This window comes from Ranitomeya imitator, chromosome 2 (genome assembly GCF_032444005.1).
Source record: "Ranitomeya imitator isolate aRanImi1 chromosome 2, aRanImi1.pri, whole genome shotgun sequence".
In the NCBI taxonomy this organism is placed as follows: domain Eukaryota; kingdom Metazoa; phylum Chordata; class Amphibia; order Anura; family Dendrobatidae; genus Ranitomeya; species Ranitomeya imitator.
In genome coordinates, this window is record NC_091283.1 from 366,232,959 (window position 1) to 366,305,047 (window position 72,089).

The 72,089-nt window shown below is 45.3% G+C and overlaps 1 protein-coding gene across 1 annotated transcript; it reads right to left on the reverse strand.

Annotated features, from left to right (window-relative positions):
• Positions 1-2,046: 2,046 nt before the first annotated feature.
• LOC138663875 (zinc finger protein 182-like) lies at positions 2,047-52,818 on the reverse strand. The gene is made up of 7 exons (XM_069750239.1): positions 52,783-52,818; positions 27,501-27,650; positions 27,198-27,371; positions 26,991-27,114; positions 26,810-26,907; positions 24,927-25,017; positions 2,047-4,051 (listed from the first exon to the last, which is right to left on the reverse strand). Exons 1-7 carry the CDS (start codon positions 52,807-52,809, stop codon positions 2,397-2,399), a joined length of 2,319 nt encoding a protein of 772 aa, XP_069606340.1. The 5' UTR covers positions 52,810-52,818; the 3' UTR covers positions 2,047-2,396.
• Positions 52,819-72,089: the final 19,271 nt, after the last annotated feature.

Genomic DNA, 72,089 nt, shown 5'->3' on the forward strand with positions numbered 1-72,089 from the left:
AAAATTGTGCTGATGTAAAGTAGACATGTGGGAAATGTTACTTATTAAGTATTTTGTGTGACATATCTGTGTGATTTAAGGCATGAAAATTCAAATTTGGAAAATTGCGAAATTTTCACCAAATTTCTGTTTCACAAATAATCGCAAGTCATATCAAATAAATTTTTACCACCATCGTGAAGTAAAATATGTCACGAGAAAACTGTCAGAATCACCGGGATCCATGGAAGCGTTCCAGAGTTATTACCTCATAAAGGGACAGTGGTCAGAATTATACAAATTGGCCCGGCCATTAACATGCAAACGACCCTTGGGGGTTAAGGGGTTAACCTGTAAACACAGGCGCCGGCAGATAATACTACTTTCCCATCAGACATAGCCTGATGGGAGCAATAGTCTCATTGGCCCATGTCTGCTTTTTTACAGCAGGTAACCGCTGTTGGTCAGTCAGCTGCGGGATCACGCTGGCATCTGCCAGCATAATTACACAGCGCTGTCACGACTATCGGCGGTAGGTAGCATTACCGCGGGTGACTGTCACATCTGCGGGGTCACACTGATATCTGAGAGCATGACCCCACAATGCCAGAGGTCATACCGGCAGCTCCTGTCATCGCACACACTGAACAGTGTGTGCAATGACAGGGGAAAATAAAACTTACAGTATACGCTGCGGGCTACAACAAAATGGCCACGATCCTAAGCTAGACATCATGCTGCAATACAAAGAAATTCTGGAATGAATGATAAACAAAGTAATTGAGAGCTATCTGTCTGGAAATAGTTCTAAAAGCCATTTCTAAAGCTTTGAGACTCCAGCGAACCACAGTAAAAGCCATAAACAATAAATCCCGAAAACATGGATCAGTCGTGAACCTTCCCAGTGGCTGGCTGACCAAAATTGCCCCAAAAGTGCAGCCACACAATTCAAGAGGTCACAAAAGACCCCACAACTTCCAAAGAACTACCAGGCTTCGCTTGCTTCAGTTAAGGTCAGTTTTCATGCCTCCACTACAATAAATAGACTGGGCAAAAATGGCCTGCATTGCAGAGTTCCAAGACAGTGCAAAGTGGAGATCTGGTTTGGCTGATTGAGAGGCGTCTGACCGGGATCCAAGAAGTATCATTTCTCCTTGCAGAGAGTGACATGATAAGCATGTCGAGGTGAGGAGACTTAAAGCCTCAATGCAAACACAGTGTCTGCAAATTGAGATTCTGGTTTGGCTATTATCCTAAGTCACGTGACAAGGCTCGTTAAAGAGTCGACATTGACTGTTAGGATTGCTACTTCCAATAGGTAGCACTTGAGTTGTAGTCCTCTTCCTCTCTGAAAAGACAATTTGCTGTCTAACAAAAAATTCTGAAGGACAATATACGGCCATCTGTTTGTTACCTCAAGCTGAAGCGCACTTGGGTGATTCAGCAGGTCAATGGTCAATACATATCAAGTCCACTACTGAATGGCTTAAGAAAAACAAAATTAAGACTTTGGAGTGGCCTAGTCAAAGTCCTGACCTTAATCCAATTTAGATGCTGTGGAATCACCTAAAAAAAGCGGTTCATGCTCGGAAACCCTCCAATGTAGCCGAATTACTACAATTCTTCAATGATGAATGGGCCAAAATTCCTCCACAGAGTTGTAAAAGACTCATTGCAAGTTATCGCAAATGCTTGATTGCAGTTATTGCTACTAAGGGTGGTCAAACCAGTTATTAGGTTTAGGGGGCATATGTTTTTCATACAGGGCCTTGTAGGTTTGGAAATCTTTTTCCCTTTATGATAAAGACCTTCATTTTAAAACATTTTGTGTTTACTTGTGTTATCTTAGTCTAATATTTAAATTTGCTTGGTGACATGAAACATGTAAATGTGATAAATATGCAAAAGAATAGGAAGGGGGCAAACACTGTCGCACAACTGTATAAGAATTGAGGTATAGAAAAGGGAATCCGTTCCTAATGATAGTGGTGAAAACCTACTATACTTCAAAAAATGGATCCCATCAGCTGTTTTTACAAACAAGAAATGGATCATATATGTAAATAATTACTTGCAACATGAACATGTTTATTACTGCGATATGCACAAACTAAAGACATTTGTTACATGGAGATTGTGGATTTAAAGAAACCGTAATGAATGGCAGATCACAGATTGGCAGATAGGGTGTTGGGAAAAAAAAAAAAAAAAAAAAGAGGAAGAGATGTTGTGTATTTTTTTTCTTTGGGAGTCGGTGTTTGCAATACTTTTGTCCATATAGTGAATATATAAATATATAACAATATGAAATATTTATGCTAATGTTGTATTGCTTTTTAGATAAGAAATGTCTATTAGGAACTGCATACACTTTAATCATAATGTAAGTACTAAGTTTCTTTTCCTTTGTCATTCACTTATTTGTCGTTACTGATTGTCTCTGTTATGTGTTGTCTACCAATGTTTGTATAAATATATAGTTTCTCCCCTGTGTGAGTTCTCTGGTGTTTAACAAGATATGATTTCTCTGCAAAACATTTCCCACAATCTAAACAGGAATATGGCCTTTTTCCTATGTGAGTTATCTGGTGTTTAACAAGATTTGATTTATCTGCAAAACATTTCCCACATTCTAAACATGAATATGGCTTCTTCCCTGTGTGAAGTGTCCGGTGTCTAAGAAGACTTGGTTTATCTGCAAAACATTTCCCACATTCTGAGCATAAAAAAGGTTTCTCCCCTGTGTGAGTTCTCTGATGGACAACTAAAATTGATTTCTGATTAAAGCATTTTCCACATTCTGAACATAAAAAAGGTTTCTCCCCGGTGTGAACTCTCTGGTGTGTAACAAGACGAAATTTCGTTGTAAAATATTTCCCACATTCTACACATGAAAAAGGTCTCTCCCCTGTGTGAGTTCTCTGGTGTTTTACAAAAGTTTGTCTATGTGCAAAACATTTCCCACATTCTGCACATGAAAAAGGTTTCTCCCCTGTGTGAGTTCTCTGATGGCCAACTAAATATGATTTGTGTTGAAAACATTTCCCACATTCTGCACATGAAAAAGGTTTCTCCCCTGTGTGAGTTTTCTGATGGACTACTAAACTTGATTTGTGTTGAAAACATTTCCCACATTCTGCACACGAAAAAGGTTTCTCCCCAGTGTGAGCTCTCTGGTGTGTAACAAGATGAGATTTCGCTGTAAAATATTTCCCCCCTTCTACACATGAAAAAGGTCTATCCCCTGTGTGAGTTCTCTGGTGTTTAACAAGAGTTGATCTACCTGCAAAACATTTTCCACATTCTGCACATGAATAAGGTTTCTCCCCTGTATGAGTTCTCTGATGGACAACTAAATGTGATTTACGATTAAAACATTTCCCACATTCCGCACATGAAAAAGGTCTCTCCCCTGTGTGAGTTCTCTGGTGTTTAACAACAGATGATCCCTCTGCAAAACATTTCCCACATTCTGCACATGAAAACGGTTTCTCCCCTGTGTGAGTTCTCTGGTGTTTAACAAGATATGATTTCTGTGCAAAACATTTACAACATTCTGAACATGAATATGGCTTCTCCCCTGTGTGAATTCTTTGGTGAATAGCAAGAGATGATTTAAGTAGAAAACAATTCCCACATTCTGGACATGAATAAGGTTTCTCCCCTGTGTGAACTCTCTCATGTCTAACAAACTTTGATTTGTGGTTAAAATATTTCCCACACTCAGCACAAGAATATCTTCTCTCCTTTATATGATTTTCTTTAGAAGTAAAAATAATCTTTTTGAGGGAAAAATATTTTCTATTTTCTGCAGTTGATAATGGATTCTTTGGTGTAAAAGCAGTCTGATCTTTAATGTCTCTTTTATGACTTTTGTTTTTCTTAATAGTTTGTGATGAATCAGAAGGTAGGAACAGTTGAAAAGGATCAAATGATAGATCTTTGCTGTGAATGGATGATGGAATATCTGGAGTAATGGAATTCACTTCAGTTATATCTTGTGTGATCGCAAGGTCATCCGATTCAGAAACTGCAGATGTCACTTGTCCGTGTGATCTCCTGGTACAGTCATCTGCCAAGAATAAATAATATTTTAAAATAAAATCTCTACAAAAAAAAGGGGATTAGACCTACCGGTAATATTGTTTCCAAGAGTCCATCCTGACAGCACCATGTAGTTTGTCCTTCCTTATAGGGACAGGAAACACAAGAGAGGTTAAAAGACCCCTCCCACCCACACTCTCCAGTCATTTTCCAAGTACCACACCAGAATGGTTGCAATTCTTATTTATTGAAATTCTGTACAAGTTAATCATCACCAAACAGATTAGTATCCTGTCTCCACTCACGAGTAGCTTCCAGACAGTGAATGACTGCTTGCCTACATCCAAAGAGTGGAAGAATTTCTCCTTAAGGTTTTTTGAGGCCTGGCAGAAGGAGGGAAGTATTATCTCTTGATTTTAGTTTCGGGAAGAAACCACTTTTGGCAGAAAAATGGGGTTAAGTCTTAGAATGATATGGTCATCAAAAATCTGACTATAAGAGTTCTGGATTGAAAGAGCCTGAATTTCTCCAAGTCTTCTAGCTGAGGTGATGGCCACTAAAAATACTGTCTTGAGCGTGAGTTTTGTAACGTTAATATATTTTACCAACTCATAAGGGGACCTACACAGGGCGTTGAGGACTAGATTTAAATCCCGTGGAGGGACCAATTTCCTTTTTGTGGGCCTTAATCTCTGAATGGCTCTAGAGAAACGTGCTACCCATGGTTGAGATGCCAGGGGGAAATCGAAGAAAATACTCAGGGCTGCTGTCTGCACCTTCAGCTTGATTGGCTTTAACCCTTTATTAAATCCTGCCTGGAAAAAATCCAGGAGCATTGGGATGTCAGGCTGGGAAGAGTCTAGGAAAGAGCTACCACATTCCAGACCAAACCTCTTCCAGATCTTACTGTAAATTGTGCATGTCATGGGTTTACAGCTGGTCTGGATCGTGGAGATTACCTGGTCAGAGACCTCGAGCTTTTAAGATTTTTCTTTCAGGATCCACACTGATAACTGAAGACTCTTCGGATCCGGATGAAAAACTGGTCCCTGAGAAAGCAAGTCTTCTCTCTCTGGAAGCAGGAGCGGATCTCCCCGGGGCATCTTCCTCAGCAAAAGATACAGCTTCATCTTGGCCAAAACGGAACAACCAGCATCACCAAAGCTCCTTCTTCCTGGATCTTCCTGAGGACTCTTGGGATCATTGCAATGGGGGGAGGGAGGGGGGGAGGCGTACAGGAGCGCTCTTTTTCATACCTGGTTTAAGGCATTGACCCCTTATGTGTTGTCTGCTGGATTGAGGGAGTAGAGCCTTCGGACTTTGGCATTTCTTCTGGTTACGAAGAGGTCCATATGGGGGGGGGGGTCACCAATGATGACACATAACTGAATATCTCTCCACTTAGTTTCCATAGTATCTTCCATCTGCTCAGGTAATCGGCAACTGTGTTCCTGGATCCTTATAGATGTACAGCTGATATTGACCCGACTCTTTCTTCTTCCCAGGCAAGTATCTTTTCAAACATCTTGAAGAGCCTGATGTCTTTGGCCTCCTTGGTGACAAAGAAACAATACCGCTGTCATGTTATCCGACAATCTTATGCCTACCTTGCAAGCAGGTCTGATTCTGCTTCAGGGTCACCCAAACTGCTCGTAACTCTCTGAAGTTTGAAGACTGGATCCTGATGTCTGGAGACCAAAATCCCTGGAAATACTTCCCATCTAGATGGTCTCCCCATTCGTCCTTGCTTGCAACTGTGATGACTGTTACGCAAGGCGACAATATCCAAGGAACCCCCTGCGTGATGTTCCTGGAAACGGTCCACTACCTTAGTGACGAATTTAATGCCGGGGATAGATGGATCTCTTTGTCCAAAGACATCTGTCTTGTGCCCCAGGCTGAAAGGATTTTGCTCTATAATCCCCTTGTGTGGAACGGATTCCAATGAACGCACGATATGCAGGCTGTTAATGTCTCCAAGACTCTCACTGCCGTCCTTATGGAAGCCAGATTCCGAAAGAGTCGTCAGATCTTGTTCTTCACCACCTCTTGCTTTTCCTCTGGTAAAAACGAGACTTTGTCTGGAATCCAGAATAACCCCTAGAAACTTTCCTGGTTCCCAGTAGTAGGTATGATTTTTCTCAGTTTAGGATTCAACTTAAGCTTTCTAAAGTAGAGATCACTAGATTGAGTTGTTCTGCTTCCAGATATCAGTAAAAAATCGTCTAAGTACAGGACAATGACCACATCCCTCTGTCTCAGGTAGCTTTGTAATACCCAAGGAGCCGAAGCAAGACTAAAAGGAAGAGCACAAAACTGGAAGTGGTAGCACTTGTTCCTTATCTTTAGTGCGAATGGTAGGTATTACTGAGAGTGCGGGTGAATTGGAACGTGGTAGTATGTGCTTTTTAGGTTTATTGTGCACATCACTGCATTCTTGTCTATGAGGGGAATGGTGGTCTTTAGAGACTCCATTCTGAACCTCTTGAATGTTATTCACTGATTCAAGTGCTTCAGGTTTATGATGGTACAAACATATAAACAAAAAACGTATGTTAAACAAGTTAGAAAATTTTATTAACAACAAAGCAACATGTACTTATGCAAATATTAAAAAGTAGCCAGTGGTTATTGAAAGATAAAGATAGAGTCAAACAGGTATGGGTGGCACCACACTGGGAAGGCAAGCCTAAAGTAACTCCTATATGGCATTAAATTGTAAAGATCAGCACTAAATCAAATGTCTAGAGCAAATCCAAACTATATAACCTGGGACACTGATAATACTTCACATTAAGTCAAAATAATAGAATCATGTGGCGTGCCCGTGATCATATACAGGTGATGTTGGAGTGATGCACTGACACTGCCAGAAAGGGTAACAAGACCCCAAAAATACATGAAAAAACAACTTACCAATGCCCAGGTAATGGTGTCACATCCCCTACACGCGATTCGGCAGCGTGCCCTTGTCGGGGGAGTGGCATCACAAGCTAGACATGCCCCTTTTAAACCCAGGAGGGACCAATCATGGCACAGCAAGCCCCATGTCATGTGACCACAGAAGACAGGAAGTCAGTGCAGGGGTCGCCGGTATTTGTAGCTAAATTACAAAGCATTACCCAGATAAAATGTTCGGTCATATGACCCTGGTGGACAAGAAGTCAGGAAAGAGGATGCCGGTATTTATAGTTACATTTTAATTATAAAGTATTATGGATGAAGATGGCTAAATAACTGGTCAAATGGCCAATTTTCGGCGCATGCAGGTACCGACAGGACCGCATCAAATGAGGCGGACGAGGGCATCGTGGCATGCGGTGAGGCACCCAAGACGGTCTGCAACCCACGTGATCATGTGGGCAGAGAATCGACCCAGCGCCCCGCCCACCGCCGCGGATTGACACCATCGTCGGTAGCATGTCCAGGGCATCGGCACGCATGCGCTCCGGCCACAAGGTCGAACATAACTGTTATGTCCCACCTATTGTCCATCAGACCTGCCACATGAAATATCCAAGGTTGTACCAAACAATGAAAAGGTCAGCAGTCACTGGGACATATAAAAGGACCCCCTAGACATGAATCCACATTTAATACATATGTAAACCAGAACACATGAGCTGCGCGCACAGTGAACAAGCCCATAGAGACATGTTCACACCACCAAGAGACTTGAAAACACAAAAATGCACAGTAAAATCAAAAACACTCTGTTGCAAAAAAATCACAGTGGACAGCAAGTGCTGGTAAAAAGATGGAAAAAACAGGGTATTTGGTTGATACGTTTTTTGCAAAAAAAGTATATTAAGCAGCTCTACCAAACGTCAAGGTGTACCCATATCAGAGCAGTCCTAGCTAATGTATGTAATCCCTATCTGATGTATTTAAAACCTGGTCATATGTGCAATACCTGTATGAGCAGGTAAATCAAAAAGATAAATATCAGACAAAGTAAAAGATAAAAATAAAAGGATCTAACAGAATGAGATAAACATAGACGACCAAAGATAAATGTGTGCAAAAAAGTATTACGGTAAAAATAACCTTAAGTGAAAAAAGGGGGGGGGGGGAGGGGGTTGTTTTGAAGTGCAAACTACCTAATAAGGGTTCATATAAATATAAATGGTGAAGATGACCAGTGGCTAAAAACAATATGTGTCACCAAATAAGACAGCAACAGAGCGGTGATAAAGTGCAGCAGTGCTATTTTAATATAAAAGAAGAGTAGACAGAAAGTCTACACATATCAATGAAAACATACAGATCATAGCTAATTACTGAAGTGCAAAAAGATGTATATGTATATATAAAGATGCGGGGATACCACATTTAGGCATTGGCCACATATACCGGATGTGGAAGCAAGCACTATATATATATATATATATATATATATATATATATATATATATATATATATATATATATATATATATATATATATATTTACATTTACCATTTCTTGTTCCAATGGTGCATGTGCTAATTATGAAGGGATCTTGTACCCAGATTTGAGAGAGAAATCATTTTCGAACTGAAGAAATAGTGCTATACTTGCCATTCTATCACATATAAGCATCATTGTAGTCAGCTCTCTACAAATCTATGCACATAGGCACTTAGCTATGCACATGGGCACTTTAGAAATTTAAAATTAAAAGCGGTTATATTCTCCTTGCAAAGATATATTCAGATCCTGCATAACATTTGTTACAAAATAATCTGACATAAAATAAGTTATGTATTGAACTGGTTGTCAGCATGTATGTCAGGATCATGTACTAAGCACATATAACTAGTTGTTATCTTGGATTGGAGGTACTTGCATATTTTTGTATTATGGATATCTTTTAAAAAAAATGAAATTTTAGTCATGGATGATAAATAAACTTTATATGTTTGAACTAAACATTCTGTGCCCTGAATAATATTCTTGGGGGGCCTTTTGTTGTATAAAATATTACCATGTATTTTAAGACATATTGTTGATCTTGTCTTGTTTTTGTTCTATTTTATGTAAACTGTTGTGAATTCTGCTCTTGGGCTCCCTCCGGTGGTTATGAGTGGTAGTGCTGCGGTAGTTGGATCGCAGCATTTATCAGGTGTATCTATTTTTTGCAATTTGGGCTGGGCTATATAGCCTTGCTTGTTCCTTTAGTCAGTGCCAGTTGTCCATTGTTTTTGGAGGATTATCATCCCTTCTGGTCTCTCCTGTTCGCTGTGCTTTTCTTCAAAGATAAGTCCTGGCTTTGTTTTTGCTGTCCACCTGCTGTGGACCTTCTAATTCTGTGCATTTTTCATGTTTTGTCTTGTCCAGCTTTGTTGTGAAGGATTTTTTGCAGCCTAGCTGTGTCTCTGGAGATGCAGATATACCCTCCATGTCTTTAGTCAGATGTGGTGTTAGTCAGCTGCATTGGACAAAAGTTGTTCCGGGCCACAAACTGCACAGATTCCGCGGAGGCATCTTCCAAGAACCCGGTGGCGAGTTTTAACAGGGGAAGACATTCTAACATGGTATTCCTAGTAGATTTCCCTCTTAACTGATCCTCCAGTTGGTCAATCCATAAGTGCATGAATCTATCCACTGACGTGGTGGCAATATTAGTTTTCATGATCACCGCTGATGCCTCCTAACCCCTCTTAATGAGTCCATCCGCTTTTCTGTCCATAGGCTCTCTGAGGCTAGACGAATCTTCAAAGGGGATTGAAGCCTTTTTTGACACTCTGGCCACCGGAACGTCAATTTTGGAATCTCATCACAGGTCTTTATACTGTCTGGGTCAAACGGTAGACGGAGAAAAAAGCAGAGATGTTTACCTTCAGAAGCCTCCAACCAAATGCACCAGCAGGGCGCAGCGGACCCGATAAATGATGGCAAACACACAGGTGCAAAAAATACCGATGAAACAACCACTTTCAATCCAGTGTTGGCTGTTTGGCATTAGTGCACAAAAAGATAAAAGATACTAGTCTGTATATGGCATTATTCACACAAGCAATGCAGAGCATCTGGTTTACAGCCTATTAGTAACGCACATACAGGCGGACTGCCCAGTGCTACAAAATGCATGCTGTGCGAACAGAGGCCAATAGTTTACAGAGCCATCTTGGTCCGACTGCGCCCTTCAAGATAAAGTGCAAAAAGAAAACCACATATCAATGTACAGGTCCTTCTCAAAAAATTAGCATATAGTGTTAAATTTCATTATTTACCATAATGTAATGATTACAATTAAACTTTCATATATTATAGATTCATTATCCACCAACTGAAATTTGTCAGGTCTTTTATTGTTTTAATACTGATGATTTTGGCATACAACTCCTGATAACCCAAAAAACCTGTCTCAATAAATTAGCATATTTCACCCATCCAATCAAATAAAAGTGTTTTTTAATAACAAACAAAAAAACCAACAAATAATAATGTTCAGTTATGCACTCAATACTTGGTCGGGAATCCTTTGGCAGAAATGACTGCTTCAATGCGGCGTGGCATGGAGGCAATCAGCCTGTGACACTGCTGAGATGTTATGGAGGCCCAGGATGCTTCAATAGCGGCCTTAAGCTCATCCAGAGTGTTGGGTCTTGCGTCTCTCAACTTTCTCTTCACAATATCCCACAGATTCTCTATGGGGTTCAGGTCAGGAGAGTTGGCAGGCCAATTGAGCACAGTAATACCATGGTCAGTAAACCATTTACCAGTGGTTTTCGCACTGTGAGCAGGTGCCAGGTCGTGCTGAAAAATGAAATCTTCATCTCCATAAAGCATTTCAGCCGATGGAAGCATGAAGTGCTCCAAAATCTCCTGATAGATAGCTGCATTGACCCTGCCCTTGATGAAACACAGTGGACCAACACCAGCAGCTGACATGGCACCCCACACCATCACTGACTGTGGGTACTTGACACTGGACTTCAGGCATTTTGGCATTTCCTTCTCCCCAGTCTTCCTCCAGACTCTGGCACCTTGATTTCCGAATGACATGCAAAATTTGCTTTCATCAGAAAAAAGTACTTGGGACCACTTAGCAACAGTCCAGTGCTGCTTCTCTGTAGCTCAAAAGTGGCTTTACCTGGGGAATGCGGCACCTGTAGCCCATTTCCTGCACACGCCTGTGCACGGTGGCTCTGGATGTTTCCACACCAGACTCAGTCCACTGCTTCCTCAGGTTCCCCAAGGTCTGGAATCGGTCCTTCTCCACAATCTTCCTCAGGGTCCGGTCTCCTCTTCTCGTTGTACAGCGTTTTCTGCCACATTGTTTTCTTCCAACAGACTTACCATTGAGGTGCCTTGATACAGCACTCTGGGAACAGCCTATTTGTTGAGAAATTTCTTTCTGGGTCTTACCCTCTTGCTTGAGGGTGTCAATGATGGCCTTCTTGACATCTGTCAGGTCGCTAGTCTTACCCATGATGGGGGTTTTGAGTAATGAACCAGGCAGGGAGTTTATAAAAGCCTCAGGTATCTTTTGCATGTGTTTAGAGTGAATTAGTTGATTCAGAAGATTAGGGTAATAGGTCGTTTAGAGAACCTTTTCTTGATATGCTAATTTATTGAGACAGGTTTTTTGGGTTATCAGGAGTTGTATGCCAAAATCATCAGTATTAAAACAATAAAAGACCTGACAAATTTCAGTTGGTGGATAATGAATCTATAATATATGAAAGTTTAATTGTAATCATTACATTATGGTAAATAATGAAATTTAACACTATATGCTAATTTTTTGAGAAGGACCTGTATGTAAGGTATTAGTTTATATTGGGGCCTCAATACGTAAGCTGGCAACCCACGTCAAGGGTCCTTACAATTTGCCAGTCCTAACGCTAAACATTGAGTAAAAGCTCACCGACACAAAAAGAGGAATTAAAAATCCTCCAAAAAATTCAAAAAAGTCACAGAGAAAAAAAAGCAGAGATGTTTACCTGCAGAAGCCTCCAACCAAATGCACCAGCAGGGCGCAGCGGACCCGATAAATGATGGCAAACACACAGGTGCAAAAAATACCGATGAAACAACCACTTTCAATCCAGTATTGGCTGTTTGGCATTAGTGCACAAAAAGATAAAAGATACTAGTCTGTATATGGCATAATTCACACAAACGGTAGACGGAGCCTGAAATCCTGAGTAGAGATGAGTGGTGTTCGAGTCGAACTGTTCGCCAATCTCAAATTCTACCTGTTTTGGGCGGTGTTCGAGTCGTTTGACGAACCCGAACAATTTGCTTAAAATTCGGCTGTTCGAGTTTCTGTTCGATAACTGTTCGTTCAGAAAAAGCCTTGCTTGATTTGCACATTAAAACTGTTTATCATTGTTAATAGACTGTTTCAGAGTATAGTGGGGGGCGGGGGATAGATCTGTGCTGAAATAACGCCGATCTCCATTTTTTTTTTCTTTCCCGCATTTACAGTGGGGCGGTGCAATCTCTCAGCCTATCAGCAGTGCGCACACACACAGCAATGTGCATGTGATGCACACAAGCAAGGGCATGTGTCATTGGCTGTGTATGTCACATGTCCTTGCCCTATAAGAACCAGCCATTTGCCCCGTCGCCACCATTTCCTCACTGCTGCAGCTTAGTGTTAGACGGCACCGCTGCTGCTGTGGGCGCTACACAGATTAATAGTGTTTTTTTGGAGTGAATTGTCAGAGAGATCGGTTTAGGGATTCGGGAGGAATCGGGACTAGTTGTAATATCAGCCCTTTTTCAGGGTAGGTTACAGCAGTTTATAGCACTGATTGCCAGGCAGGTCTGTGCCAGTGCTGTGCAAGTGTTTGTCACAGCATTTGGTGTAATCTAGCTCAGCCAATCCTTTTGGGCTAGAAGCATTGTCTGATAGTCATCTGAGTAGCCCACCTGTGAAGCTAGCTACACCGCCTGTGTATCTCAATTTTCACTGCATCTAATCCAGTTATTAGTTTTGGGCCTAGTACCACAGTTTGGGCACTCAGTTCTGCTCGGTTTTCATCCATCGGTTGTTGTGCTAACAACTACAGATACAGAGTTGCCAATTAGTTAAGCACTAAAATGAGTGGCAAAAGGCCTGCTGCTGGTGGAAAGGGGAATAGGCATGTTGGAAAGGGAAAAAAAGGTTGTGTCCGTGGGGTAGGTGATCAAGCAGCAGTAACATCTGCAGAAGAAAGACCATCTTCCAGCCAAAGTAAAATGTCTACTTCTTTTCGTGGACAATCTGATATAATCCCTTTCTTACGACCATCGCTACAAGCATCGCCAAAAATTCCAGATGAGGCACAAAAACAGCAGGTGCTTGAACGGATATCAAGTGCTCGTTCAAGTGGGCTCTCCTCCATGTCAATTTCAACATTACAACTACTCCAGTCCTCCGAGTTGTCACCCCAATCGCACTTGCTTCCTCACAGCTCCCAAGTCTCCAGCTGCCCATCTGAGCATGGGGTAACACACATGGTTGAGTCTATAGAGCTGTTTACGCATACAATAGCCTGGAAATCAGAGGTCTGCTCCAGAGCTTCGGTGAATCCAGATGAGGAAATGATCTGCACTGATGCCCAGAATCTTTGTGAGTAGGATCCAGGCCCAGATGAAGAAGGTTCTGAGCATAATGTAGACCCTCGTTCCCAAACTGTAATTCCTGTTGGTGGAGACAATGAGGAAGATGATGATGAGACTGAGATACCTGATTGGAACGAAAACCTGACTTTTCGGTCAGGGCAGGAAAAGGTTGGCTCTGAGGACGACGGGCGTGAGAACACACAGGATGATGATGACGAGTTTGTAGACCCCACTTACTGTCAACCGCCAGTCCATGAGGTTAGCAGAGGAGGTGGAGGAAGATGCTAGTGACGAGTCTGACGATGAGGTAACGGTGCGCCTTCCTGGACAGAGACGGAGTACTGGAAGCACGTCAACAACTGCATCCTCAACCGCAACTGTGCCTCAGACCAGAAGTCGTGGTGTCTCTTCAGGTCATACGGGCTCTAAGCCTTGCATAGCCTGGGCATTTTTTGACATCGCAAGGGATGACCCAACTCTTGTTGTCTGTAAGTTTTGTCAACAAAATCTCAGTAGAGGCCAAAAAAATCACTAGCTTGAGTACTTCATGCATGAACCGTCACATGGATATGAGGCATAAGTTGCAGTGGGAAGCTCACTGTGCTACAATGCGGCCTAGTAGGCCGAGTCAACCACCGTCTGCTCCATCAAGTGCATCCGCATCCTCTTCATACTCTGTGCAGACCTTCCACCTGTTTACCCGCAACAGCCAGTGTGATTGGCAGGTCGTCAGGACATTTGCTAGTTGAAACACCCGCTGGTGTTCAGCGCTCTCAGAAATCGACACCACATTTTGATCAAGGCAACATAACATCTCCGCCTGCACCTTCCTCACAGACCAGCAGTTTGCCGGGGACACCCTACTCAACTCCGTCTAAGCACGGCAGCCAGCCCTCAGTCCCTCAGATGTGGACAAGTAAAAGACCATTTCCTACTAGCCATGACAAAGCTAACGGGTTGAATTTCTGTTGGCTACAGAAATGCTGCCTTTCCGACCTGGTGGACATAGAGGATTTTCGAGATCTTATGTCCGTCGCAGTGCCCCAGTACCAGATGCCCAGCCACCACTACTTCTCAAAGAAAGCTGTGCCTGCGCTACACCAGCATGTCGCACACAACATCACCGCTTCCTTGAGTAACTCTGTGTGTGACAGGGTGCATTTCACCACAGACACTTGGATGAGTAGACATGGACAGGGGCGTTACATGTCGGTGACTGGGCACTGGGTAACTACGGCGACATCAGGAGAAGGGGCTGCTGTCCGAGTCTTGCCGCCCCCACGATTTGCTCGTCTATCCTCTGTATCTAGAAGTTCCTCCACTGCTTCTGCCTCCTCAACCTCCTCTCGGTCCTCCACCTGCACCCACAGCCTGTCTGGTAATGCCACCCACGTTGTAACTGGGCAGAAGGAATCCTGCACACCTCCTCACTATGCTGTCACCAGGGCTCAACAGCATCAGGCAGTGTTTACTTTGAAATGTCTGGGAAATGTGAGTCAGACAGCAGAGGAGTTGTGGTCAGCTCTGGAGACCGAGTTCCATCAATGCTTGTCTCCACTCAACCTGCAGCCAGGGAATGCTGTGTGCGACAATGCTGCAAACCTGGGTGCGGCCCTTCCCTGGGGCAATGTCACACATGTGCCTTGTATGGCTCACGTTTTGAACCTGGTTGTCCAGCAATTTTTATCCCACTATCCCGAACTAGATGGGCTTCTGCAGAGGGCATGGTCGCTGTGTGCTCACTTCCGCCATTCTTATCCCGCAGCTCGACGACTTGCATCTCTACACAAGTCGTTGGGCCTGCCAGTTCACCGGCTGAAATGCAATGTGCCCACACGGTGGAATTCAACTCTGCACATGTTGCAGCGACGGTGGCAGCACCGACGAGCCCTGGTGCAATACGTTATGATGTATAGCCTGGGCCAACGAGATCAAGAGGTGGGGCAAACCACGCTGCAGGTGTGGTCTCAGATCAGGGACCTATGCACCCTTCTGCACAGTTTTGAAATAGCAACGAAGATGCTTAGTGCTGACGATGACATTATCAGCATGACCATTCCGGTGATTTACATGCTGGAGCACACCTTACACAGTGCTCGGAGTCAGGTGGTGGAACAAGAGGAGGAGGAGTAGGAGGAACAGGAGGAGTCGTATGCAGAAGGGATCATATCTCCAAGGTCAAGAAGGTTGGTAGCACCAAGGCGGCTGGCATTGGAGGCTGGGGGAGAGGGATTACCGAGGGCGCATGGTAGCAGCCAAACTGTTGAGGAAGGTGCAGGAGGCGAGGAAGAAGTGGAGGACGAACTGGCACTGGGCATGGAAGACTCATCAGATGAGGGAGACCTTGATCAAATTTCTGTTGTGCGAGGTTGGGGGGAGAGGGCAGACGAAGGAAGCATGATTCTTACCTCGCCACCACCAAGACAACAAGGACTTGGTCCTCCTGGATGCGCAAGACACATGAGTGCCTTCTTGCTGCACTACCTGCAACATGACCCTCGGATTGTCAGAATCCGAAGTAATGCCGACTACTTAATTGCCACACTCTTAGATCCCCAGTACAAAAGCAAATTTGGCGAAATAATTCCTGCCATAGAAAGGGATTCACGCATGCAGGAGTATCAGGAGAGACTGTTACAAAATCTAACATCTGCTTTTCCACAAAACACCAGTGGTGCACGAAGTGAATCTCTGAGTTCTAACTTGCCAACCGTGGGACTATCGAGTCATCACTCAAACCGTAAGTTTTTTCCAATCATTTCAAGATTTTTTTTAGACCATCCGTTGCAAGGCCACAGGGAACAAAAAGTCTGACGCACAGCCAAAGCCTAGAGAGGATGGTACAAGAGTATCTCCAAGTTAACATCGATGCCATGACTGTGGAACTGGACCCTTGCTCATTTTGGGCTTCCAATCTTGAAAAATGGCCTGAGCTTGCCACGCACACCTTGGAGATCTTGTTGTGCCCCGCAGCCAGCGTTCTCTCTGAATGTGTGGTCAGCGCTGCTGGTGGTGTGCTGACAGATAAGCGCACGCGGCTGTCCAGTGACAAAGTAGACAGACTAACGTTCATCAAGATGAACAAATCCTGGATCCGCAAGGACTTTTCTACCCCTGTGTCATCTTGGGGAGACTAAAAGCTTGATGATTTTTGAAAATCACCTCACCAACTGTTTTAAAAAACTCTGGGGAAATTGATGCCACTTAAGTGGAGTCTGTGGCCGTTTTTTTGGAAAAAATGGAGACTATTTAGTCCCCTTGCTGAGTTTTACTTGACGTTGCCATCGTCAATTCCACGTGGGTGGGGTCATCTGCAGAATTGTTTACTCATACTATGGCCTGGGATTCAGAGGTCTGCTCCAAAGCTTGTGTCTGCTAGTCAGCAGAGTAGCCCAGCCACCCACCGCCTGTTTACCTAAGTACTATTTTTAACGGCATCTGGCCCAGGAAATCCTTTTGGGCCTTATGGAATTTGGTGCTACTCAGCAGCGTACCCCACCCATGAAGCAAGCTACACCGCCTGTTTACCTAATTACTATTTTGTAATGGCATCTAGAAAAGGAAATCCTTTTGGGCTTAGTAGAATTTGGTGCTACTCAGCAGCGTACACCACCCATGAAGCAAGCTACACCACCTTCTTTCTTTCTCAATCTAACCCTTCGGCTCTGGGGTGTCCACTCTCCCGCCAGCTCTCTCACCGCGTGTTTTCACACTGTGGCGAATCTTTTGGGCCCAGGCATAAGAAGTCGTCGAGGTAATGGATAATATGTGCCGCCTTACAAACGTCCATGACGACACATTCGAGGAAGCAATTAAACAACTCAAATAGTGGGCAGGATATGGAGCACCCCATGGGCAAACAGCGATCTATGTAGTATGCTCCTTCAAAGAAGCAGCCCAATAGGAGGACACTATTCGGAGGCACAGGTAGTAACCGTAACGCCCCCTCAATGTCTGTTTTGGCCATTAGGGTGCCCCTTACCAACTTCTTGACCCGCCTGATTGCCTCGTCAAAGGAGGTACAGTACATAGTACTGTACTTGGCTCCGCGTCGATGTTGTTGTCGTTTACTGACCAGTTGTGAATTCTGTTGTCGAACTCCCTCCTGTGGTCGTGAATGGTACTTCGGCGAGTTCTGTCTATGGGCTCCCTCTGGTGGCTTTGAGTGAAGCTGCTGCTTCTGAGGTTCCTTACACAGGTGACGTGGTTTATCCTTTGGTTGGCTGCTCTATTTAACTCCTCTCAGATCGTTACTCCATGCCAGCTGTCAATGTTTTTGCATTCTTTCAGTTCGCTCCTGGATCTCTCTGGTGACCTGCCTTCTCCTGCAGAAGCTAAGTTCCTTATAGTCTTATTTTGTTCTCTGTTTTCTTGTCCAGCTGGTTTTCATGATTTTGTCTTGCTAGCTGGAAGCTCTGGGATGCAGAGTGGCCCCTCCGCACCGTGAGTCGGTGCGGAGGTCTTTTTTTGCACACTCTGCGTGGTCTTTGTAGGTTTTTGTGCTGATCACAAAGTTACCTTTCCTATCCTCTGTCTATTTAGTAAGTCTGGCCTCCCTTTGCTGAAACCTGTTTCATTTTTGCGTTTGTGACTTTCATCTTACTCACAGTCAATATATGTGGGGGGCTTCCTTTACCTTTGGGGAATTTCTCTGAGGCAAGGTAGGCTTTATTTTCTATCTCTAGGGCTAGATAGTTCTTAGGCTGTGACGAGGCGCCTAGGTCTGGTCAGGAGCGCTCCACGGCTATTTCTAGTGTGTGTGTTAGGATTAGGGCTTGCGGTCAGCAGAGCTCCCACATCCCAGAGCTCGTCCTGTATGAGGTTTAATTATCAAGTCATTCTGGGTGCTCCTAACCACCAGGTCATAACACTGACCTGCCCCTTGGATATGACAAATGGTGGATTAGTCTGAATGTATTGGGATCATTTTTGGGCACAACTCCCAACAGGGGTACCACTATGTCTTCTAAGGAAAGTGTTCTGAATGGACCCGCCGCCATTCTACCTAAAGATATTTATTTTATTTTTCTTGTCAAGACATCTGGGTGTTTGGTATAGTGAGTTTAGATTTTTACTCCAGCCTTTCCTGATTTTAGAAGGGCATGACATGCCTATATCTGTGTCTCCTCCTCCTTTTACTCCTCCAACTCTTTTCTTTTCGTATGACTATATGTAGTTGTGACTTTTCCATGTGTTTGTTGTGTCTTCTGAGCAGTTTGTCAGCTTTTGGAGACCTTTTAAGGTGTTTTCTATGTGTTTGTATGTGTTTGCCTGCCATTGGTTTCAATGGGGTTCGACGGTGTTCGACGAACAGTTGGCGAACACCTCCCTGTTCGACAGACCGAACCGGAACACGAACACTAGGGAGGTAGCTCAACACTAATCCTGAGGAATGACCAAGCGCTTCTCGGCAACCTCCCACCCATAATCATTGACTGGATGTGGTCGTTTACAGGAAACACACGATGTATCTGTGACCGCTGGCCCCCAAACATCTCGTCCTGTACTGACTGTGGTTTCTGGGATTCCTCTATCTGCATTGTGTTTCTAATACCCTGCAGTAGTTCATCTGTGTCATCTGAAGAAAAGAGGTACCTCTTGCCCACCTCAGGGAGGTTTCGAGGTAATCTCCCCCTCTTTCTTGAAGTCTGAGCTTATGGACTGGTCCTCATCTTCTGAGAATTGCTCCATTTCCCATCTAGGTCTCTTGGGACAGGGACCCTGTTGGGGTGATTGCGCTGGAAAGAGACCCTAGATAGAAGCCTGGACATCCTCTCTAACCATGGTGCGCATTTCCGTCAGAAAGAAGGACTGCTCATCCTTGATGACTTTAAGGGTGCATATTTCACATAGCTGTTTAGCCCATGCCTCAGGTAACTTGTTATTGCAGATTGTGCATCTCCTGGATTTTCCAGAGGACTTGCCGGTCATTTTGGGTGCAGGTGTCATCGTGGCTGGTACTGTATTGTCCTAACGCAAATACAGAACAGCTTACTAACCCATGGTATCATCAGTTATAGCACCCCTGCCTTTAAGGCTACTCACAATCATTTGTGATTCAGAGGGAACATTTCTCACGAAGTCCTCAATGCTGATCCAGACCAAGGCAGCATGTATTTCCTACATTGTCTTCTCCCAGTGCCCCCCAGCAGGTCCTCCCGGAATCCCCCAAGGTGGCATGCCAGCTTCCCTGCGTCTGACGTCACCGAAAAGCGCCCCTCACCGCTGATGCACATAGCATTTCAGCCTGGAAAGCAACCAGAAGTTGTTCTTCTGCACCCAGAAGTGATGTATGTGGCTGCCAGCGATGGACGTCGAGAGCCCCCGCTGGGAGGGAAGCATCTCCAAGCCCTGAGCTCCTGCTCCACTGGGCGCATAGCTGAGGAACCCCCCTTCTGGGGGTGTCGGACTCGGACCTCTTGACAGGGGGAAGGAAAGGATGGACCCCCGATCCCCCTGAGCCCGCAAGGTAATCCAAGGAGAGTCAGAGCTCCATCCCCAACCTCCATGTCTCTCTTGTGTCTGTCCTTACAGGGACAGTAAACACACTGGGGAGTGTGGGTGGGAGGGGTCTTTTAAACTCATGTGTTTCCAGTCTCTATAAGGAAGGATGGACGGACAACCTCCATGGTGCTGTCAGGAGGGACATCCTGGAAAAATATATTTGTATAACATTTCTAAAATATACATAAAAATTGCAAGTTATGTAGACAAAACCAGTTGATGATCAAACATTAGACCTCTGCGCATGAAGAAGTAGAGCATGATGTTCGACTCTTTTGTACTTTGTTTTGTCTTCCGTTAAGCCAGGAAGGCTCTATTTATTTTCCCTGAACCCTGCTTTGGTCTATGCTGACTATAATACACCAGCAGGTAATTTACTACCAAAACGCTCCTATGTCTACCTTAAGAAGCAGCTGAGTGTGTCAAGCCCTCACAGTATATTATCGTGATTTTATGTGACATACCAACAGAAAGTAGCAAGTATTTCTGACATGAAAAAGGAATAAAGTTGTTTTCTAATTATTTTAAAAATATAAATCAGAAAATTGTGACGTGTATTTCTATCAAGCCCCTTGAAGTCCAATACTCCTAAAGAAAATCGAGAGTTACCAAATGCCTCCAGAAGTTACATAATTAGTAAATTAAGTCCACCTGTGTGTAATTTATTCTCAGTATAACTGCAGCTGTTCTGTGAATGCCTCAGAGGTTTGTTTAAGAAACTTAGGGATCAAACAGCATCATGAAAAACAAGGAACACAAGTCAAGGATAAAGTTGTAGAGAAGAGTTAAGCAAGGTTAAATTATAAAAAAAAAAATAGCCCAAGCTCTTAACATCTCACATGGTACTTTTCAATCCATCATCAAAAAAGGAAAGGAGTATGGCACAACTGAACATCTACCAAGATATGGCCATCCACCCAAACACACATCCCAAGCAAGGAGTGTACGAACTAGAGAAGCTGCCAAGAGACCCATGGTCACTCTGGAGGAGCTGCAGAAATCCACAGCGCAGGTGGGAGAATCGGTGCACAGGACATTTATTAGTTGAATACTCCACAAAACTGGCCTTTAGAGAAGAAAGGCAAGGAGAAAGCTATTCTTGAAAGCAAGCCATAAGTCCATTTTGCAAAAAGCTGGGTAGGGGACACAGCAAGCATTTGAAAGAAGATGATCCTGTCAAATAAGACCAAAGTAAAACTTTTTTGGTTAAACACAAAACACTATGGCAACACTGTGCATGGCAACACTGTGTGGCAAGAAACTAACACTGAACGTCACCCAGAAAACACCATCCCCACCATCACAAACAGTGGAGACAGCATCATGATGTGGGGATGCTTTTCTTTAGCCAGAATAGGACAGCTGAATGGAGGCAAATACAGAGCAATCCTGCAAGAAATCCTATTAGAGGTTGCAAAAGACTTAAAGGTAGGTTCACCATCCAGCAAGACAACATCTCTGAACATACTAGCAAAGCTAAAATGGATGGTTTAGATAAAAGCATATTCATATGTGTGAATGGCCCAGACACGGTCCAGATCTAAATGTCATTGAGAATCTGTGGCAAGACATGAAAATTGCTGTTCACAGATGCATCCACCCAATCTCACTTAGATAGAGCGAGTGTGCAAAGAAGGAGGAGAAAAAAATTACAGAATTGCAAAGCTGGTAGAGATAGACACCAAATCACTGTGGCAGTAATTGTAGACAAAGGTGGTCCTACAAAGTATACACTCAGGCGAGCTGAGTGCATTTTGAAGAATTGAAGACATGATTTCATAACAAGCCTTTGTATCCTATCTGAAATGGGATTATAACACCCCCTTCACTGTCCAGCTAGCTCAGCAGGAAGGTCAAGTCTCAATGGGATATGAGTGACAGATCTCACACCTTGAGTCAGCTCAGAGCTGAATAAAAGGCTTGCATGCAATGTAGATAACATGTGGTCTAAACTGCTTTGTTGAGTCATCTACAATTCCATAAGGCGCTATACAGATACTATATGTCCTAGCCTACATTGTGTATATTTCCATGATCCCCAGATAATGGGGGGCACCATCTGGGTCTTAACTCGTTCTGGCACCAAAGGATATGGAGTTACATAGAATGGTCAGTACAAACCAGACAGCAAAGCGGTGTTTTGTCCCAACGTCTAGCAGGGGCCTGGCTGCTTCCAATGGCGCCAAAACCACTACCCTAGGACCTTCTAGAAAAGAGTTATGATCTTTCATAGGTTTATTTGTATTTTTAAAATAGTTTGAAAACCATGTATCATTTACTTTACATTTCACAAATATTTGCTACTTTTTGGTGGTAATTGGTATATCACATAAATCCCAAGACAATACATTTATATTTGCATGTGTAACATTAAAGAAAATGTGGAAAAGTTCCTAAGTACATTTTCATGGAATTGTACATGCGGAATCAATGTTGTTTGATCCATATTAGCAAATGACGAAATACATTAGACATTCGGACAAATGGTATATTAGTGGCCACTCCAGCCTTCCTATCCTTTACTGAAATGTGAATCCAATTTACTGGGTATGTTGCACTTTAATATATCTTGTTGTACACTGCTCAAAAAATATAGGGAACACTAATATACCACATCCTAGATATCTCTGAATGAAATATTCCAGTTGCAAATTTTTATTCATTGCATAGTGGAATGTGTTCAAAACAATAGAACATAAGAATTATCAATGGAAATCAAAATGAATATCCCATTGAGGCGGCGGATGGTCTCCTGAGGGATCTCCTCCCAGACCTGGACTAAAGCATCTGCCAACTCCTGGACAGTCTGTAGTGCAACGTGACGTTGGTGGATGGAGCGAGACATGATGTCCCAGATGTGCTCAAATCGGATTCAGGTCTGGGGAATGGGCGGGCCAGTCCATAGCTTTAATGCCTTCATCTAGCAGGAAATGCTAACACACTCCAGCCACATGAGGTCTGGCATTAGGAGGTTCTGCATTAGGAGGAACCCAGGGCCAACCGCACCAGCTTATGGTCTCACAAGGGGTCTGAGGATCTCATCTCGGTACCTAATGGCTGTTAGGCTACCTCTGGTGAGCACATGGAGGGCTGTGCGGCACTCCAAAGAAATGCCACCCCACACCATTACTGACTCACTGCCAGACCGGTCATGCTGAAGGATGTTGCAGGCAGATCGCTTTCCATGGCATCTCCAGACTCTGTCACATGTTTTCAGAGTGAACCTGCTTTCATCTGTGAAGAGCACAGGGCGCCAGTGGCAAATTTGCCAATCCTGGTGTTGTGCGGCAAATGCCAAGAGTCCTACACGGTGTTGGGCAGCGAGCACAACCCCCATCTGTGGACATCGGGCACTCAGACCATCCTCATGGAGTCGGTTTCTAACCGTTTGTGCAGACACATGCACATTTGTGGCCTGCTGGAGGATATTTTGCAGGGCTCTGGCAGTGCACCTCCTGGTCCTCCTTGCACAACGGCGGAGGTAGCGGTCCTGCTGCTGGGCCCTCTCCTACGGCCCTCTCCACGTCTCCTGGTGTACTGTCCCATCTCCTGGTAGTGCCTCCAGCCTCTGGACACTACGCTGACAGACACAGTAAACCTTCTTGCCACAGCTCGCATTGATGTGCCATCCTGGAGGAGCTGCACTACCTGAGACACTTGTGTGGGTTGTAGAGTCCGTCTCATGCTACCACGAGTGTGAAAGCACAACCAAAATTCAGAAGTGACCAAAACATCAGCCAGAATGCATTGGTACGAAGACGTGGTCTGTGGTCCCCACCTGCAGAACCACTCCTTTATTGAGAGCGTATTGTCTATTCCATTTGCACAATAGCATGTGAAATTGATTGTCAATCAGTGTTGCTTCCTAAGTGGACAGTTTGATTTCACAGAAGTTTGATTTAATTGGAGTTAGATTCTGTTGTTTTAGTGTTCCCTTTATTTTTTTGAGCAGTGTATTTTGTTGAGGTGGGAGAGATCGGGAACTTGTGGGGCACTTGTGTGTATTATAATGTTTGTATTCAAAATCTTTCAATAAAAAACTTCTGATTTAAATTTAAAAAAAAAATCTAAATGTCTCAATTGTAACTCAGAGGTGGCAGATCTCATGTATTGGGACTGTCGGGTAATTAGGGAATCGTTTGTTGCGAAGAGGCTGAATATCGTTTCATCATTTCATCTTTTTTGTAAGAGTCAAGATGGATTGTTCTACTAGGGATTTAATTTCTTCACAGTTATCTGCAAGGGGAATGATTTTTAAGGACTGAACAACTTCTAAAAATATTTAGAACATTTAGAATATTTCCTACAACAGCTTGGGCCAAGTTACACATTCCAATAAATTGCTAGGGTAAGTTGAAGCAAAAAATTTTGAAATATGGGTAATTGATGGAACTGTGTTTTCTTTTCTCTCATCTGACTGGGAGTGAGTTGTCAGGGATGCGTTTAAATCGAAAAAGAAAGGTGGAAAAAAATATAATTGTATATGTGTCTGTTTATATTTGAGCATATAAATAAAAAGGTCTTGGACTAGTGTCTGGTCATAGAAGAAAGGCCCACCATATAGATTATATTTTTCTTCACGTGATTTTCATGTTGTCAGCACATTCTACGTATGCGGTCATTTGGATTTGCAGTTTAGAGATCTGAGAAGGTAAGAGTCAGCATCTTCTAATTCCAGGTACTAGTGTGCCCTCTCCAGGCCCTAAACACTGGCCAGGACAGGTCTCACTCCAACAGAAGGACTTGCAATGCCCAAAGTAATAGGGACAATTTTGGCCGGACTACACCGGATAAGATAGCCCCATTCAGTGACTGTGGAGAATCTGTGACCTCTCTACATTTAGAGGTTAGTACTCACCTGGGTAGTCATATGTAGGAATCTCCTCTTTACACCACTCATCACCCCTCACATATGTCTCTGTAGTATTAATATGGGTCAGATCTTTACCCTGAAACAAATTTTGTAAAAGTCAGACAGATGGAGAAGTCACGTACAGTGGGGCAAAAAAGTATTTAGTCAGTCAGCAATAGTGCAAGTTCCACCACTTAAAAAGATGAGAGGCGTCTGTAATTTACATCATAGGTAGACCTCAACTATGGGAGACAAACTGAGAAAAAAAAAATCCAGATAATCACATTATCTGCTTTTTTAACATTTTATTTGCATATTATGGTGGAAAATAAGTATTTGGTCAGAAACAAAATTTCATCTCAATACTTTGTAATATATCCTTTGTTGGCAATGACAGAGGTCAAAAGTCTTCACAAGGTTGCCACACACTGTTGTTGGTATGTTGGCCCATTCCTCCATGCAGATCTCCTCTAGAGCAGTGATGTTTTTGGCTTTTCGCTTGGCAACACGGACTTTCAACTCCCTCCAAAGGTTTTCTATAGGGTTGAGATCTGGAGACTGGCTAGGCCACTCCAGGACCTTGAAATGCTTCTTACGAAGCCACTCCTTCGTTGCCCTGGCGGTGTGCTTTGGATCATTGTCATGTTGAAAGACCCAGCCACGTTTCATCTTCAATGCCCTTGCTGATGGAAGGAGGTTTGCACTCAAAATCTCACGATACATGGCCCCATTCATTTTTTCATGTACCCGGATCAGTCGTCCTGGCCCCTTTGCAGAGAAACAGCCCCAAAGCATGATGTTTCCACCACCATGCTTTACAGTAGGTATGGTGTTTGATGGATGCAACTCAGTATTCTTTTTCCTCCAAACACGACAAGTTGTGTTTCTACCAAACAGTTCCAGTTTGGTTTCATCAGACCATAAGACATTCTCCCAAAACTCCTCTGGATCATCCAAATGCTCTCTAGCAAACTTCAGACGGGCCTGGACATGTACTGGCTTAAGCAGTGGGACACGTCTGGCACTGCAGGATCTGAGTCCATGGTGGCGTAGTGTGTTACTTATGGTAGGCCTTGTTACATTGGTCCCAGTTCTCTGCAGTTCATTCACTAGGTCCCCCCGCGTGGTTCTGGGATTTTTGCTCACCGTTCTTGTGTTCATTCTGACCCCATGGGGTGGGATTTTGCGTGGAGCCCCAGATCGAGGGAGATTATCAGTGGTCTTGTATGTCTTCCATTTTCTAATTATTGCTCCTACTGTTGATTTCTTCACTCCGAGCTGGTTGGCTATTGCAGATTCAGCCTTCCCAGCCTGGTGCAGGGCTACAATTTTGTTTCTGGTGTCCTTTGACAGCTCTTTGGTCTTCACCATAGTGGAGTTTGGAGTCAGACTGTTTGAGGGTGTGCACAGGTGTCTTTTTATACTGATAACAAGTTTAAACAGGTGCCATTACTACAGGTAATGAGTGGAGGAAAGAGGAGACTCTTAAAGAAGAAGTTACAGGTCTGTGAGAGCCAGAAATCTTGATTGTTTGTTTCTGACCAAATACTTATTTTCCACCATAATATGCAAATAAAATGTTAAAAAAACAGACAATGTGATTTTCTGGATTTTTTTTTCTCAGTTTGTCTCCCATAGTTGAGGTCTACCTATGATGTAAATTACAGACGCCTCTCATCTTTTTAAGTGGTGGAACTTGCACTATTGCTGACTGACTAAATACTTTTTTGCCCCACTGTATATGATCAGCTCTTATCCCGCCATCTCCACTCTTCTCATTACATAAGTACAAAACATAATACTAGTGGATAAAACAAGACGGAGTACAAGACCTTCACAGCAGTCTACACATCATAGGGGAGATCTCACAACACCTTCTTTCCATCTACCTGATGATCTTGAGGAACATCAGGATTTTCTTGCTTACAGTCCTGAGGAAGAAGAGGATGGGGACATCTCTCTGGTGTTGTGCTCTTACTGGATAGAACTGGAGGAAACACATACAGGGACTGAATTTATTCTTTACAAACAAATAATTATAGGCTGTGTGTATTCAGTCCTGTCTATTACCTGGTGATGTAAGGGGCTGGGGAACCTCCATCATGATATCCTTGTACAGATCTTTGGTTCCTTCTAAATACTCCAACTCCTCCATTGAGAAATAGACGGCGACATCCTGACTCCTTATAAGAACCTGACACATACAATGATACCATCATCACCCTGATCCCTTCATAGCATTACTATATAATGTCCCAGCATTCCCAGTGGTGTCACCTCTCCAGTTAGCAGCTCGATCATCTTGTAGGCGAGTTCAAGGATCTTCTGGTCATTGATGTTCTCATGTATCAAGGGGTGGGGCCCTGTGATTGGGCTCAGGGGTCTTCCCCATCCCTCAGACACAGGGTCCTGACAGCGCTCCATAGAGGTCTTCTTCACTACTGTGTAATCCTGGTCATGGAGAGACACATTAATAAATCTCACTACATATATTTCCAGAGTCCTCACCTCTCCAGTTCTGTCCATCTGTTACTCCCATAGATAAGAATGATGTAATGTGACATCATCAGAATCTCTCACCTCTCCAGTAAGCCGGAAGAGGATCTCTAGGGTGAGGTGTAATATCCTCTCCGCCATCTTGTCTCTGTCCCTATACATCCTTGGCGTGTCAATCAGGAAAATTCTCTTAAATAAAAGATCTACACTGGGAGGATCCGATATTGTAGGGATCTGAATGGGAAGAGGACAATGTAACATCATAAAAAATCCAGTGTAATAATACAATTACTGGAGATAATAATGGAACATATGAGGAGATATAACATGCAGATGCTGTGTTAGTTCATATACACTGGAACATTAGTTGAACTGGTGACAGTCAGCTTGTAAGCTGTCTATTTTGTTCACTACTTCAGCTGCTGACTGGCTGTACATACCTTATGTGACCTTAACTCACAGAAGCTTCTGTATTCTCTTGTTTGTGTATTATGCAGTTATGGCATCTTGCTCACACTTGCTTTATTCTATGTGGAGGTGCAGGGAAGATTTTTGTAGTTTACTACTGAAGGTTGTTATTGCCTCCATTTCAGACTGAGCACTCCTCCCATCAGTCTAAGGCTATATTTATTTAATGCTGGATGCTACTTGCCCTTCAAATTTGTAGAAAATAGCCCCAGAGGGGCATGTTGAATAAATGTTAACCCCTTAGCGACTGAAGATGCACAAAAGGCGGCCGGCTATGAGGACTTATTCCCTGTAGCCTCCCCTCGGAGAACATGATCAGGGACAGATTTTTCGGTGATCACAAAAAAAGAAACATGCGGCTGTTTCAATAATTTCTCTTTCTTCTGACATGATTTACATGTCAGAGGAAAGAGAAATGCTGCCCCCCCCCCCCCGATACCTCCGCCAACCCCCGATTCCTCCTGATCAGTGCCCCTGCCAGGTGTCACCTTCCTGGAACCAAAAATGGTGGGCACATGCACAGTAAGCCTGCCGAGATCTGCCGGCCATTACCCGGCAACAGCAGGAAATGTTTCCTATTGATTCCATTTGATCACTGTAATAGGCCCCATCAGAGCAATCAAAATCAAAAAGGGCAGGCACTCGAGCACTTGTAATAGTCAGTGCATACCTGAGCACCCAATGCAAGCTTGAGTAGAGAGCACATACACTCAAGACTGATGACGACATATTCAATATGACGACCTATTAACAAAATTTGTATCGCACCAGTGGGTTCAAAATGCTCACTATACCCCTGGACAAAATTCTTGAGGGGTGTGGTTTCTAAAACGGGATCACTTGTGAGTGGTTTCCACATCAGGGGCTCTCCAAACATGATATGGCATTGACATCCGCTAAATATTCCTGCAAATTTTATATTGAAAAAGTCAAATGGCGCCCTTTCCCTTCGAGCCCTGCTGTGCGCCCATACAGTAGATTTCCCCCACAAATAAGGTATCGGCGTATTCAGTAGAAATTGCACAATGAATTTTAGTGTCCATTTTCTCCTGTTACCCTTGTGAAAATAAAAAAAAAAAAAATTAGATCCTCTGAAACACATGAAGGGTTAATAAACTTCTAGAATGTGGTTTTGAGCACAATGACGGGTGCAGTTTTTAGAATGGTGTCACTTTTGGGTATTTTCAGTCATATAAACTCCTCACTTCAAATGTAATGTGATCCCTAAAAAAAGGGTTTTATAATTTTTTTTTTTTTTTTAAATTCGAAATTGCTGGTCAACTTTTAACCCTTATAACTAGAGTTGAGCGACTTTTACTTTTCTTGGATCGAGTCGGGTTTCCCGAAACCCGACTTTGTCAAAAGTTAGGTCGGGTGAAATCGGCCAATTATTGCGAAAAGTCAGGGGCCGACTGAAACACGAAACCCAATGCAAGTCAATGGGGAATCAAAGTCGGCAGGGAGTGGAGGACAGGAAAACACCTACAGTGCCCATTTTAATGCCAAAAACATCAATTCTTATTACTTAAGCTTGTCAATCTTAATTTACTTTATAATAATAGTTACGCATTGAAAACTGGGGGTCATTTGGCTGAAGTTGTGGGGGGGGTAGGGCTGGCTCAAGATTTTCGTGGGCCCAGGAAACGCGGAATACGTCACGGTGGTGGAGCAGGGAGAGGTATTTCAACTTTGCAAGTGCTGTGATCCTGAACAAGCAGGGGGGGCCCACTCGTTGGCACTGGCACAGGGCTCCTCATAGTACGGCGGCGTTTTTGATGGCAGGTGGCACCTCCCACTGCCAGAGACACTTTTGCGTACTATGAGGGGCCCTGTGTCAGTGACGTCGTCAACGAGTATGCCCCCCCACCTAATGAAGGAACCTGCACTTTCATCTGCACCTTCCTCTTTGCCCCCGTATAAGGTGGTATAGTATGCGGGAAGGGGAACCTGACTTTCAGCAGGGTCAGATTCTGGCTGTGTAGAGTGCAAGGGGAATGTAGTGGTCTGGGTCAATGTACCAGCAGACTCATCTAGCAGTGGCTGGGCAATGGGCAGGATGAGGAGGAAACACGGATATAGGCCCAAATAATAAAGTTGGCTAAATGCAGTTCAAAATTGGTAACAGGACTAAACGGGCGGCAATGCTTTGTTCAGTGGAGGACAACTGTAATGAGTGGCAGACACAGTTAGTAGGCCCAAATACTAAAGTAGGCTAAATGCAGTTCAAAATTGGTAACAGGACTAAACAGGTGGCATAGCTAGGTACAGGGGTGGGCTCCTCTGCTGAGTAGCAGACAGTGGTAGTAGGCGCAAAGTATTAACTGGTCTAAATGGAGGCCAGGGCCCCTGTATATTTTAAAGGGCCACTGTCACCCCCTCCAGCCGTTATAAACTAAAAGAGCCACCTTGTGCAGCAGTAATGCTGCATTCTAACAAGGTGGCTCTTTTAGTTTTTGGTGCATTTATTCCCAAAATTAAGCGTTTTATAACTTCTCCAAAATACCTGTCTTTAGAGAGGGAGGCAGGTCTTAACGCCCATGCTTGAAACGCCACACTGCTGTCACTCAAATCTTCAGGGGCGCCGGGCGCCGCCCCCTCCGATCTGTTTTCCCATGAAATACGGCGCCTGCGCTGTTTAGTAATGGCTGGTGCAGGCGCAGACTGCAAGACTGGATGTGACGTCAGACAGCCAGAGCTCACTGCGCCTGCACCAGCCAGTACTAAACAGCGCAGGCGCCGGATTTCATGGGAAAACGGCGCGGTTGGGGCGGCGCCCGGTGCCCCTGAATATTTGAGTGACGGCAGTGTGGCGTTTCAAGCAGGGGGGTTAAGTTATAAAATGCTTTATTTTGGGAATAAATGCACCAAAAACTAAAAGAGCCACCTTGTTAGAATGCAGCATTACTGCTGCACAAAGTGGCTCTTTTAGTTTATAACGGCTGTAGGGGGTGACAGTGGCCCTTTAACTATCATCTATGATTTCAACTAATTAGTATTGGCAGTGCCATTGAAGGATTTAACAGCACAGACTACAACGTGATGGAGCAGGGAGAGGTAAGTATTGCAAGTGGTAGAGCACTGTTCGAGCTGGGGGGCAACACTCTCTCGTGGGCGGCGGTACTGGCACAGGGCCCCTCATATTACGACGGTGTGTCTGACATTGGTTGTGCACCACCACCGTCAGAGACACTTCATTGTACTATGAGGGAATCTGTGCCAGTGCCGTCGCCCAAGAGTGGGCACACCCACCTGTCCAGGCAAACGGCACTCGAACGGGTGCTTGCGCCAGGTGGTGACCACGGCCCTGTGGGGGAGTCAGCCCATTTAGGGAAGTATAAAAATGGCCTTAGGTGGACATTCAGCAGCTGCAAATGGAGGAACTCGAGCAGTCAGAAAGAGGAGGCCAAAAGCAAGACATTTTTCCGGCAAGCTACGTGTCAGCAGGGGAAGGTGGGGCAAAAAAATTTGATATCCATGATTGGTTAATTTTAATGAAGGTTAGATCATCAACATTCTGGGTAGCCAGACGTGTCCTTTTTTCGGTCAGTATTGAACCAGCAGCACTGAAGACTCTTTCTGATAGCACACTAGCGGCAGGGCAAGCGAGCTCCTGTAATGCATATTCTGCCAATTCTGGCCAGGTGTCTATTTTAGATGCCCAGTAATCAAAGGGGAATGACCTGTGAGTGAGAACATCGATAAGGGACGAAAAGTAGTTCGTAACCATACTGGACAAATGCTGTCTCCTGTCACTTTGAATCGACGCAGCAGTACCTGTCGTGTCAGCTGTCATTGCGAAATCACTCCACAACCTGGTCATAAAACCCCTCTGTCCAACGCCACTTCTGATTTGTGCACCTCTAACACCTCTGCCATGTTGCCCCCTGCGGCTCGTGTGAGAACCATCACGCCGCTGTGTGCTGGGAATGCCTGAACCAAACGGTCTACAAGAGTTGCTAGTTTGGTAACCAATATTTGCTCAAGGTTCTCATGTGGCATGATATTTTGTAATTTTCCTTTATATCGTGGATCCAGGAGACAGGCCAACCAGTAATTGTCATCGGTCATCATTTTGATAATGCGGGGGTCCTATTTTAGGATATGCAAGGCATACTCAGCCATGTGGGTCAGTGATCCAGGTGTCAATTCACTGCTTGTGCTGGGTTGAGGAGCACTTTCTTGCAAATCAACATCACTTGTGTCCCACAAAAACCCTGTACCTGACCTTGCAACACCACCAGTTTGTATTGCCCCCTGAGAAGCATCCTCCTCCCATAAATATTCATCCCTATCATCCTCCTCCTCTGCCACCTCGTCCAGGAGAGTTCCCTGAGCAGACAATGGCTGACTGTCATCAAGCCTTCCCTCCTCCTCGGCTGCAGACGCCAGCTCCTTAATGTGCGTCAAACTTTGCATCAGCAGACGCATTAGTGGGATGCTCATGCTTATAATGGCGTCGTCTGCACTTACCAGCCATGTGCATTCCTCAAAACACTGAAGGACTTGACAGAGGTCTTGGAGCTTCGACCACTGCACACCAGACAACTCCATGTCTGCCATCCAAGTGCCTGCCCGTGTATCTGTATCCTCCCACAAATTAATTACAGCATGCCTCTGTCCGCACAGCCTCTGAACCATGTGCAGTGTGGAGTTCCACCTTGTTGCAACATTGATTATTAGGCGGTGCTGGGGAAGATTCAGCGATCGCTGATGGTTCAGCATACGGCTGGAGTGTACGGGCGACCGGCGGATGTGCGAGCAAAGTCTGCGCACCTTCAGGAGCAGGGCTGGTAACTCCGGATAATTTTTGAGGAAGCACTGCACCACCAGGCTCAAGGTGTGAGCCAGGCAAGGTATGTGTTTAAAGGGAAGGTGCCATAAAAAAAAAAATTTTTTCAGAAATTGTAAAAATGTAAAGAATTAATGATTACATTTTCTTAAAAAATATTATCATTTGTTTATAATTTAGTAAAATATGAAAAATAATTTGAAAAGTTTTGGAATTTCCACTTTTCAACACTAGGGGGAGCAGCTGCTGAAATTTCAGAAAAACCTAGTGTACAAATAGCTCACATTACTGCACTGCAGTAATTCTGGGCGGAGTCTGCTGACGTGTGTGATGTCTCCTCTCCTCCCCTTATGGGTGTTTGCTAAGGGATTAGAGAGGATGATATTCAGGAACCCAGTGAGCAGCCATTTTGTTGGTGACTGCAGAGTATGGCTGCCGTCACACTATCAGTATTTGGTCAGTATTTTACCTCAGTATTTGTAAGCCAAAACCAGGAGTGGAACAAATAGAGGAAAAGTATAATAGAAACATATGCACCACTTCTGCATTTATCACCCACTCCTGGATTTGGCTTACAAATACTGAGGTAAAATACTGACCAAATACTGAGCGTGGACGGCAGCCTTAGGCTACTTTCACACTAGCGATTTTGGCTGTACGGTGCAATGCGTCATTCAGGAGAAAAAACGCATCCTGCAAAGTTGTCTGCAGGATGCGTTTTTCCCCATAGACTAACATTACCGACGCATGTAACGTTTGTGCGTCGAGTCCACCATTTTCGACCGCGCATGCACGGCCGAAACTCCGCCACCTCATGCCCAGACCTTACAATGGGGCAACGGAAGCGTCGCAAGACTGCTTCCGCTGCCCACGTCGGGCATTTCTTTCACAGCATGCGTCAGTACGACGCACTGTGAAAGGCCCGTACCGACGCTAGTGTGAAAGCAGCCTTATACTGACAAGTAGACAGTCACCATGGCAGGCAGCAAGGATTCTGGGAGATATGTGGTGGAGGGAGCAGGGTGACAGCAGCACAGAGTATTTCAGGAGAGCAGTGTGCTGGTCTATAGGGGCCCCCTGTTTGGTGCGCAGCCAGGGATTATACATAGAGCGCTGTCTTATACACACGTGGATGGACCGTCTGCTCCACAGAAATCCAGGAAACATTTCTGAGGATTGATGGCCTGTTCTGATCCAGACTTTGCATGCAGACCCCATTCCCCTCCTCAGATCCTGTCCTGGCGATGTGTGAAAGCAAGGCGACAGGCACAGTCGGGGTGACGCTGGGAAGGAAATGTAGCCATATAGTAACAATAAAAATGAGACCCCTCTCTTCAGCCGCCTCACCAGCCTTCCCCTGACTACACCTAACTGGAGGTCATGCTGTCCCCTCTATTACCCCAGACCCGCGTGCAGGTGCTCAGCCAGAACCACCCTAGAATGGGTCCGCTTTCTGAATATAATACTGACGTACAGATCACACATAATACTGCCATGTAGATCACACATAAAACCACCATATAATTCTCACATAATACTGCCACATAGATAGATCACACATAATCCCACAATACAGTTCTCATATAATCCCGTCATATAGTTCTTATATTATTGCACCATACTGATCAAACATAATACAACCATACATATTACATATAATACTGTCATATAGATCACACATAATGCCATCATACAGGTCACACATAATAATTAGCGGCATCAAGTGTGGTCTATATGGCAGCATTATGTAAAAAAATATACATTATATGGTGGCATCATGTTTGATCTATATGGCAGCAGTATGCAAAAAATATATATATGGCAACATTACGTTCCGTCCATATTACAGTATTATGTAATAGATATATCTGGCAGCATTATGTATGACCTATATGGCAGTATTATGTAATAAATATATATGGCGGTATATTTATTATGTAAAGGCAGGAAAGTTGTGAGCTATGCCCTTCTGTGACCCCCACAATTTTTTTTTTTTTGGGGGGGGGGGCAATTAGACCTTATGCTATGTCGCCCTATGATTTGTATGTACGCCCCTGGTGACGATCCTCACAGCTTGTCCTGAAAGACAGCAGGCTTGGGGTGTCGGTGAGATTGAGGTGGGTTTCAGGGAGCAGGAGATGGGTGTCAGGGGGCATGGGGTGGGTCAGTGAGCTTAGGGTGGGTGTCAGGGCTCAGTCTCAGTCTTTCCTCTTCTGCTCCCTGGATCACTAGTCTCAGACCACCTGCCCTCTGCTCTGCACTGTATAGTAGGACGATCAGGCAGGAGACCTGAGGAGCTGCAGGACTACAACACTTAGGAGCTCAGTCCTGGCATGCTGGGACTTGTAGTGACACAGCAGCTAGAGCTTGCTGAGTGTCATCACCCCCTGGGTCTGCTTCCTTGTGCCAACCATAGCCCAAATGTTAGAACACTATTACTGTGCCAACCATAGCCCACCTCTTTACACTGTGCAGACCTCCCACCTGATCCATAGGTGAAGCCCCCAGGCTGCTGCCTGCCTGCACACTGATCCCCCTGCACCATGCACAGCTGCAGGCAGGGAAGGGTTAACCATTACAGGCCAGCCTGGGTGCCGCCCCTTGTAACCAGGAGGGATCCCCTGCTGCAGAGAATCATGGGGCTTCAGACTCCAGGCTGCAATCTACAGGGACAGTCACTGTGTGGGGTGATGAAGTGTTGCCACAGATCAGTGCTGCACACATAACGCTCCATGTACAGGGAGACACACTGCTGCTGCTGGGGGATTTCCTGCCCCTGGACTGAGGGAGGAAGCTTTCAGCAACACAGGGCAGGTCGGCAGTGATCGCAGCCTGTACTGTAATAAGTACAGGCTGTGATCACTGCTAATGCTGCAGATACTTACCCCAAACCCTCGCTCCCAGCAGCTTCTCCTCAACATCTTCTGTCCTCGCAGCCCACAGCAAACAAAATGGCCGCGATCTCCTCTCACAGCTCCTCTCACAGCTGTGACGTAGCAGCCCAGTGGGCGTGTCCAGGTCACAGCTGAGAGGCAGGAGGAGCAGCCTCAATGTAAGAGATGTGGTCGGGGTCCGACTGTTGGCTCCTATGTCCATGTGTGCCGTAAGTGAGGAGTGCAAGTGTCCTTCCCAGACACACACACCCCCACTAATGAAAATGGCGGCCTCCAGTGGCACACACAAATGTCAATAAATAAAAAACTATTAAAGTAGTTAATTTAATTTTGTATTAAAAATAATTGATTGTATAATCAATAATTATTAATACAAAAATTAAAATCACGGCACCTTCCCTTTAAGTTCTGAAAGGGCTATGGCAGCCATAAAATTCCTTCCATTATCACTGACTACCTTGCCTGCCTCAAGATGTACACTGCCCAGCCATGACTGCGTTTCTTGCTGCAAGTACTCGGCCAGTACCTCCGCGGTGTGTCTGTTGTCGCCCAAACACTTCATTTGTAATACAGCCTGCTGACGTTTACCACTAGCTGTTCCATAATGGGACACCTCGTGTACAACACTGGCAGCTGCGGATGGAGTGGTCGTGCGACTGCGCTCTGTGGATGAGCTTTCGCTTCTGGAGGACGAGGAGGAGGGGTGGCGAACGCCTACAGCCAACTGTTTCCTAGACCGTGGGCTAGGCAGAACTGTCCCACTATGGCTGTCCCCTGTGGACCCTGCATCCACCACATTAACCCAGTGCACCGTGATGGACATGTAACGTCCCTGGCCATGCATCTGTTGTGAGGTGCACCTTTCTACTGACTGATTGCCTCAGTGCATGGACAATGTGGTCTTTGACATGCTGGTGGAGGGCTGGGATGGCTTTTCTCGCAAAGAAGTGCCGACTGGGTAGGTCATAGCGTGGTACTGTGTAGGCCATCAGGTCTTTGAAAGCTTTGCTTTCAACCACCAACCGGTAGGGCATCATCTCTAATGAGATTAGTCTAGCAATGTGGGCGTTCAAACCCTGTGTACGCGGATGAGAGGATGAGTACTTTCTTTTCCTAACGAGAGTCTCTTGTAGGGTGAGCTGGACTGGAGAGCTGCATATGGTGGAACTAGCAGTGGTGGTGGTGGACATGGCGGATTGAGAGAGGGTTGGTGATGGTATCCTCGATGTTGGCCTACGTACAGTGTTTCCTACCAATAACCTTGTGATTCCCTGACTGCTTTGGCCTTGCGATGATACCTCCACATTTGCTGCTGGTGGTGTCCTAACCGGTGGCCTTACAGTGAGGGAAGCAATGTAGCGTTGCTGACTACCTTCATTCTGAGCAGGTGCATCAACGGTACGGGACGTTTGGTAGTTAGTCCAGGCTTGCAAGTGCATGCTGGTTAAATGTCTAAGCATGCACGTTGGATTTAAATTTTTAAGATTCTTCCCTCTGCTAAAGGTCTTTGAGCATTTCTTACAGATAACTTGACTGATCATTCGGATCTTGGTTAAAAAATTGCCACACTACACTCTTCCTACTATGGAATACCTTTTCAGGCATTGCACGCTGTGCTACTTTCACCGGATGGCCACGCTGTCCTAAAACTGTTTTTGACAAACGTTTTTGGCCTGATACGGGCCTGCCAGATGACAGCTGTTGCGATGTAGATGGCTGCTGCAGATCATCCTCCTCCGCTTCTGAGCTATCTGGGTCAACAACTGGGTCATCTATCACCTCCTCTTCAATGTCATGTGCACCTTCCTCTGTTTCACCGTGTAAGGTGCTATAGCGTTCGGGACGGGGCACCATAGTCTCAGCAGGGTCAGATTCTGGCTCAGTTCACTGCGAGGGCAATGTAGTCATCTGAGTCAATGGAACAGCATAATAATCTAGCTATGGCTGTGCATCAGTGCACTCCCTGTCCGATTCATCTTGTAATGGGCAGATAATTTCCCGTTCTAACCCAGGCACGGTATGTGTAAAGAGCTCAATGGAGTAACCTGTAGTGTCGCCTGACGCATCCTTCACTTTTCGTTTGGGTGAAGGACACAAGGAAACTTCTTGTTCCTGACTGGGAGCATCCACTGACGACTCGCTGCTTTTATATTTGGAACTTTCTGAAGAGGAGGCGAAAGAGCTAGAGGCTGAGTCAGAAAGGAAAGCCAAAACTTTTTCCTGCTGCTCCGGCTTTAAAAGCTGTTTTCCTACTCCCAGATAAGGGAGCCTTCGAGGCTTTGTGTAGCCAGACGATGACGCTGGCTCAACACCTCCAGCCTTAGGTGCTATTGTGCTTTTGCCACTACCACCAGATGCACCACCATCATCAGTAGCAGCTGGCAACAATCGCCCACGGGCTCTTCCAGCTGACTTCCTCATTTTTTGGAAAATCTAACCAAAATAACAACCGTTATATGGTACTGAAAAATAAGGTAGAAGGTGTATATAAACTTGCTGAGAATTTGAATCTCACTTTTTTGGGGGGAGACTGAACCAAAACTCAGGCCCAGTGTATATAACAACGCAATCTAAGTGGCAGAAAGTGGCTGGCTGATATACGACAAACTAACAGGACAGAAGTATATCCACTTTGTGATAATTTGAATCTCACTTTTTGGGGGGAGACTGAACTAAAACTCAGGCCCAGTGCATAAAACACAATGTAAGTGGCAGAAAGTGGCTGGAAGATATGAAAAAATGCAAGGACTGTAGTACAATTTCAATCTCTCTACAATGATCTCAGGAAAAGTATGGCAGCAATAAAAAGGACTACTGCACACAAAAGTGTGGACAAATAAACAAGATAACTGTGCAGAAAGGAGCAACAGGATTTTTGCTTTTAAAAAAGCAGTTGGTTTGCAGAGCAGCGTGCAAACAGCAATGCAGCTATCAGGGAGCCTCATAAGGCAGCCTAATAAGCTACAGAGCTGATGCACAAAAATATAGCCTCCACTGTCCCTGCAAAAAAATGGTGGTGTTGGACAGCGGAAATCGCTACAACACAAGCGGTTTGGGGGTTAATCTTCCCTTCCTAACTATATCCCTTCTTCTGATGAAGCTGCAGCAACCTCTCCCTATGCTAAGATTGGCAGAAGTAAGATGGCGGCCAGCGTGCATGCCCCTTTATAGCCCCTGTGATGCCGCAGAAAGCAAGCCAATCACTGTCATGCGCTTCTCTAAGATGGTGGGGACCGAGACCTATGTCATCACGCTGCCCACACTCTGCATCCTCCTTCATTGGCTGAAAATGGCGCTGAACGCGTCATACGAAACGCGACTTTTGCGCGCAGGTCGCCGACCTCATGGCTGATCCCACACTAGGATCGGGTCGGGTTTCATGAAACCCGACTTTGCCGAAAGTCGGCGATTTTTGAATTTGTCCGATCCGTTTCGCTCAACCCTACTTATAACTACCAAACAAACAAAAAAACGGTAATTAGACCTATCGGTAATTGTATTAAAAGGACCCTCCCCCTTCCACCCTTTAGTGATTTTCCAAAGTAACACCTCTGGATGGATGCAAAAAAGAATTTTATTTGAACATAATCATTATACAAATGTTACTTCACATAAGTATGCAGCCTAACTAAAATAGGGAGGGAACTACCAGTGCTGTCAGGATGGATTCCTGGAAATACAATTACCAGTAGGTCTAATTACCATTTTCCAGGTCACCACCTGACAGCACCATGGAGAAGTACCAAAGGAGATCTTTTGAGTCTTAGGGTGGGACTACTGCATGAAGCACCTTCCTGCCAAAAGCTAGCTGAGACGGCACTACGTCTAGTTTGTAATGCTTCAAAAAGGTACTTAGACTAGACCAGGATGCTGCCCTGCAGATCTGATCTGCCAAAGCGCCCCCTTTTTCTGCCCATGAAGCTGCTATTGCCCTGGAAGAATGAGCTTTTAGGCTGCCTGGGGGACTCTTTCCCTGTGCCTCATATGCTAGGCTAATGGTGGACCTAATCCATCTCGCAATAGTAGATTTTGAAGCTTTTTTCCCCTTATTAGGGCCTCTAAAAAGGACAAACAGATTAGTATCCCGTCTCCAGGCCCTAGTTGCCTCCAAGTAGTTAAGCACTGTCTTCCTAGTTATGATATAATTTTTCCTTCTGGTTTTTGGGAAACTGACAAAATGATGGAAGTACCACCTCCTGATTCATATTTGAATCTGAGAACACCTTAGGAAGAAAACCTGGGTCAAGCCTTAAGACTAGCCTATCATCAAATATCTTCAAATAGGGATTTTTAATGGACAGGGCCTGGAGTTCTCCCAGTCTCTTAGCCTAAGTAATGACCACTAGAAAAGCTGCCTTGAGGGAAAGATTAGCGATATCTATATTTTCAGCTAGGTCAAAAGGATCTTTGCACAATCCATAAAGGACTAGGTTAAGATCTCAACGTGGGATGGTTCTCTTGATTAAGGGTCTTAGCTCGATTCTCCAGAACAGCTCAGAGTCTATCCAGGGTTGGTAGGCTAAGGAAGTATCATAAAATACACTAAGAGCTGCCACTTGAACTCTCAGGGTATGTGCACACGTAGAATGATCCTCTGCGGATTTTTCCGCAGCGGATTTGATAAATCCGCATTGGAAAACTGCTGCGGTTTTTATACTGCGGATTTATTGCGTTTTCTTCTGCGGATTCCGCTGGGGTTTTCCATCTGCACTTTTCTATTGGTGCAGATGTAAATCTGCTGCGGATTCTGCCAAAACAATTGACATGCTGAGGAAATGAATCTGCTGCGTTTTCGCGTGGTTTTTTCCGCAGCATGGGCACAGCGTTTTCTGTTTCCCATAGGTTTACATTGTACTGTAAACACATGGGAAATGGCTGCGCATTCGCAGCAAAATCCGGAACGTGTGCACATACCCTCAGAGTACTTGGTTTAAGACCTTTCTTAAATCCCTGCTGAAAAAAAAAAAAATCAAGGATCTTGGGAATGTTAGGGTGATCAAGATCAACCATCGTGTCTCCACAAAAACTGCAGAACTTCTTCCAAATTTTTAGATAAATTGCAGAAGTTACTGGCTTCCTACTTGCTTGGAGGATGGAGATGACTTCTGATAGACTTTTTGTTTTCAGGATCTAGCGTTCAGGATCCAAGCCGCTAATTGGAGGCTATCTGGGTTTTGATGGAGAACCGGCCCCTGGAGGAGTAGATCCCTTCTTTTCGGAAGGAGAAAGGGTTCTTCTACCGCCAACTTTTTATAGTCAAGGAAACCAGCTCCCCTTGGGCCAGAACGGAACCACTAGAATGATCCGAGCTCTGTCCTCGCATATCTTCCTAAGGATTCTTGGAATTAGTGCAACAGGGGGGAAAGCATATGAGACCCCTGCTCCACGATTGGGAGAGCGCGTCCACTCCCGCCGGTCTTTCCCAAGGGTTCAGTGAATAAAAAGTTTTGACCTTCGCATTATGTCTGACGGCGAATAAGTCCACGTCTGGAGTTCCCCAGCGTTGGCAAAAACTGAAAATTTCGCTGTTTAGCTCCCACTCTGTGGCCGACAGCTTCTTTCTGCTCAGAAAATCCGCCAATTGGTTCTTCGAACCCTCTAGATGTACAGCTGAAATTGAGAGAACCGATCTCTCCGCCCAACTGAAGATTTGATCCGCTAACTGCTGTAATTTTGGATGTCTTGGACCACCCTGATGCCGAAGGAAGGCTGCCGTCGTCATGTTGTCCGAGAGAACCTTCAGGTGTTTGTTCTTCAGCAGAACTTGTGCCGAATAGAGGATCTTTCAGACTGCATGTAGTGCTCTGTGATTCGAGGAATTCTTGCTGTCCCCTGAATTCCACTGTCCTTGGTAGTATTTTCCGAGGACCAGACCGCCCCAACCCTGTTGGCTTGCGTCTGTGGTCACCGTAACTGCTGGAGACTGGATTCACGGAACGCTGACCTGGAGATTTCTGGGAACGGTCCACCAGTGTAGGGATCGTCTGACATGATGGGATAGACGGAACTCCCTGTCCAGAGAGGTCTGCCTTCTGTCCCAGGAGGCGAGAACCACGCTCTGTAACTGACGGGAATGAGATTCACTCCAGTTGACCAAAGGAATGCAGGCCGTCATCAACCTAAAGGATCTTCATTGCATCCCTGATGGAGACTCGGCTTCTTGAAAAATGGCAAATTCTTCTTATTATATCGTTCCTCTTCTCGTCCGGAAGAACAGAATGTCTGACATTTGAGTCTAGGATAACTCCTAGAAACTTTATTCTTGGTTTGGGTGTTAGGTCTGACTTTGACCAGTTCACTACCCAACCTAATTTCTGCAGAGTGGAGATCACCAACTGACAATCAATCTTGAGCTGCCCTATAGAGTCTGCCACTATTAGGAAATCGTCTAAATAGGGTACTATCGTGATGTCTCGATTTCTCAGATAAGCCACTATTTCTACGACAAGTTTTGTAAAAACTCTGGGCGCTGTTGCCAACCCCAAAAGGGAGGCAGAAAAATGATAATTACTTACGGGTAATTTGATTTTCCGGAACCATGACAGCGCCGCACGTGAGAGATGGCATCCGCCCCCAGGAACAGGAAACCTGTAGCAGAGATATAAGAATGGGGCGGCCCCTCTCTCCTCAGTTTGTTTGCAGAGTATGGAAGATGACCGCTTTGTTAGTACACAGTTATGTATCATATTTACATTTGTATAGCCATTTCGTTAGCTCTTGTGTACACACATGCTTTGCATATATACATTTATCCATATACAATAAGTTTTTTTTTTTTTTTTTTGTGAATCACACAACCATCACCAAGATAGGGCGGGAATTAATGCGGCGCTGTCATGGTTCCGGAAAATCAAATTACCCGTAAGTAATTATCATTTTTCCCTTCACCATGACAGCGCCGCACGTGAGAGGAAAAGATAGAAGATTCCTAGGGTGGGACGACAGCAGACAACACCTTTCTCCCAAAAGACAAGTCTGATTGACCTAAGTCTAACCTATAGTGTCGGAAGAAGGTAGAGGGTGATGACCATACTGCCGCTTTACAAATCTGTTCTATCGAGGCGTTAGCCCTTTCCGCCCAAGAAGTGGCTATAGCACGCGTGGAGTGAGCCGTAACACCCTGTGGGGGAACTTGACCAGAAAAAGAATACGAAAGTGAAATAGCCGTACGCAACCACCGTGCAATAGTTGCCTTTGAGGCCTTTTTTCCCCGGTTTGTCCCCTGATAGGTGACAAAAAGGGCCGATGACTGACGCCAGGAATTTGTGGCCTCTAAGTATTGAAGGAGGCAGCGTCTGACATCGAGACAATGGAAGGTCTTCTCTCCCTGGGATTTTGGCTGGGAACAAAAAGAGGGCAGAATAATTTCCTGGTCTCTATGAAATTTAGAATTGACCTTCGGAAGAAAGGCAGGGTCGGTTTTAATAACTACTTTGTCATCATGGAAAGTAGTGTAAGGAGGGTTCACCGACATAGCTTGTAACTCACAAGTACGGCGGGCAGACGTTAAGGCAACTAGGAGAACCGTTTTTAGAGTCAAGGATTTTATTGATATAGAATCCAGAGGTTCAAAGGGGGAAACGGTAAGAGCCTTTAAAACTAAATTCAAATCCCAGGGAGCTATCTTAGGTATTAATTTTGAGGGTCTGGAAGTAAAGGAGGCTCGAATGAACCTATAGATCCAAGGGTGGTCAGCAAGTTTTTGATCGAACAGTGCACCAAGGGCAGAGACCTGCACCTTTAAGGTGTTAGTAGACAGACCTTTTTCCAACCCTTTTTGGAGAAATTCAAGAATTTCTTTTACTGGGACCTGTTGACCAGAGTCAGACAACTGTCGTCCCGAAAAATCTAGGAATTTTTGCCAGATTTTTTGGTATTTGTCTGAGGTGACCTTTTTCCTGCTAGCAAGCAATGTGGTCACCAAAGGGCTTGAGAATCCTTTTGCTAACAGAAGTCCCCTTTCAAGTTCCAGGCGGTGAGATGCAATCTGTGAACTTGGGGATGTTGAACTGGCCCTTGGTATAGGAGATCCGGAGCATCCGGAAAGATCCACGGGTCCGAGATAGACATGCACCTGAGCCACGTGAACCACGCTCTCTTCGGCCAAAAGGGAGCTATTAGGATCACTCGTGCTTTGTCCTCCCGAATTTTCCTGAGGACTGCCGGGATTAATGGTATTGGGGGGAATGCGTATGCTAGATGGAAGTTCCACCGATACAGGAACGCGTCTACCCCCTCCGGGTGCTCTCTTGGGTTCAGAGAATAGAACCTCTTCACCTTCCGATTTTGTTGTGTGGCGAACAGGTCTACGTCTGGAACGCCCCAGCTGGCACATATTTTCCCAAATACTTGCTGGTTCAGGGACCACTCCCCCTGATGTAACGTGTGACGGCTTAAGTAGTCGGCTACTTGATTCTCTGATCCTTTCAAGTATGTTCCGGTTAGCGAAAGAAGGTTGTTTTCGGCCCATATAAAAAGTTCTTTGGCCTCTGCCATAAGGGATGTTGATCTTGTGCCCCCTTGGCGGTTTATATAAGCTATTGTTGTGTTGTTGTCGGATAACACTACCACATGTCTTCCCAGAATTCTTTCCCCTATATGAAGAAGTGCTAGTCTCACCGCAGACAATTCTTTTAGATTGGAGGACGCTGTTGTCATTGGGCTTCCCCATTGACCCTGTAGGACCTGATCTCCCAAATGTGCCCCCCAACCCCACGGACTCGCATCGGTAGTAATGACTACTGGATCTCGTACTGACCATGGCACTGCGTTGGTTAGATTTTCTGTTTTCAGCCACCACTCTAGTGAGTTTTGAACTTCTGGTGACAGAAGAATCTTCCGATTCAGATTGTATGGATTTTTTTCTTGTTCGGCTAGTATCTGCCATTGTAACTCCCGTGTGTGGCTTTGTGCCCATCGCGTTGCTGGAATCGTTGCCGTTAGGACCCCTAGGAGTGACATTGCGTTTCTCAGAGAGATAGTCTGTTGTAATTGGAATGACTCTACCCTCTGTTGGATAGATTGAACTTTCCTCTGTGGGAGGACACACTCCTGCTTGACTGAATCTAACACAATTCCGAGGAATTCTTGGGTTTGAGTTGGGACAAGCCTTGATTTTTTCAGGTTTATCATCCATCCTAAATTGGTCAGTACCTCCAGCACCCTTGCGGCCGCACTTTTGCAACTTTCTTTGTTTTTTGCTATTATCAAAAAATCGTCCAAATAGGGTACCAACATTATGTCTTCTTTCCTGACGAAAGATGCTACTTCGGAAATAATTTTTGTGAATATACGGGGCGCAATGGCTACCCCAAAAGGAAGACATTGATATTGTAGATGGACGGGGGGTTTTCCCAGATTTACCACCAATCTTAGGTATTGTTGGTGTTGGACGGCGATTGGCACATGGTAGTAAGCGTCTGTAAGATCGATCACCACCATGTAACAGTTTGGGTCGAGTACTTTTACTGCGGTCTTTAAAGTCTCCATCTTGAACTTGTCTATTTGAATGTAATGGTTTAGGGCTTTTAGGTTGAATATTACCCTCAGCGAGCCGTCTGGTTTTGGTGTTAGAAATAAAGTGCTGTAGAACCCTTTCCCTATCTCTTGATGGGGTACTTCTACTAACACTTCTTTTTGCATGAGGAGATAAATTTCTCTTTCTAATATGGCCTGATTTTTTCCCCCCACCTGGGTCATTTTTACACGATTTGGTGGGAGGTTGGAGAATTTGAACTTTAGACCTTCTGACAACAAATTTGTTATCCAATGAGAAGCCGGCAGTGCTGCCCAGTGATGGACAAACCGCCGGAGTCTTCCCCCCACCGGAATGCTGGCGTCACTGATTTTTGGGATCAGGCTTGGGGGGAGGTTTGTTGAAAAGGAATCCCCTTTCCTTTCGCTCTCTCCAGGGTCTGCCTCGACTAGACCTGTCATCTGATCGGCCGCGGGTCCCTCTATATCCACCACGAAAGGACGAACGAGAGGTATCCCATCGGCGCCTGGGAAAGGAAGGGGGTGGAAACCGCTTCTTTTTGTCCGACGCTTTCTCAAGGATTTCGTCTAGAGATTTGCCAAAAAGGTATTGCCCTTCACAGGGTACTCCGCAGAGTTTGACCTTTGATTGGAAGTCAGCCGTCCAATTTTTCAGCCATAATGTTCTCCTTCCTGAATTAGATAAGGCTCACACGCGTGCGGCACTTCTAACTGAATCTATCGAGGCGTCTGCTAGGAATCTTGCGGCGCCTTGCAGAGAGGGCAATGCTTCCAGAAGCCTCTCTCTTGGGCATTTGTTTTTGATTTGGTCACTTAACTCCTCTAACCACTTGACCATAGCACGTGCCGTGCAAGTGGCAGCAACCCCGGGTTTAAATGACCATGTCGCTGCTTCCCAAGCCGACTTTAGAAAAGCATCTGCTTTTTTGTCGAGGGGGTCCCTTAGGGCTCCCATGTCTTCAAATGGTAACGCAACCCCCTTAGAAGTGCTGGCGATGGCTGCATCTAACTTAGGCGCCTTATCCCACTTCTCACAGACCTCCTCATCAAAGGGGTATTTGCGTTTTAATGCCTGAGGGACAGACATCTTTTTATTAGGCTTCTTCTTCTCCTCCAAGTTGCTAAACATGGTGTCTTGGATTGTCCGTGGTTCTCTAGGGGTCTCTACTCCCATAGTCGTTCTGACAAGTTTGAGCAGCTTTCCAATGTCCTCCGACTGAAAGCATGGGCGGCCATACTCCTCATCTGAGGAGTCTAAATCTGAGGCATCAGAGGGGGTTAAGGCTCCCGGCTCATCCCCTGAATCTACATCCGACCCTTGTTCACTTGTTGGGGGAGGGGGGGGGGGTCTCCTTTGTGTGATGTCTCAACTGTTCTTTAACTGTAGATTTAACTTCCTCCCGTATGATTGTTTTAATGTTTTGTAATAGGGAAGAAGATTCCTCCGCAACTGTTCTGTCAATACAGGGCTGGCAGATCTTTTTGTTGTATAGCCTAGGGAGTTTTTCTTTACATAGTGGACAGACCCTATTCTTTTGCTTGGAGGTGGCTTTCCCTTCCTACAAAACACAGTGTACAGGTATCAGTGTGTGCGTAGCTTGCCTTACAAAGGCACTCACCCCTCCAGGACCCTGGGTACCCCTGCAGCTTGAGTGTCTTCCGACATTTTAGGCGCAGGCATCAGCAGCTCCGGATCTACCGCTGGTTCGGTCATCTCCGTCTGAAGAGCAGGACCAGCGACTCCTCTTTGCTGCCGTATTTTATAGAGGAGCGGTGTGCGCGCCACTGGATCAGCTTCCGCCCGGAAGTGTCCAGCACACCGGCTCCCTCGGCGTGTGACGTCACTTCCTGCGACCGGAAGTCGTCATCCCTCACTTCGGCGCCAGCGTCAGTGAGGGACACGCCCCCGCAACCCCGGACCGGCCTCTTGCACAGAGCGGTCGCCGGGGAGTCCAGCGAGGAAAGGGATGGCGCGGACCCAGCAGCCCGACACCGGACAGCACCGCACGCGATGCCGCCGACTACGGCTGGCTTCCCCGCGGACCTCGGCCTCCGGACCGGACTCATCAGAGTGGGTATCCCTCCGGAGGTAGGAGCTCTGCGACAGGCGTCCACCTGCAGGAACAGGAAACCAAACTGAGGAGAGAGGGGCCGCCCCATTCTTATATCTCTGCTACAGGTTTCCTGTTCCTGGGGGCGGATGCCATCTCTCACGTGCGGCGCTGTCATGGTGAAGGGAAAAAATGGTAATGGTAGACTCTTCCTTCCTTTTCTACCGCAAATCTGAGGTATTTCTGGTGATCTGTACAGATTGGTACGTGATTATATGCACTCTTTAGATCCAGAGTGCACATTACCACGTCCTTTCCTAAGAGGGGAATTGTGGAGCGAATGGATTCCATTTTGAACCTCTTGTATTCTAGCCATCTGTTTAGGGGCTTGAGGTTTATTATAGTTCTGGATTCTCCAGAGGGCTTTTTTTATAGAGAAGAGGCCTGAGTAATGACCCCTTCCTATCTCCTGATGAGGAACTGGGGATATTGCTGCCATTTGCAGAAGATCCTGGGTGTCCAACCACATAGGGGAGACTGAAGAGAGATGGACGTTGGACCCAAAAAATCTTTCTGGGGAAGGGAGTTGAATTCTATCTTGTACCCCCGAGAAATAACCTGGAGAACCCAAGGACTTCTGGTAATTTTCCCCCACTCTATCCGAAAGTTTAACAACCGCCCCCCAATTCTGTGGGCGTCATTTCTTTCGAAACTCAGATCTGGAAGTCGAGGGACCTGAATCCCTAATTTTGTTTCTATTTTCTCCCCCTTTTTGATAGCTCCATCTCCCTTGTTTTCGCTTACCCCTATAGTCTGACCTCTGACCATAATATTGCCTGCAAAAGGGCTAGTACTTCCTACGTTTTTCCTCTTTTCATCTGAAGCTTTTTCCACGATATAATCAAGGATGGGTCCAAAGACCCTACCTCCTAAGAAAGGGATGGAGCACAGCTTGTTTTTAGAATGGACATCGCCTGATCAGTATTTCAGCCATATGGCTCTCCTGGCTGCATTTGATAAAGACTGACCCCTAGCTGTAAATCTAACCGACTCTGCAGTAGCATCTGCTAGAAACACGGTTGCTAATTTTAGTAGAGGGACTGCTTTAATAATGGTCTCTCTAGGGGTTCTGGCTGACAACTGATCTTTTAAGTCATCAACCCACAAATGCATAGCCCACGCCACGGATGTTGCCGCTATATTTGTGCGGATTACCACCGCTGAGCTTTCCCAGGCTCTCTTTAAGAGTCCATCCGCCTTGCGATCCATCGGCTCCTTTAAGTTAGAGGAGTCCTCAAATGGAATGGCGGTTCTCTTAGAAACTTTCGAAAGAGGAATGTCAATTTTTGGGATATCCTCCCAGTCCTTGACTTCTTCATGATTGAAATGGAGGCGGAGTCTAAAGTCTTTAGGAATTGATAACCTCCTTTCCGCTTCTTCCCATTCTTCTAAAATCATAGAACAAATATGGGCATTAACAGGAAAGACTTGAGGTCTGAGAACGCAACCCCCCAAACATTCCATCTTGAACAGACGGGGTAGATGCGGGTTCTTCAATCTGCATAGTTTGTCTAACTGCTCCCAAGAGCTCCTCTATATCATTAGACGAAAACAGATACTTTTTCCCCATCTCTGGAGGATCTCTGCATAATTCTTCCTCTTCTAGATCTGATTTAAAAGAGCTGTCCTCGGACGACAGATCCGATTCTCTCTGTTTTTTCCAGGATCTCTGTGGATCCTGGGGGTCCGACTGGATGGGCTGGGGGAAAGAGATGTCAGATATCGAGGCCTGCACCTCCTCTCTGACAATGGCCCTCATATTTGCCATCAGAGAAGCCTGTTCTTCTACCACGATATGACTGGTGCATGACTCGCATATGGACTTCTGCCAGGAGTCTTTAAGTTTTATAGCACAAATGGGACATTTCCTACATTTCCCGGATTTCTTAGCCGCAGGCGCCTATAACACATAATATATATATGTAGGGATAAATATCACATGCTATATGTGATCAAAGACTGTGAGGGATGAGGGAGCAGGCTTCTGCCTGGAACGCACATGCGCCTGGGGCTCCTGTACTGTCTTGGGTTTTGCATTATCCTCCATATTGATGGATAAGACCCTTCAGCCACCACATACCTTTATATTGTTGCCGCCATGTCCCGGACCTCCAAACACTCGGCATGGAGTAGGAGGCGTGAAAGACGCCGACCCATGCTGCTGGCCGCAACCCGGAAGTGCCCGCGCGCAACAGCCGCGAACCGGAAGTGGCTCACGCAGGAGCACGATCCGGAAGTGAGCATGCGCCGCACTCCCAGACTGCAGCTACGCTGATTCCAATCCTCCAAAATGACCCAAGGCATCATTCCCCAGATCCGCATGCTAAGGACTTCACCCACCAGAGGCACTACATCAGGCTCTTGCGCCGAGGGTCGAGAGCTCCCCCCCAGGGGGAATCGACCCTAAACCAGGAGCAGCGCTACACCGGTTAAATGCTGAGGAACCCAATGACTCGGGTGTCAGCGCAGCAGAATCTTCTTAGTGGGAAGGAAGAGGCTGAGTCCCCCCGATCCTCACTCTCTGCACAGGACGGACGGACAAACTCTCGTCGTTCCTATGCACAGTGGGACAGGAAAACCACTTAAGTCTCATGGTTTCCTGTCCCACTATGGATAAGAAGGACGTCCTCCATGGTGCTGTTAGGTGGTGACCTGAAAAATATGTTTCTAAAATTGTGGTGATGTAAAGTTGACATGTGGAAAATGTTATTTATAAACTATTTTGTGTGATTTAACCCCTTCAGGACCAGGGGTATTTCAGTTTGTGAGTTTCCATTTTTTGCTCCCCTTGTTCCCACGGCCATAACTTTATTTTCCGTCAACATGACTAAGTGAGGGCTTGTTTTTTGTGGGACGAGTTGTACTTTTGAATGACACTTTGATTTTACCAGGTCATGCATAGGAAAACGGGAAAAAAATTCCAAATGCGGCGAAATTGCAAAAAAAACTGCACTTACACAATCGATTTTTGGAACTGCTAAAACTGACCTGCCACTATGATTCTCCAGGTCATTATAAGTTCACCGGCACCAAACATGTCTAGATTCTTTTTTATTTAAGTGGTGAAAAAAAATTCCAGAGTTTGTGAAAAAAAAATTTTTTTGCCATTTTTCGGGATCTGGGGCTGGGTGAGGGCTTATTTTTTGTGTGCAAATCTGACGTTTTTATTGATACCATGTTGATGTGTATACAATCTTGTGATTGCCCCTTATTGCATTGTATTGCAATGTTGCAGCGACCAAAGAAATTTAATTCTGGCGTTTTAATTTTTTTTCTCGCTCCTTCAGTGTTCTGTTCGCTGGCTCCACTTCATCTCCTCTTCCTCTCACTGTGGGGTACCTCAGGGCTCAGTCCTTGGCCCCCTTCTCTTCTCTCTCTACACGGCCACAATTGGACAGACCATCAGCAGATTTGGCTTTCAGTACCATCTTTACGCTGATGACACACAACTATACACGTCATCCCCTGACATTACCCCCGCTGTACTACAGAACTCCAGTGACTGTCTGTCCACAGTCTCCAACATGTCTGCCATCTATCTGAAACTCAACCTTTCCAGAATTGATCTTCTGCTCCTGCAGTCTACTAACCTCCCTAAATCGGACATTTCTCTCTCCATGGGTGGCACCATAATAACACCCCAGCAGCAGAAGCGCTGTCTGGGTGTTATGTTTGACACCAATCTCTCCTTCACATCCCATATACAATCTCTTGCCCGCTTGTGCCACTTACACCTAAAGAACATCTCTAGAATCCGCCCTTTTCTCACCATGTAAACAACAAAAACCCTCACTGTCGCCTTGATCCACTCCTGCCTGGATTTCTGTAATGCTCTATTAATTGGCCTCCCCCTTAGGCCTCTTTCACATTTCCGTCGGGACGCTCCCGTCCTGCTGCGTCACCGAGATGTAGCGACGGACGTATGTCAAAACGTATATGACGGGTGCAATGGGCCCGTCTTTCTGACGGACCCATCGAGGCTATGTGCACCTGTTGTGTAAGCGTCTTCACAGCGGTTTTCCGCTGCGAAAACGCATACACAACACAAACCAGGTTAAAAAAAAAATTAAAAAAATTGCAGTATTCTCACCTACTGGCGTTGCGCGCAGCGATGCTTGCTCCCGGCAGCTAGCGTTCCTAGTAATACATTGCGAAATCTCACGAGAAGTTGCGGGACCGCGACTCCTCATGAGATTTCGCAATGTATTACTAGGAACGTTAGCTGCCGGGAGCAAGCATCGCTGCGCGCAACGCCGGTAGGTGAGAATACTGCAATTTTTTTTTTTTTTTTTTTAAATTATATTTAACATTATATCTTGTTACTATTGATGCTGCATAGGCATGGATGGGGCTAAGCAAGTATTCATTAGCCAGTAAAGTGGGTGGTATCAGACTGTGGGGGGCACCATGTAGTATTATACTGTGTGGGGGGATGGCGGTACTGTGGGAACACTACACTGTATGTGGCGGGATGGCGGTACTGTGGGAACATTATACTGTGTGTGGGGGGATGGCGGTACTGTGGGAACATTATACTGTGTGTGGGGGGATGGCGGTACTGTGGGAACATTTTACTGTGTGTGGGGGGGATGGCGGTACTGTGGGAACATTATACTGTGTGTGGGGGGGGCGGTACTGTGGGAACATTATACTGTGTGTGGGGGGATGGCGGTACTGTGGGAACATTATACTGTGTGGGGGATGGCAGTACTGTGGGAACATTATACTGTGTGGGGGGATGGCAGTACTGTGGGAACATTATACTGTGTGTGGGGGGATGGCGGTACTGTGGTAACATTATACTGTGTGTGGGGGGGGCGGTACTGTGGGAACATTATACTGTGTGGGGGGATGGCGGTACTGTGGGAACATTATACTGTGTGTGGGGGGATGGCGGTACTGTGGGAACATTATACTGTGTGTGGGGGGATGGCGGTACTGTGGGAACATTATACTGTGTGAGGGGGGATGGCGGTACTGTGGGAACATTATACTGTGTGGGGGGATGGCAGTACTGTGGGAACATTATACTGTGTGGGGGGATGGCAGCACTGTGGGAACATTATACTGTGTGGGGGGATGGCAGTACTGTGGGAACATTATACTGTGTGTGGGGGATGGCGGTACTGTGGGAACATTATACTGTGTGGGGGGATGGCGGTACTGTGGGAACATTATACTGTGTGTGGGGGATGGCGGTACTGTGGGAACATTATGCTGTGTGGGGGGGTGGTACTGTGGAAACATTATACTGTGTACATTATACTGTGTGTGGGGGGATGGCGGTTCTGTGGGAATATTATACTGTGTGGGGGGATGGCGGTACTGTGGGAATATTATACTGTGTGGGGGGATGGCGGTACTGTGGGAATATTATACTCCATGTATTGCTATGCGGCCGCACGCCCCCCTCCGGAGTGCAGGCGGCAGAGCCGGGGATTACCATGCAAGAGTCAGACGTATTTCTCGCATGTGTGATCCCGGCCTTAGAGGAAAAGAAATACAAATTCTGTAAAAAGCAACAACAGAAAAGCGCCAGAATAGTCTCAACGCTGAAGGGGTTACTGCCCCCTGCCCCCGCTCAGTAATGGGGAATCTCCAGCACCTACCTCCACCTGCAGAGCCGCACACCACATATACGGCTGTTCTGTGCGCACAGGACCTGTGATGAGGTCACAGGAGGGGAGGAGTCAGGGGTCACATGATCAGGGGCCTCAGTGTATGCAGGACTGTGATGTGCTGGTTGTCATGGTGCTGGATGAGGGGAAGTTTATGTGTGGGGTCAGGAGGGTTTACAGGGTGGATGTAGCAGAGCCGTGTGTTTACGAGGTGTACGGAGCGGAGCCGAGTGTATGCGAGTTGTGCGGACCGGGGCTACGTGTGTATGTAGCGGAGCCACATGTGTACGAGGTGTACGGAGCAGAGCCGTGTGTGTACGAGAAGTACGGAGCGGGGCCGTGTGTGTACGGAGCGGAGCCGCGTGTGTTCTAGGTGTACGGAGCGGATCTGCATGTGTACGAGGTGTATAGAGCGGAGCCGCATGTGTATGAGGTGTACGGAGCGGTGCTGCGTGTGTTCGAGGTGTACAGAGCTGGCTGCGTGCGAACAGGGTGTGCGGAGCCACATGTGTGAGTGGTGTACGGAGCGAAGCTACATGTGTACGAGGTAGAGAACAAAAAACACCAGACCATATATACACCCCTTATGCATAGTACCACGGGTGCTCAGATATACAGAGGGTTCAGTGCAACCAAAAGTAAATAGAGAATCTAGAAAAGATAGCACTACAACGAACCAGTAAAAGAAAATAATCTTTATTTGAATGTACACTAAAAATAGCATGTAAATAACAACAAGGGAGTCCAGGAGATGACAAATGGTCGCCAAACACAGACAGTGTGCGAACCAGCAGGCAGTAGCACACAGTACATAATGGGTGTACACTAACTCCCATACAAATACAATGTATATGAGCTAATCACAATAGCATGTGTCTAGAGGTAATTAAAGAGAGGCAAGTGCCAAATACTAACTAGACCTGCAAGATTAAGCTGTGTTCCATAGGAAAGACAGGAGGAGTGAACACCATGTAAAAATAAGACCGTAATAATACCTGCTGAGAAAACACACTGCCGACAAGCCCCGTGTGTGTACAAGGTGTATGGAGCGGAGCCGGGTGTGTACGATGTGTGCAGAGCAGAGCTGTTCAGACAAACCCTCCTACAAAACGTAATTAACAAGTCATTACTGCAGAACTGAGAAAGTGATTTATTATAAAAGAAACACCAGAGCCAAAAATGAGGGAATCTGTTCACTGTGGCTGGATAAACTGGACCTGTCTTCCAGCATGTAAGGGTATGTGCACACATAGAATGGTCCACTGCGGATTTTTCCGCAGTGGATTCGATACATCTGCAGGGCAAAAACGCTGCGTTTTTGCTCCAGATTTATCGCGGATTTACCGTGGATTTCACTGCGGTTTTACCAGGGCTGTGAAGTCGGAGTCGTGGAGTCGGAGTCGGAGTTAGTTTTGGTTGGAGTCGGAGTCAGTAGACATGTACCGACTCCAGCTTTAGAAAAAATATATTAATATTTCATAATTGAACTTTCATATGAATTTTATAAATGTTACTCAAATATATATGTTCTATCAAACTATGAACAACAGTGATAAGCAGTTCTGCTGGAGATAGAGACATTTCTTACTTCTTGTGTGTCACTGTTCTCCACTGCCCTTATCTAATCCTATACTTGGTTAACCTCATGCTGCCCCAACCCCCCTACTTACAATGTATGAAACTGAAAGTGAAAATGTGTTGCAAATTCTTAGTAGTAAAGCTCCTCCTCTAGACTAGATGTTTGGTGTGCGTCTTCTAAGCATCTCACAGCTGCTACTCAGAAGAGGAAGACTGTAAGGCCGGGGACACACACAACGTATAAAAAAACGGTCCGTTTTTTACGGACGAGAATCGCACAAATGTTACCAAAACAGTTATCCGTGTGCAGTGCGAGGATGCGATTTTCTCGCATTAAATGATCCGTGTGACATCAATGTGACATCCGTATGGCATCCGTATGGCGAGATTTTCTCACACACTTGCAAAATGAGCAAATAATGGCTGAGCCTTTCCTGTCACCTGCCTAATGCCTGATAATTTCTCGCAAGTCACACTTATGGTCCGTGTTCTGTGCTATTTTTTCTCACCCCCATAGACTTTCATTGGCGAGTCTCGGCCGAGATACGCTGACAATCGCAGCATGCTGCGATTTCACTCGGATCCTGAATACGGCCGAGAAAATATCGGATGATGGGAGCTGCGCCATAGATTAACATTGGGACGAGTGCTATGCGATTTTTTTATCGCATTGCACTCGTCCGTATTACGGTCTAGTGTGACCCCGGCCTAAGAAGTATTATCCTTTTAACAAACTTTGCATCAGTTAACTGTGAGCACATGAGGAATAACAGTATTACTGACCACTATATCAGTTGTACGACCTAGCAATAATTTTGTACAATTGTTTTTAGGAAAAATAATTGTCATTTGGATTGTGAATGCAGGTTTAAAAACCTGAGAATGTCAAAGAAGAGTCACATTAAATCAGCTGTATTTGAACATTTCACCATCACTCAAGATAGAAAACATTATGTCTGTCAGTGTATGACAAATGATCCAGACGAAAACAAATGCTGTGAAGCCAAGATCAGGGCATCCATGAAGGAGGATCTGACAGAGGCAATACTTTTTCTGAGGACAAATTTATAGATTTATTCTTATTAACTGCAGAACAGTGTTTATTGCATATTTACTTACAAGAGTTTAGAAAAATTTATAAAAGTTATTTGCTGTATTCTAATTGTATTCTAATAAATATACTTTTTGCTCTAAGTGGTCTGATTACTTATATGATGGTGAGAAACTTAATAAGCACGATGTTAATATTTGACAACAGTAAATTTATTGTTACGAATTGGCCATTTATGAAGGAGTCGGAGTCGGAACCTGATAAAATCCAGGAGTCGGAGTCACAACTATTAGTTAAGTAAATAAGGCAGCACACTGCAGCGCTAGAACATACAAACTTGAAAAACGAAATTTGAACTGCATTACTGCACTAGAAATGTGAAAAATGAGAGCTTTTAGCGCATAAAAATTGCCAATTTTATGTGTACCTGGTAGCCCCGTTACGGCATCTCTCTTATACCAGGTCCTAAACTTGCCTTACCTCGCTGAGAATAAACGTCTCCATCTGAATGGGTACATGTGAAAACCTCTTACTAGACTAAAATTCTCTCTCTCTGTGGAGGGGTATTGGACCTGCTGTAATTAAAACACCTGAAGCTAGGAGGCGGGGTGCACGATCAGAAGGCTAGAGAATACATTTCAAAAACCTGACCTGCACATCCAAACATAGACTCAGTGTGAACAGGTGCTGAACCTAGAGTCGCCAACTCATATATAGTTAAGTAAATAAGGCAGCACACTGCAGCGCTAGAACATACAAACTTGAAAAACGCGCTGCAGTGTGCTGCCTTATTTACTTAACTATATACGAGTTGGCGACTCTAGGTTCAGCACCTGTTCACACTGAGTCTATGTTTGGATGTGCAGGTCAGGTTTTTGAAATGTATTCTCTAGCCTTCTGATCGTGCACTCCGCCTCCTAGCGTCAGGTGTTTTAATTACAGCAGGTCCAATACCCCTCCACAGAGAGAGAATTTTAGTCTAGTAAGAGGTGTCACATGCACCCATTCAGATGGAGACGTTTATTCTCAGCGAGGTAAGGCAAGTTTAGGACCTGGTATAAGAGAGATGCCGTAACGGGGCTACCAGGTACACATAAAATTGGCCATTTTTATGCGCTAAAAGCGCTCATTTTTCACATTTCTAGTGCAGTAATGCAGTTCAAATTTCGTTTTTCAAGTTTGTATGTTCTAGCGCTGCAGTGTGCTGCCTTATTTACTTAACTATATACGAGTTGGCGACTCTAGGTTCAGCACCTGTTCACACTGAGTCTGTTTGGATGTGCAGGTCAGGTTTTTGAAATGGAGTCACAACTATGGCTTACCGACTCCACAGCCCTGGGTTTTACAACTGCGGTTTTCTATTGGAGCAGGTGTAAAACCGCTGCGGAATCCGCAGAAAGAAGTGACATGCTGCGGAATGTAAACCGCTGCGTTTCCGCTCGTTTTTTTCCCGCAGCATGTGCACAGCGTTTTTTGTTTCCCATAGGTTTACATTGTAATGTAAACTCATGGGAAACTGCTGCGGATTCACAGTGTTTTCCTCATCGTGTGCACATACCCTAAGGGTATGTTTCCGCGGTCAGGATTGGCTCAGGATTTGCTCAGGATTTGGAGCGGGTGAAATCTGCATCTGAGGTCACTGGCAGGTCACCTGCATTTTTTGTGTTTTTTTCATGCGTTGCAGACATGCGGTGCGTATTAATAAATATGTTAAAAAGAAGAGGGCCCAATACTGACCCCTGTGGTACCCCACTGCTAACCGCGACCCAGTCCGAGTGTGATCCATTAATAACCACCCTTTGTTTCCTATCCCTGAGCCAGTTGTTAACCCACTTACATATATTTTCCCCTATCCCCATTGTTCTCATTTTATGTATCAAACTTTTGTGTGGCACCGTATCAAAAGCTTTTGAAAAGTCCATATACATTTTGTCCACTGGGTTCCCTTGGTACAGTCCGGAACTTACCTCTTCATAGAAACTGATCAGATTAGTCTGACAGGAACGTTCCCTAATAAACCCATGTTGGTATTGGGTCATTAGTTTATTCCTCTTCAGATACTCCAGTAAAGCATCTCTTTGAATACCCTCCAGGATTTTACCCACAGTAGAGGTTAAGCTTACTGGCCTATAATTTCCTAGTTCAGTTTTTGTCCCCTTTTTGAATTTTGGCACCACATTTGCTATACGCCAGTCCTGTGGTACAGACCCTGCTATTATGGAATCTTTAAAATAATTTAAAAAAAATAGCGTGGGCTCCCGAGCAATTTTTCAAACCACCAGAGGGAAAGCCAGCAACTGGGGGCACATGTTTTTAGTCTGGGAAGGAGTTAATACCCATGGATCTTCCCAGGCTATTAATATCAGCTCATAGCTGCCTGCCTAGCCTTTACTGGCTATTAAAATAAGGGGACCCCCCAAAAAATAATGTGGGGTCCCACTGTAATTAATAACCAGGAAAGGCTAGGCAGGCAGCTGCGGGCCGATATTAATAGCCTAGGAAAGGATGATGGATGTTGCCCTCCCGCCCCGGCTAAAAACATCAGCTCTAAGATGAGCCAATTCTGGCACTTAGCCTCGCTTTTCCCACTTGCCCTGTAGCAGTGGCAAGTGGGGTAATAGTTTGGGGGTTACTGTCACCTTTGTATTGTAAGGTGGCATCAAGACCATTAGTAATGGAGAGGCGTCAATGAGACACCTATCCATTACTAATCATATAGTTGTTATAGATTAAATAAAGACACAGCCAGAATAAAGTATTTTAATGAAATAAAACACCACATAGTTTTCCCATCTTTATTGTTTTGCTAATTCCCCGAATCCCTCAATCTCCTGCAAAAAAAAATAATTATAAACCAATAATTATTAGTTCGCATGCATAGTAAACTGCGTTTACGCAGTTGTTACTCGTGACTAATTATTAGATGTGGTTTTACCACATCTAATGATAGTCAATGGGAAATTTATGCTGCGGGGACGGAAAGACGCTCCGCATGTCCGGATGCGCAGGTCTGCCGCCTGCGTCTCTGAATGCATAGTGGAGATGGGATGTCACGAAATCCCCTCCACTATGCTGTAACATCTGGACGCTGCAGGTTTCCTGATCGTGGAAACATACCCTAAGGATGAGCTGGGGTCTTTGTCCCTGGAGATTCTCTACTCGGAATAATAGAAACTGCCTGAATATGAGGACCATATCTGATCTATTTCCCTGTACAGAGAACTATGGAGATAACGCTAGTCTTCTAGATATAATATGTGATGTTGCTGTAGTCTTAAATGTTCCTGTACTTGAATCCTCTATAGGCTGGGATCACACACAGCGAGATACGGCCGAGTCTCGCAGGTTAAAATCAAGCTCTGGCACCGGCACTCCAGAGCGGAGCGTGCGGCCGCACAGCAATACATGGAGCTGCATGCTCTGCTCCGGAGTGCCGGTGCCAGAGCTTGTTTTTAACCTGCAAGACTCGGCCGTATCTCGCTGTAGTGTGACTCCGGCCATAGAGATAATTCAGGTAAGAAAAAATTAGTACCAAATAAAGTGCTAAACTTTTATTGAAGCATGAAATTACTAAGCTGGGATGATGGAACCCAGTTGGCCAATGCCGTTTTGTGTGAACAAACAGTTTCTCAAAGCCTTGGATGAAGCCTTGAGAATGTGAGAGTTCACATGAACAGCGTTGGGCGACTGGTTTTCCTTCTGGCCGGCTTAATTTCATGCTTCAAGTAAAACGTCAGCACTTTATTTGTTATTTAGCGCCAAATTTTTTCTCACCTGGGTTACAGTATAGTTCTCATATGAGTTGAGCACCTGTCACGAGTGTGTCACATCCTCCTGGGAGATCCTGGGATAGAAAATCACTATGTATTGTGAATCACAGATCTTCCATTTATCCTGTGTGTGTATGTCCCATATCAAATGGATTTGGTTTCCTTTGGTGCTGAAGAGGTTAACAATAGTGATGAGCGAATATACTCGTTACTCGAGATATCCCGAGCACGCTCGGGTGTCCTCCGAGTATTTTTAGTGTTCGGAAATTTAGAAGGGTGGCAGAGTGTGCAAAATAGGGCTGGCGGAGAGTGTAAAAGAGGGGTGGCGGATTAGTCATTTTCTTTCAGTGCTGTTTGCTTTTCCAAAATACGCTATTGCTGATCACCCCCCTTTTTTGGCTTCAGGATTATCCCTGCATTTGGGATAACAGGCGGGAAAGCTACCATGACGTGACATGAAAGAGCGGGCCTGGGAGAATGTGGCTGTATCCCTCATCCCAAACCACTGGCAGCGTGCAGATTTTAAAAGGAATCTGTCACCCCAAAATTGGCCTATAAACTAAGGCCACCGGCATCAGGGGCTTATCTACAGCATTCTGTAAAGCTGTAGGTAAGCCCCCAATGTATTCTTAAAGATAAGAAAAACAGGTTATATTATACTCAACCAGGGGTGGTCTCGGTTCGGTCCGGTCCGATGGGCGTCGCGGTCCGGGTCCATCGCCTCCCATCTTCATACGATGACGTCCTCTTTTTGCCTTCCTGTCGTGGCTCCTGCGCAGGCGTACTGATTTTCCCTGATGAGGGCAGAGCAAAGTACTGCAGTGCACAGGAACTGGGCCTCTCTGACCTTTCCCGACACCTGTGCTCTGCAGTACTTTGCTCTGCCCTCAACAGGGCAAATCAGAAGACAAGAAGAGGATGTCATCGTATGAAGATGGGAGGCAATGGACCTGGACCGCGACGCCCATCGGACCAGACCGAACCGGGACCGCCCCTGGGTGAGTATAATATAACCTGCTTTTCTTATCTTTCAGGATACATCAGGGACTTATCTGCAGTATTACAGAATGCTGTAGATAAGCCCCTGATGCCGGTGGCCTTAGTTTATAGGCCAATTTTGGGGTGACAGATTCCCTTTAAAGAACAAGAATCACTATGTAAGTACTCAGCAGCACATGACATTATATAATTTTTTTTTTTAATTAAAACGTGTGAAATTGAGTTGGATGTTTTTTCTTCCAATGCAGTAAAAAGCATAAAAACAAAGTGGGGATCTGCAAGGGACCAATTTAAGAGGGAACTAAGGGCAAAAGCAGAGAAAGAGAGATCTGGAGAGGCAGTTGGAAAAGAGAAGCCCTACAGATTCACCAAGCAGCTTCAATTTCTGCTTCCTGTCCTTGGGGTGCGTGAGTATATATATATATATATATATATATATATATATATATATATATATATATATATGTGTGTGTATCCTGTATGTTGATGCTTGTTGTCTAGCTTCTATAATTGTCTGTTCTCATTTGCAGAACTTAAGAAAGGCTTCCTGTTGTGGACGAGCAGTCGCAGCAGCAGTCAAGCGGCAGTGGTGCAAGTACATCATTTGATTCTACTGACATTTTAGAAGACGGCTCCGAATGTACTGCTGAAACGGTGGTCCCTGTAGAGATAACGACGCAGCCAAGCATTAGTGGATGTGAGAACTCTACGGAAGACTGAGAGGGCACTACTGAGAACACAAAGGAGTGGACCCACTGGACCGTGACAACGATCCTCCCACGGGCGAGCTGGCCAGATGGACCACCCCCTATATAGGGAGCGTTAGGGGAAGACCCGTGGGAGACTATCGCCACGGCAGCTGGGAGACAGGGATGGACAGGAGAGCGACTGACGGAGATACGGACTGGACGGTGGAGGGAACTGACAGGCTGAAGATAGGATCACAGCCTAGGAGAAGACGCGAGCAGGTGGGCAGGCTACCGGAGAACCAAAACAGGATGAGGATCAAGGACTGGATGGAAACACGGGCAGGACAGAGGAAGGACACAAGCTGGCTGGCAGGATACCGGAAGACTCACAGGACGGAGAACAAGGACAGGTTCTAAGGGAAGCAAAGTTAGATCAAAGTCAGGTAACAAGGTACGCAGAAAAGGCGTGCGGCCAAATACACTTGTATACACAAATGAGCATAAGGGAGGAAGGGGCAGGGTAATAAGGCCAGCGCTGTGCAGTACTTCCGGGTAGAAGTCCTACTAGGTGATAGAGAGGACAGAAAGGAGAAGCCAGGATGGAGTTCAGAAATGTGTGCGCGCAGCGCTGAACCTAGCATGAACGCGCGCCCGACGAGAGGCAGAAGCCGGAGGTGAGCGCTGAAGAGAGGACGCCCGGCAAAGATCAGCAGCTGTGGAGGCCCGCCGGGACGCCAAGGGCACGTGAGTATGGCAGGATGAGGGGAGCGGCAGCGACTTGACAGTACCCCCATCTTTACACCCCCCTTGTTTTAGGCTAGAAAGAAACCTAGCTAAAAGGCTCCAAGACCTCTCCTCAGGACCAAAACCCTTCCAGTCGACCAAAAACATAGTTTTTCCTCTAAGCTTATTCATGGCGAGAATGTCCTTAACCTCAAAGACATCATCCGCAGAAACAGGTGAAGGAGAAGGAACAGTCGAGGCATGAAATTGATTGAAAACCACAGGCTTCAGAAGAGACACGTGAAAGGAATTGGGAATATGGAGAGAGGCGGGTAACTTACGCTTGTAAGAGACATTATTAATGCGAGCCAAAACCTCGAAAGGCCCAATGTACCGGGACCCAGCTTATGCGAAGGGATTTTAAAACGGATAAACTTAGAAGACAACCACACCTTATCAGCAGGATGATATAAAGGAGAATAGAGGCACCTTTTATCCGCATGTCTCTTCATCCTTACTTGAGCTAGTTCGAGAGCAGACTTGGTTTCCTGCCAGACCCTGAAGAACTCTCTAGACAGAAGATCAGCCGCCGGCACAGCAGAGACAGGAGGAACCGGTAGAGGAAGACCAGGATGTTGACCGTAGACAATAAAAAAATGGAGACTTGATAGAAGCTTCACTGGTATGGTTATTATAAGCAAATCCGGCCCACGGTAGTAAGTCAGACCAATCATTCTGATGAGCATTGGAAAAATGACGAAGATAAGTCACCAAGATCTGATTTGTACGCTCCACCTGGCCGTTGGTCTGCGGATGGTAGGCCGAAGAGAAGTCAAGTGAAATGTTCATCAACCTACAGAGAGCTCTCCAGAATCGAGCGATGAACTGAACTCCTCGATCAGAAACAATATGTTGTGGTAGACCATGAATACGAAAAATATGGTGGATAAAAGTCTTCGCCAACTCAGATGCCGTAGGTAAACCAGGGAGAGCGATGAAGTGAGCCATCTTAGAGAATCGATCCACTGCCACGAGGATGATAGTGTAGCCAGAAGAACGAGGCAGATCAGTAATAAAATCCATCGCAATATGTTGCCACGGAGCAGATGGTACGGGAAGAGGATGAAGAAGCCCAGAAGATAATTACCTAGGAACCTTATTCTTAGCCCAAGAAGGACAGGAGACTATGAAACTTCGAACATTATGCGAAAGACTCGGCCACCAGTAGCAGCGGGACACCAGAATGAGGGTCTTTTTGAAATCGGCATGTCCCGCCAATTTGGAAGCATGACCCCATTGTAGACCACGTCTCCTGTTCCATTCAGACACAAAAGTCTTACCTGAAGGTAAAGAGGCCAGACTGACCGGAGCAACCGTGATGACTTTAGATGGATCGATGATGTGTGTGGTTTCCTCCTCAGCATCCACCGACAAGAAAGATCTGGACAATGCGTTGGCCTTGAAGTTTTTATTACTGGGCTGAAAACGAAGCTCAAAGTCGAAACAGGCGAAGAACAGGGCCCACCTGGCCTGCCGAGGATTAAGTCTGTGTGCAGAGCGAATGTATGCCAAATTCTTATGGTCCGTATAAATCACAAAGGGGTGTAAGGCTCCTTCCAAAAGATACAGTACCTCTATTCCTCCAGTGCCAATTTGATGGCTAAAAGTTCTCTGTCGCCGATGGAATAGTTCCTTTCAGAAGAGGAGAAAGTTTTGGAGAAGAAACCACAGGGAGCTAGGCGACCAGAAGAAGACTTCTGGGAAAGAACTGCTCCGGCTCCTATGGCTGAGGCATCTACTTCAAGAACAAAGGGCTTATTAGCTTCAGGGCGTTGGAGTATAGGAGCAGAGGCAAAAGCTTGTTTGAGAGACAGGAAGGCTTCTTCAGCTTCAGCTGACCAAAGGTGAGGGTTAGCCCCCTTTCGTGTTAGAGAAGAGATGGGAGCATTAAGGATGAAAAGTGAGGAAAAGGCGTGCGGCCAAATACACTTGTATACACAAATGAGCATAAGGCACGGCAGGGAGGAAGGGGCAGGGTAATAAGGCCAGCGCTGCGCAGTACTTCCGGGTAGAAGTCCTCTTAGGTGATAGAGAGGACAGAAAGGAGAAGCCAGGATGGAGTTCAGAAATGTGCACGCGCAGCGCTGAAACTAGCATGCGCACGTGCCCGACGGGAGGCAGAAGCCGGAGGCGAGCACTGAGGAGAGGACGCCCGGCAAAGATCAGCAGCTGTAGAGGCGCGCCAGGACGCCGAGGACACGTGAGTATGGCAGGACATGGGGAGCGGCAGCGGCGTGACAGTGGCGGTAGCCGTGCCAAGCGGAGAGCTGCTGCTGCTGTAGCTGCAGCACTTGAAGTGATGCCTCCCTCTGAGACCTCAAAGGAAATTATGCAGTTTTTGCGCAAAAAAAAAAAAAGGCGGCCCAGAGGAGGAGCTTTACCCCATATTTTCGCTCTGTTCTCCTGGAAAACAAGCAGAGCTACATTAGTATGATAGATAGTGTCCTTTATATATGTACTCACGAACCCCATCCGATCGATTTGGAGGAGGCTACTGATTGGTTTAAGCAGGCACCAAGGCATAGAGTACGCGATTATTTTATGCAGCGTCAGTCTAGTGTGAATGAGCCACAGTCTTCCGTGGGCACAGTGCAGTTTCAGGGCTCATCTAGTTTAAGCACTCCTCAATCTTCTGAACATTCTCAGATGGGAATGCTTGACCATGATATACCGAACTTTATGAACTTGTGACTTTTGTTTTTGCTTTGTTTATTTGTTATGAAAAATGGTTGGGGATTAAAAAATGACCGCAAAAACGGACCACAAAAAAACAGATTAGTGTAAAACAAGCCTAAGGCTGGTTTCACACGTCAGTGGCTCCGGTACGTGAGGTGACAGTTTCCTCATGTACCGGAGACACTGATTCATATAGACACATTAAAATCAATGTGTCTCTGTCCGTTTGAAAAACACGGAGACATGTCAGTGTTTGTGGGAGCACATCCTAGGACCTCCTACTATTTTGGCGTGAGCCACGTATATATTTTCCTGTACAGCAGTGAGTGTACTGAGGAAGGTCAGCTATATTGACCGAAACGTTTATACGAGTGCCTGCCATTAAAACTTTTTCATTTGACAAGTTGAATGCCAAAATTTATTATATTCATATTGTGGCGTGGAAACATGCTTTTGAGCACCACTATAGCTGTGCCACGATATACTGTACGTTCACACATCGTCTGTGATTCAGACCTTGCGGTGTCCTCATCTCCAGTGTGAAGATCCAAAATGATTATCGATTGGGTAATTTTCATTTATTGTCTCCACCCCTGCAAGGTCTGTTCACTTTTTCGACACCACAAAAAAGAAGACCAGCACCAGGACAGGCAGCCATAATGGAGCGGCACGCATTGGCTTGCCATTCAAGCAGAGCCAGTAAACTTTCAGGGCACCAATGACCCTATTATCCTCACTCCTGTGCTTAACCACTGTGCCCGCCCTTGATTGATGTTATCATTACAACGTCCTTGTGGCTGGCCACCAAAGCCGAGCCTGTTCACCACCATGAGGTTTTACATCCTCTATTAGTTAAAATGAGTCCACCTTAACTTGTCTGCAATTTCCACCTGACTCCTAAACCGCCACCAATTTGGCCATTTGACACCTTGAATGGACTCGACCCCCATCAACCATGCCTAATAAAGCCATCAACCATTTCTACATGCTATGGAAAGACTGTGCCTACAAGTAACACAATTCCAGAGCTCCAACAGAATAATTTTATCAATGCAACTCTACCAAATTATGATCGATAATTCGGTAACTACAGCAAAATAACAGCCGCTAAACATTCTGCAATGAGGATCCCATCATAGGGAATGCGGAAAGTAAACCATAATAAAGGGTATAGCCACAGTCTGACTATGTGTATGACACCTGTCATGCCTCAAAAAACTATTAAACTGCATATATTATAGCCAGCTCTAATAATTCACCAATTCACAGATTTTGGTTGTAGGAACCACCATTGTGTACAGTAGCTGTGCTGTGCAATAATAATTTTTCAAACGCACTTACTACTACTACCCAAAAAGTGATGAGTATACAGTATATAAAGAGAAAGATACTAAATAAGGAGTAATTAAGAGCCATACACAATATAATATCAACATTATAACCGACCATTAAATAACTTCCGTAATACACTGTGTACAGAATTATTAGGCAAGTTGTATTTTAGAGGATTATTTTTATTATTGATCAACAACTATGTTCTCAATCAACCCAAAAGACTCATAAATATCAAAGCTTAATATTTTTGGAAGTTGGAGTGGAGTTTTTTTTAGATTTGGCTATCTTATGAGGATATCTGTTTGTGCAGGTAACTATTACTGTGCAGAATTACTAGGCAGCTTAATAAAAACCAAATATATTCCCATCTCACTTGTTTATTTTCACCAGGTAAACCAATATAACTGCACAAAATTTAGAAATAAACATTTCTGACATGCAAAAACAACCCCCCAAAAAAAAATTAGTGACCAGTATAGCTACCTTTCTTTATGATGACACTCAACAGCCTCCATCCATAGATTCTGTCAGTTGCTTGATCTGTTTACGATCAACATTGCGTGCAGCAGCCACCACAGCCTCCCAGACACTGTTCCGAGAGGTGTACTGTTTTACCTCCCTGTAGATCTCACATTTTATGGGGGACCACAGGTTCTCTATGGGGTTCAGATCAGGTGAACAAGGGGACCATTTCATTATTTTTTCTTCTTTGAGACCTTTACTGGCCAGCCACGCTGTGAAGTAGTTGGAGGCATGTGATGGAGCATTGTCCTGAATGAAAATCATGTTTTTTTTGAACGATACCGACTTCTTCCTGTACCACTGCTTGAAGAAGTTGTCTTCTTGAAACTGGCAGTAGGTCTGGGAGTTGAACTTCACTCCATCCTCAACCTGAAAAGGTCCCACAAGTTCATCTTTAATGATACCAGCCCATACCAGTACCCCACCTCCACCTTGCTGGCGTCTGAGTTGGAGTGGAGCTCTCTGCCCTTTTTGATCCAGCCTGTGGCCCATCTATCTGGCCCATTAAGAGTCACTCTCATTTCATCAGTCCATAAAACCTTTAAAGTCAATCTTAAGATATTTATTGGCCCAGTCTTGACGTTTTATCTTATGTTTCTTGTTCAAAGGTGGTCGTTTTTCAGCCTTCCTTACCTTAGCCATGTCCCTGAGTCTTGCACACCTTGTGCTTTTTGTTACTCCAGTAACGTTGCAGCTCTAAAATATAACAAAACTGGTGGCAAATGGCATCTTGGCAGCTTCATGATTAATTTTCCTCCATTCATGGGCAGTTATTTTGCGCCTTTTTTGCCCAACATGCTTCTTGCGACCCTGTTGGCTATTTGCCATGAAACGCTTGATTGTTCGGTGATCATGCTTCAAAAGTTTGGCAATTTCAAGACTGCTGCATCAAATCTCACAGCCCGTCAAATCACTCTTCTGACCCATTTTGTGAAAGGAAAGGAAGTTGCCTAATAATTAAGCACACCTTATATAGGGTTTTGATGTCATTAGACAACACCCCTCCTCATTACAGAGATGCACATCACCTGATTTACTTAATTGGTAGTTGGCTCTCAAGCCTGAACAGCTTGGAGTAGGACAACATGTATAAAAAGTATCATGTGATCAAAATATAAACTTGCCTAATAATTCCGCACACAGTGTATTTGGACATAGTAATTTAAATAAGCCTATAGCAGAAAAGTCTACAAAGGCATTATTAATAACCCTGCCACGCCATTGTCAATTGCTTTTCAGCCAATTGATAACAAGTACTATTAACTGCTGCAAAGGCATTGGGAATAGGCATATGGCCCTTCATGTTAATGCACTTGATTACTTCACCCTTAGCAGCTCCCACTGGCTCAAGGGCATCGGGATGGACTTCATTACTATTCTTTTAGTCGCTCCCACTGACTCCAGGGCACCCAGATTAGGTACATTGCTCTCTAGTTTAATGCCCTAGATTACTGCATTGTCCAAATGACAACCTTGAAAGAAACAGGCGTTGGTCAATATAAACAGTCAAAATCCGTGCCTCAGCATTCTCAAGTCACATGAAAAAAGAGAGGGTCCTTGAAGCTACAGATTGTTTTCTTCACTCCAGCCACTGTCCCTGGCTCAGAGGACCAAATTTATTCTGTAGGCATGCAAAATATGATTGCCATGACCCCAGGGACTTTACCCTACCAGGGTCTTGTAAGATATAAATGCTTCTGGAGACCAGGGGGCCATACTGTGATGGTCACCCCTCCAAACCTGGGGGTCATAACTGAGATGGTTACCCCTCTATACCAGGGGGTCATACTGTGATATACACCTCTCCATCCAGGGGGCCGTATCCAAGATGTTTACCCCTCCACACAAGGGAGGCATACCTGAGATGGTAACCCTTCCAAACCAGGGGGGTCATACTGTGATAAACACCCCCCTAAACCAGGGGTCCATCCCTGTGATGGTTACCCCTACTGACCAAATTATAACTAACTTCAAGGATCCACTAAAAGGAAAAAAAAAATAACTTTTGTTTTTTAGAATTCACGCCTTTATTAAGACAAACATTCAATAACACATCAAAGCAGAAATAACATTAACATGCTGGGAGGAGTCCTTGAAGCTTCCAAAGTCTGGTGATTACTAAACATAAACTGAACAGAAAATGTACCAACAATTACTCCCAGCCGTTACCCCACTGGGTCGGGAGCACCATAACCACAAGGGTTCCAATGTTCACTTGAACTTCCTGAGGATCCGACAAACCCTTGCTGAAACTCCCCTCCACATTTCACCAGATCCAGAACCATATTAAATTCCAATAGGAGGAATCCATATCCCAATGGATCACCCATACAAATCTATAACCAACTTCAAGGACCGTCCCAACCGCCAGGCTCCAGGTAATTCACTCAGTCTGTGCTATTCATAATCTTAGGTAATATAAAATTAAGCAATCGGTGGGTATACACTGCTCCTGCAAACATATGAAGGGGGAAATATTCAGAATTAAAACAACATACAATAAAACATCAAAGCATAAAGAACATTAGCACGGTGGGAGGAGGTCTTGAAGCTCCTAAAATCTGGTGATTACTAAACATAAAGTGAACATAAAATGTACCAACAATTACTCCCAGCCGTTACGCCACTGGCTCGGGAGCACCATAATCACAGGCAGGGACGGACTGCGACTGAAATTCAGCTCTGGCATTTGAAGACACACAGGCCCATGCCATATCTCAGCTTAAACTCGAGTCAGGGTCCCACAAGATGGAGGGGGAAGGGCAGCGGTGGAGCAGCGGGTCACAGGAGGCAGGAGCTGGCTGCTGCAGCTAACACCTGTGCCTGCCGCTAAAGAGAATTTAATATGCACTACGCTCACAATAAATATTAATTTCTCTTTAATAGCAGGCACAGTAGTCGCAGCCACCGACTTCCTGCAGCGGTCGTGCGATCACGTGTGCCTGCTACTTAAGGGAATGAATATTCACTGCTCTCCATTCCCATAAGCATGGAGAGCAGGGAATATTCATTACCTTTAGTAGCGACCACACGTGATCGCCCGACCGCTGCAGCAAGTTAGCAGCTGAGGTTATTGTGCCTGCTATTAAAGAGCAATGAATATTCACTGCTCTCCATGCACATAGTCCTAGCGTGGAGACCAGTGAGTATTCAATCAGCTGTCCTCTTCTGCCATGCGCTGCTTACAAGCATAAACCAGCTGCAGGCACCAGAACAGAACGCTGTGGGGGAGGGCAGTGAAGATGGCTTATTTTATATTTTTCTTATGGGGGCCATGCATACCAGAATGGGAATGAGGGGTGCATGTATGCAAGGATGGGGATGACGGGGGCCATGCATACCAGGATAGAGATGAGGATGCCATACATACCAGGATAGGGATTAAGGGGCCATGCATACCAAGATAGAAATGGAGGGGCCATGCATACCAGGATGGGAATGAGGAGCCATGCATACCATTTTAGGGATGAGGGCACCATGCATGCCAGGATAAGGATGAGGAGGTCATGCATACCATGACGAAGAGACCATGAATACCAGGATAGGGATGAGGGGGGCATGCATACCAGGATAGCGATGAGGAGGTCATGCATACCATGATGAGGAGACCATGCATACCAAGATAGGTATGAGGAGGCCATGCATACCAGAATAGGGATGAGGCGGCCATGCATACCAGGATGGGCATGAGGAGACCATGCATACCAGGAAGGGGATGAGGAGGCCATGCATACCAGGATGAGAATGAGGAGGTCATGCATACCAGGATGGGGATGAAGAGACAATGCATACCAGGATAGGGATGATGGGACCATGCACAGCATAGGGATGAAGCGGCCATGCATACCAAGATGGGGATGAGGGGCCAAGCATACCATTTTAGGGATGAGGGGGCCATGCATACCAGGATAGGGATGGGGGCCATGCTTACCAGGATGGGGATGAGGAGGCCATGCATACCAGGATGGGGATGAGGGGGCCATGGATACCAGGCTTATACTTGAGTCAATACATTTTCCCATTTTTTTGTGGTAAAATTAGGTCTCTTGGCTTATATCCGATTATATACGGTAATTCCCCTCTGTGCCCTGTACAGTAATATTACTCTCCATTTGTACCTCACACAATAGCAGTGACTCCTAGACAGTAATAATATTACCCCCCAAAGAGTTCCTCATAGTAACAATGCCTCTCCTTACAGTTATACAGCACTCTATAGTAATAATGTCCCTGTGTGACTCCTTATAATAATTGCCTTTGACACCTTATAGTACAAACACCCCTGTGCATTCCGATAATAATAATAATAATAATACCTCCTGTGCTCTCCCTATAATGATATTATAGGTGCACATAGAAATCACAAGAACCCTGTCCCATCACAGAACATAGGATAAGTCACAGCAGGGCAGATTTTCCAACTTTAGGAGAAACAAATGTATTTCAGCCCTTACACAGTTATTTAGCCCCTACTGAATCCCCTTACTGTTCTTTCCCACTATATTATCCTTTCCATTGCCATGAAGTATGATACCCCCCAAAATGCCCCAACACAGAATAATGTTCCCACATTCCTCCACATACACCACACAATAAGATGGTTACCCCTTGCCCCCCACACATTATGATGGTCCATACACAGCATGATGGTCTCAACAGCCTCAAACATAGTATGATGGTTTCCAAACATTATAATGGTTAACCCACAGCCCTTCACACAGTTTAATGGCCACTACACACAGTACGAAGGTCATCATATACAAAATGGTCCCAGCACGGCCCTTCACACAGCATGATAGTTCTCCAAAGATCCAATACAGTATGATGGTTCACCACTGCCACAATACAGCATGATGGTTCCCCAATACCCCATATAGTATAATGGTTCCCCCACACCACTAGATAATATGATGATAGACCCCTATATAGTATATGATAGTCTACCCACAACTCCAATACAATATGATGGTCCCCCCACAACCCCAATACAGTGTGCTGGAAACCCCCACACAGTATTATGTAGCCCCACATCCTACCATATAGTTTATTGGTCCTCCACAGCCCAAATACAGTTTGATAGTCCCCCCACAGCCTTCCATATGATATGATGGTCCCTCCACAGTCCCCCATATAGTATGATGGTCCCCCATACAGAATGATGGTGCCCCATAACCTCGAAACAATATGATGATCCCCCATATATTATTATAGTCCTCCTCAGGCCTCTATAAAATAGAATGGTGGTCCCCCACAGCCCCAATACAGTATGAGGGTCCCCCTTAATCCCCCATATAGTATGATGGCCCTACACAGGGCCCTATATAGTATGATGGTCCTCACATAGGCCCCTATATAGTTTAATGATCCCCCACAGCTTTTCAAATAGTATGATGGTCCCCTATAGGACTCTATATAGTATAATGGCCTCCCACAGCTTTCCATATAGTATGATGGACCCCTCCCTGCCCCCTATATAGTTCCTTGATCCCCCACAGCTTTGCAAATAGTATGTTTGTCCAGCTCACAGGCCCCACCATAGCCCACAAAATAAATAAATAAAAACTAATACTCACCTAATCCAGCCTTTGCTTCAACCACAGCCACTGTCTCCTCTTCAATCCTGTTTTGTAGTACATGCCAGTGTCGCAATGTAATGACATAATTTCGCTGCCAGATTACACCTGTGTGGGGCCAGCCTCCAGCAGGCAGGAAGCAAACTTCCTGAGGATCCGACAAACCCTTGCTGAAACTCGCCTCTACATTTCACCAGATCAAGAACCATATTACACCGTGTTCCAAATTATTATGCAAATTGGATTTAAGTGTCATAAAGATTTAATTGTTTTGTTTTTTAAATAAACTCTTGGATGGTATTGTGTCTCAGGGCTCAATGTA

Coding starts and splice junctions, on each gene's coding strand:
- LOC138663875 (XM_069750239.1), bottom strand. CDS start 52,809: ATGTGGTGTGCGGCTCTGCAGGTGGAG. Junction 27,651..52,782: donor GTGCGGCTCTGCAGGTGGAG/GTAGGTGCTGGA, acceptor CTTCCCATTCAG/ATCCCTACAATATCGGATCC. Junction 25,018..26,809: donor ATGTTCCTCAAGATCATCAG/GTAGATGGAAAG, acceptor AATTTGTTTCAG/GGTAAAGATCTGACCCATAT.